This window comes from Rhododendron vialii, chromosome 1a (genome assembly GCF_030253575.1).
Source record: "Rhododendron vialii isolate Sample 1 chromosome 1a, ASM3025357v1".
Lineage (NCBI taxonomy): Eukaryota > Viridiplantae > Streptophyta > Magnoliopsida > Ericales > Ericaceae > Rhododendron > Rhododendron vialii.
This window is the reverse complement of record NC_080557.1, coordinates 43,909,260-43,969,028: the sequence shown is the minus strand read 5'-3', so window position 1 is coordinate 43,969,028 and position 59,769 is coordinate 43,909,260. Positions and strand designations below refer to the sequence as shown.

General features: G+C 38.9%; 5 protein-coding genes across 5 annotated transcripts; 3 read left to right on the top strand and 2 right to left on the bottom strand.

Annotated features, from left to right (window-relative positions):
* The first annotated feature begins 810 nt into the window (after nucleotides 1-810).
* On the top strand, nucleotides 811-6,358 carry LOC131334461 (pentatricopeptide repeat-containing protein At3g29230-like). Its single transcript, XM_058369490.1, has one exon. It carries the CDS (start codon nucleotides 938-940, stop codon nucleotides 2,771-2,773), a length of 1,836 nt encoding a protein of 611 aa, XP_058225473.1. The 5' UTR covers nucleotides 811-937; the 3' UTR covers nucleotides 2,774-6,358.
* A 7,868-nt stretch (nucleotides 6,359-14,226) lies between these two features.
* Nucleotides 14,227-17,575, top strand: LOC131333004 (LOB domain-containing protein 15-like). The gene is made up of 3 exons (XM_058367306.1): nucleotides 14,227-14,417; nucleotides 15,196-15,445; nucleotides 16,775-17,575. Exons 1-3 carry the CDS (start codon nucleotides 14,404-14,406, stop codon nucleotides 17,204-17,206), a joined length of 696 nt encoding a protein of 231 aa, XP_058223289.1. The 5' UTR covers nucleotides 14,227-14,403; the 3' UTR covers nucleotides 17,207-17,575.
* Nucleotides 17,576-24,354: 6,779 nt separating this feature from the next.
* Nucleotides 24,355-27,000, bottom strand: LOC131332995 (peroxidase 4-like). The gene is made up of 4 exons (XM_058367298.1): nucleotides 26,655-27,000; nucleotides 25,667-25,858; nucleotides 25,180-25,348; nucleotides 24,355-25,005 (listed from the first exon to the last, which is right to left on the bottom strand). The coding sequence occupies exons 1-4, from the start codon at nucleotides 26,877-26,879 to the stop codon at nucleotides 24,611-24,613; spliced, it is 981 nt and encodes a 326-aa protein (XP_058223281.1). The 5' UTR covers nucleotides 26,880-27,000; the 3' UTR covers nucleotides 24,355-24,610.
* A 10,070-nt stretch (nucleotides 27,001-37,070) lies between these two features.
* LOC131332871 (putative tRNA pseudouridine synthase) lies at nucleotides 37,071-48,689 on the top strand. The gene is made up of 7 exons (XM_058367183.1): nucleotides 37,071-37,387; nucleotides 37,507-37,542; nucleotides 40,460-40,572; nucleotides 40,697-40,845; nucleotides 41,217-41,361; nucleotides 46,163-46,591; nucleotides 47,523-48,689. The coding sequence occupies exons 1-7, from the start codon at nucleotides 37,138-37,140 to the stop codon at nucleotides 47,952-47,954; spliced, it is 1,554 nt and encodes a 517-aa protein (XP_058223166.1). The 5' UTR covers nucleotides 37,071-37,137; the 3' UTR covers nucleotides 47,955-48,689.
* A 6,252-nt stretch (nucleotides 48,690-54,941) lies between these two features.
* Nucleotides 54,942-59,423, bottom strand: LOC131318538 (protein NUCLEAR FUSION DEFECTIVE 4-like). The gene is made up of 2 exons (XM_058348384.1): nucleotides 58,029-59,423; nucleotides 54,942-55,788 (listed from the first exon to the last, which is right to left on the bottom strand). Exons 1-2 carry the CDS (start codon nucleotides 59,333-59,335, stop codon nucleotides 55,365-55,367), a joined length of 1,731 nt encoding a protein of 576 aa, XP_058204367.1. The 5' UTR covers nucleotides 59,336-59,423; the 3' UTR covers nucleotides 54,942-55,364.
* Nucleotides 59,424-59,769: the final 346 nt, after the last annotated feature.

Here is a 59,769-nt window from a genome sequence, read left to right as displayed (position 1 = left end):
GTATAAAAAACGTACACTATTGAAGTTGTGCCCTATGTTGTTTATAAGATAGTAAAAATCATTTATTATCGAATCTGAGTCGATTTTTTCAAAAAGTTCTCTTTCAATGAAAATAATTATATAGGATGAATTGGATTAAAAAAGAAAATGAGGCGGACTAAAATTTTATATATAAATTATTTACTTTTTTAACTCCACCTGGGCTATAGCCCAATTATAATTGTATGTACGTCCGCCTCGAGGTTTCAGGATAATTTAAACTCAAAAAATACTTATTACCCTTATTTTCAATCGTTACTCTCCATCCATTACTCCTATTTTTAATCATTATTTTATTTTACTCTCTATCTCTCTTCACTCATTACTCTTACTTCAAATTATTACTCTTATAAAAAAATTTTCAAAAACTCATCCAAATACAGCATTAGTGAAACACCACGCAAGAATTTTTGAATTTTTTTTTTATTGTTTTGTCCTTGTTCAAAGAAAATTAGTTTTCGAATTTTGCACCTAACTTTTGCAAATTATTCATTCATCTCATCAAGGCAAATCAAAAAAGTTAAAAATTATGATTTTTACCCAAAACGATCCCGTTTTGTATAAGTGGTGGGTGAGGCGGTGAATTGGTGAAGGGTGCTGCTAAATACAACTGCAAATTTACTACATGTAGTCAATTCATAATAGAAAATTTTTGAATTCCCCTTTATGAATTAACTACGTATAGTAAATTCATAGTTGTATTTACCCGGACCCTTGGTGAATTGATGCGGTGGGGCAGCAGCGCTGAAATAGTCAATTCGTTGGTTATAGTAGCAGTATTTGTTTCTTGGAGGCGAAGTTACAGACCTACTGTCGTCCCTTGCGGCCTTGCCGTAGTGCCGTGCACGAGCAATGAAACTCAGTTGACAAGTGATTCCACGAAACTGACACTTTTCACATGAATTCAATTCCAAGACCTCTACCATCACTTGCTACTGATTACCTAACGTTCGTCCTATCGACCAACAATCTCTTAAACCTCCGTCAATTACAACAAATCCACGGTCAACTGCTCACCAGTGGACGTCTCAGTTCCACTCCCCTCCTCACCACCTTCCTCACATCCTATTACCGTACCCACAAAACTAATCACTACCCATTGCTTTTCTTGCGAAATTTACCAAAACCCAACAACCCTTTCTTATGGAATTCCATGGTTCAACTCTCGTTACAATCTGAAAATTGGCTAGATTTTCTGGGTTTCTACAATGGGCTGAGAGAGAATTATTTGTTCCCTAATAAAAGTTTAGTCTCTTTGATATTTCGGGCGTGTGCTGGTCTATGTGCGACTCATTTAGGGGAATCGTTCCGTTGTCAGTTACTGAAAATGGGTATTCTTTTTGACGTGGTTTTGCAAACTGGGTTGATTGATTTCTATGCAAAGGTGGGGGATTTGAGGTCCGCAGAAAAGGTGTTCGAGGAAATGACTGAAAGAGATGTTGTGGCAAACAATGTGATGCTATCGGGATTTACTAAGCATGGGTTTGTCGAGGAGGCTCGGAGGTTGTTTGATAGTATGCAAGAGCGAGATTCTTGTTCTTGGAATTCAATGATCACTTGCTATTGTAAGTTGGGTCAAATCGATTCTGCCCGTTTGATGTTCGACCGCAGTCCTGTCAAAGATGTGGTCTCATGGAATGCCATAATTGATGGATACTGTAAGTTGGGGCAGCTAATGAATGCTGAGGAATTGTTTGTTCGGATGGGTTCGGTTAAAAATTCTGTTACATGGAATACCATGATTGCGGGGTATGTTCAATCAAGAGAATTTGGCAGAGCAATGCGTGCTTTCCAACAAATGCAGGCTCAGAATGTGAAGCCGACGGAGGTAACAATGGTCAGCTTGTTATCTGCATGTGCTCATCTTGGTGCTGTAGATATGGGCGAGTGGATACATGCTTACATTAGAAGTAAAAACTTCAAAGTTGATGTTGTTTTAGGTAATGCTCTTATAGATATGTACTGCAAATGTGGGAGTATAGAAGCTGCACTTGATGTATTTCATGGCCTTACTGTAAAGAACACCTTTTGTTGGAATTCTGTTATTGTGGGTTTGGGAATGCACGGTTATGGAGAAGAAGCAGTTAATGCTTTCATTGCAATGGAGAAGGAAAATTTAAAACCAGATGAGGTTACGTTCGTTGGGCTCTTGTCTGGGTGTAGCCATTCTGGTTTAGTTTCTGCAGGTAGGAGATATTTCTCTCATATGAGTAGTGTTTTTGGGATTCAACCTGGAATTGAACACTATGGCTGCATGGTTGATCTATTGGGTCGAGCGGGGTTACTTCAAGAGGCATTGGATGTCATAAAAACCATGCCCATGAAGCCAAATTCAGTTGTCTGGGGAACCCTGCTTCGAGCATGTCGGGTCCACAAGGATACCAAATTCATTGAACAGGTAACCCAGTATCTGTTGGAGTTGGAAACTAATGATGAAGGAAATTATGTAGTTTTGTCCAATCTATACGCATCTTTGAATCGCTGGGATGATGTGAATTTTTGCCGGAAGTTAATGACTCAGAGGGGAGTGCGTAAAACACCTGGATGCAGTTCCATTGAGGTGGACAATTTAGTACATGAGTTTGTGGCAGGGGACCCTTCACGTCCTGAATTCTCACAATTTGATGTATTTTCAGATGAGATACAAGAGAAACTCAAAGGGAATGGGCATGAGCCAGACAAAGCTTTTTTCCTCCATGACATTGATGAAGAGGAGAAAGAGAGCATAATTTGATGTCATAGGTTGAGAGAATTGATGTTGTTTTTGGACTTATGAACACAGAACCTGGAAAGACAATTTGGTGGCTAATAACCTGCGGACATTAATTGAGTAGGGTTCTCCTATGAATCTTGTATCAAGTTAAGCGACCTAATTGTTAGGGATTCAAATCATTTTCTCCATATCACCAATGGGTCTTGCTCTTGCAAGGATTATACTGGTGATTAGATTGGTGAGTTGCAGTTTGGAATGGAAGTGAGACTGCCTTAACTTTTCTTAGAGATCCTTTATTGGTGTGAAAGCCGGTGCCCATCTGGGCCCTCAGAATTTGTTAATGCTGGAAGACTCATGCTTTATGGACCTTAAAGCAGCTCATTGGTTTAAGACAAGCATGGCACATGCTGCAGTTGTCATCGGTGGAGATTTGTATTAGAGGGAAAAAAATGTGCTCAATTTGAGTGTGCTGGTGGGTTCCTAGTCTAAAGACGGTTATTTGGACTCTTTTTGGCATCATATGGACTTATGGAGCATGATCTAACAAATGATTAAAGCACTGGTTTTGCGATCTACTAGTAAAATTGCTCTGTTCTGCTTTGCTTTGATATAACAGCACAAATAGTACCCAGCATTGAAACTTCAGGCTGGGTTAGGCTTGGTAAAGTGCTACAGACAGCTCCTATGATTTCTGGGCATGGTTCATCTTCTTGTATGTTGATTTGATGAATGAATACCCCAGCTAATGATAGAGGCAAATACACTTTCCCGAAAAGTCCCCTTAATTGGTCATAAGATTTAACCGAATCAATGGCGATGATGGTGCTGAAGATGGTAGGACAATTGATTAACTGATGAAGTTGGTTATTAGAAGTTGCGTCTTGTCTTTGTCGTATATGCCTTTTTCAAGTCAACTGTTTTGGGGATAGGAATATAAAAAATTAACCCAGTTGTTCCTGGAACCGTGGAAGCAGTGTAACAGATTAACCTTCCCAAATCATCAGGCCAAAGAAAGGGATAGATGACTCTGGTCCACAGGTTCTGCACGAGCGGTGTCATTAGTTTGGATGCTGTTTTTGGGATTATCCATTGTTCTTTGACTGAAATTTTCATCTTATGCTACAAAGTAATTAAACTTCAGCCTATTACGCAGTTGCATTGAGTCATGAAATTATAACCTCATTTGGACTTCTGAATTTAATTTCTGAGTAAAAGCCTCTGTTAATGTTGGTTAAAGAGTTTTTCGTTTATTTATTATTCAGCAATTAGATTTATGTTCTGATGGGTGATTGTTTATTTTTTGGTAGTTTCGTGGCTAATTTTGGCTTAATAACTCCAATGCCGAATTTTCCTTCGAGTTTTAAAATGTTTAGCTTGGGAGTTGCCAATACTTTTTAGAGCTTCAGATGCCGGATTTGGGAGTTTCTCCCCTTGGATTGGCATGATTTATGTTAGCTTCTGTTATAATGCTTGATTTTACATATTGATGTTTGAGTTACATCTATATGGTCTTGTTTCTTTAGTTTACTAAATTCCTATCAACTGGTTTTGCAGTGAAGCCTCCTCAATTAGTTCTACTGCAAGCTGTGAAACTTTGAATTAAAATGGCTGATAAAAAAAAAAAAAAACACTTTGAATTAAAATCTTCTGTGAAAAGGGACGATTTTCCCAGAGTAGCTGTGCAGGCAGAGAGATAACCAATGGCGGTAAGTTATTGCTTTCTTGGAAGTTTACAACTGTGTTTCTTCAAATGTCAAAGCATAGGGCATGGTAAGATAGATTATTCTCATCCATTGAAACAACATGTGCACTCTCCACAATTCAGGGACCCACAATGATGCAAGTCTCACATGTGCTTCCTCATGAATATATGTGTGTGCAAGAACGTGTATGTATAAATATCTTGAGCGTTATTTATGTAAAGATGGTGCATTTTGTTCTTGAAGATGCATGTGATTAGGAATTCACATGCATGATTAGGAATTCACATGCATCATCCATGACAGTGGTGATGGTGATTTTTGTCTAGTGGAGTCATAAGAAGTTTGTTTTTTTTCGCAAGTCCCGGAAAAAATAAACCAGCCTCTAATGAATGAAATTACACGAAAAGATATATATGTTTTATTTGGTTATTACATTGACTCCACCGAAGTAAACAAAATACCTGGTTTCAACTCATATGAAACAAGAAAAGTCTAAACTGCACGCATATCTTATTTTGTATACTATTTTATTTAGTGTAATGGGATCGGATGAGAAATTTCATTCCAAAATTTGTGAACATGCAATGTAATGGGGCGCCCTGATCCATGATGGTGCTCTCTTTTTTCTTTTTTTCTTTCCTTAATCATCTCAATCTAACTTGTTGTTAACTAGTTTAGTACCAGTGCTTTGCAAATGAAAGATAAATGTCAACCCCATTTTGTAGATGCTTACATTAGCTTTTTAAAAAACAGACCCGCACTTCAGGAAATTCTGGTGGTATATAAGCCGCCCAAGTTGTATACGCATGGTAGGGATTCATGTGTAGGAACATTAGCCACTTCACACTACTCAAGGAACCTACATATGTCAACCCCTCTACCTAGCTGAATCCCTCTACTATCTTCCCTCCTTTTCTTTAGGTACTTCTTTGTTGCTTGCACCTGAAACAAAAGATGCTTAATCTTCCTGAGAAGTCCATCAAGGTCTCTACCAGTAGCGTATCCAAACAGATCTCGGTGACCAACCCCTCGGAAGTGTACTATGGTGTTGCTTCAGTTGGCATACCATTTTCATGGGAATCTCAACCGGGGACGCCTAGAGTCGAGTTCCGCGACTACCCACTTCCTCCTCTTACACCACCACCTTCCTTCCAGTCTAGATCCACAAAAAAACCCACTAAAAGGGAATCAAAACCCAACCTTTTCCACAATGTTCTACCTAAGCTAAGTTGGAGGAAAACCAGTCACCCGCCATCTCCTTCTTCATCATTCTCGTCATCACCTCGTTCACGGTCACGTTCTGTGCCATCTTCTCCACTTACTACTCCAAATACACGACGACAGCCAAACCCAAGCTTGGCTTTTCATTTGAGGATTGAAAAGGAAGAAGAATTCGGATCACCTGTTTCAACATTGTGCTTTGGGCTTGGTCGTGGTACAAATGCTAGATCCCGCGGCTTCTCTTCAAACATAATCAAGGTACTACTTGGCGAATTGGCATGAGCTATTGTCATTCACGGAAGTTTGAAGGCCCCTTGTTCTTGATTAAGTTCAAATATGCTTTCCTAACCATCCTATATAATGGAGGGATATACTGTGATAGGCTAGTGTTACTCTACTAAAATAAATTTGCAAATCATGTTACTGGCATGATATATATAGTCCATGAAAATTGGCCTTTGACTAAGGTGCTCTTTTCCTTTTTCTTGTTGGCCTTTTGTTTTTGCAATTATCTACTTGCTAGGTCTGAGAAATTGAACATGGAGATCACTCCAATGGGAAGAATTACAAGTCTCTGATACTAGACCAACAAGTATGTATGCAGTATGCGTGTGAAAGTCAAAACTTATAATTGACATGATCATGGAATGGATATCACAAATATTCTTATTTCTTGGTATTCTACTATTCTTCATTGACTTCGTACTTCTTAGGACGAAATATGTTCACCAGGTGATATAGTTCATTTGTGAGTTTCGTAAATGGTTAATGAATGAACCCAATTAGTGTTCTACATTATTGTTGCATAAATCTGTCACTACAGTTTTTTTTTTGCTAAGCAATCTGTTTCTACTGTTGTCACACATACCTCATACTCTTACTTTCATAGCTAACGTAGGTACTTCACATATATAGTAGAGTCCATTTATAACGCAGATAACAACTAAACGGTTTGAATCTTAGCATCAGTCAGGTTTCATAAGAAAAATTTCCCTCTTATTGCTCGGTATGAGTTAGTTGAACTTTGTACTCAAATCTTTGGGAGACTAGCCTCTGGTATGTTTTGTAAGAAAGCTGGCATCTTTGAATCACTTGTAGTTTTCTCATTTCCCACCAGCCATAGGGAGTGATCACACCGGAGCAATAGTGAAGGGTTATGAATACCATGTCCCCAAAGTATTGTATATCTCATGTTTGTGGGATGGTTGTCCACTAGCTAAGTTATCTCTCCACTGATTCTTTACATTCACATGCCAGAAATGCAGTTCTAATCCAGCTAACAAAACCTACTATGTGCGTGGTATTTCATTGTCATCTTATTTGAAGCTATTATGAATCGTATTTGAAGCTATTACGAATCGTTTTACGAATTACGATTGGGAATCCTTTGGAGTTTGCAAATGAGATCTGTGATCCCACAACTGTGATCATACTTTAGAGTTCGATAAACAAGACCAGTCTGGTTGACTGCATTATCTGGGGTGATGGAAATTCTGTTTTTCTAATGTAATGGAGAGTATATATGGTACAGTCTGTACAGATACTTGTTTGACTTTGCATGAATGCATGTGAATGTGAGAGATTCAGAAGAAGTCATGTGGAAACTTCGGATGACAATTATTAAAAGCCATGAGTTAAAACCTGTGCTGTGTCAGATACTTGGGAGCTTACCCATTTGACTATGTGGGATCTGGTCTTTCCTCATTAATTAGGATCCTGAATTTGGGGTGAAGACCACGTGAGCCATATGGGTTTGAAAGGCATTTGTGTGCATTTTGCATCCCAGCATCAATATGCTTGAATTTTGCTCTGAGGGTTTTCCTGCCCTTCATTTGAGTCTAGGGGCTAGAAAAGGCTCTGAACCAAGCTATTGACATCCTGTGCTGGTAAAACCAGTGCAGTTCAGTACTTGGGCCCAAGGCTGCAAATGAACTGAGTTTTTGATGGACATTTTGCAACTTGTTTGAGCTTGTTCGATTGTGTAATCAAAACAGCTATTGTTATCATTGTTCCGGGTCAGTTTGTGCACACCTCAAACTAATCCCTACAACTCTTTTATAGCCTTTTAACACGCTTGTGCACAAGGATGAGGTGGCCCCAATAGTTGCTGGTAAAGAGAATCGACCCTGAAACCTTACGAGGAAGCAAACATGTAAGTCCAAAGCCAAGACCACCAAGCCAACCTCTTGGGTTAGACTTTATTCTTCTGGTACGACCAGTAGAATATGTCCAAAAAATAGAGCTTCCTTCCATTTCCGCTGCTTGGATTTTTACAGATTAATGTTTTCAGACTCACTAATAACTTTACTTTAGTACTTGTTTGGAGGTTTGTTACCTCACCACATGTCCACATCAATCCAATATTTTCTAGTATAAGTACACATTTAGTTAAAGAGTTTAGACGTGTGCGCGCAAAATAGATTTCCCAACAGAGTAGGTTTGGGGGTATCATTGGAAAAAAAAATTATGATACTGTATGATTTTTGAATCATGTTTTTATGGACAACAGAGTAGGTTTGGAGGTTTATCATCTGCAAATGAACATGAGGTTTTTTATGGACATTTTGCAACTTGTTTGAGCTTGTTCAATCGTGTAGCCAAGACAAGTGCGATTATTAGATGAACTGAGCTCAAACACGACACTACCAGACTCGGCTAGCCAAGACAAACGCGATTATTAGATTAACTGAGCTCGAACACGACACTACTAGACTCAGCTCGAAACGTTTAATCCTATGTGGAACAATGGAGATTGTTTGGGTGTATAATGTAATGTTGTGCAAGTAGAATTTTCACAAAACTTACTATGCAGAATTATGTGTTGTGTTTGGTGTTCCTTTTAATGTTCGAAGTAAAACCCATATCATTGTGGTTCGTGATTTAAAAAATGCATCTGCAAAAATAATAAGGATGCTGATTTTGACGATCTATTTTTGTACGCAGGTGCTTCACTTTTTAACGTTACGTTGAAAGTGGAGCGCCTGCGTATAAAAGTGGAGCACAAAAATTAATTTCCTAATAATAATCTGGTGAGAATTTCTGCGTAAAAGTAGTATTTGGGACACCAAACATGAGGCGTGTCTGGGATACGACCTGGGCCGAGGCCTTCAGAGATCGGCCCGTATTTGATTACATGGGCTTCGCGCAAGCAGCTGGCGAGCTCGGGCTAGCCCATAAAAAATGAAGCATGGGTCGAAGCCAGCCCGCGTCTTGCCTTTTGAATTCCCAACTTGAATGCTAGGCTGCGTTCTTTTTAACTAAACTTATTTCTTCATTTTGTGTGTTTTATTCATTTTTTTAAATTTTGTTAGATTTACGTGATTTTTTTCATCATCTGTCTTGACGAGAGAAGTTTAAAAAGTACTAAATTATGACTGAAAGCAAAAAAAAAAGTTCACTAAAGACGGAAAAAGTATCAAATAACTTTCTTATTTGTCTAAAGTGCCGTATCATTTAAATTTTTTCAACATCAGTCCATATTTTTATACTTTTCCGATTCTTCTCGTCGAGACGAACGATTAATCCTTAAAGTTACAACGAAAAGCTAAATAAAAAGTTACGAAAAATAAAAAATACCGAAATAAGTTCCAGACTTATAAGTTAAAAAAGAACACAGCCTTAAGACTTCAATTGAGGTTACAGCAATGGCTATCGGCTCAAACCAAAATTACACTTTTAAAGAGTATGAAATAGCTGCTCGAACTCGACTCGTGTTTTGCTCTTCGATATTTCAATTAAGAATTATCCAATACATAAAACTGCCGAGCCGGATATGAATTATCCAACAACAATGTATGATTGTACCTCTCTTGATCATCGAATCTCAAACTTTGGCACGACATTGACTTGAGCTAGACACATCTAATTCTCCAATTCTTCAACCGTCGGGTTGAGAGTGTGTAGACTCAATCTGTAGGCTGCGGGTATGGAATGAGAGTTTACCCTATAGATAGTGGTGTGGTGTGAGATGTGACGATGTAATATTCTTCGATTGTCCACAGTGGCGGTTTTAGAAGTTTTTCTTAGACTTTTTATATTAGGCTATCAGTTCTAATAAAAAACACATAACTAAAATAATAAATTAGTATATTGCTTTTGAAACAATTAAACATATTTATTTTGCCAATTTTGGCATAACATTTAAACTTTATCCTTCAATTGCTTCTCCAAACTAAGAAATTCGTCTTTTCCTTCAACGAAAATGGTTTCAGATCGGGTAGATTGGGCAGTAGACTATCATGTGCTCCAATTGAAATGAATTTGGTGTTCATAGTTGATTGAATAAATTTTTTTTTTTTTCAACGGAAGAAGCATACTCATTTATAAAAGTCATACGGCATCTACAGATCATCACCGGAATACAGATCAAACCATATGGCAGTAACAGATTTCCACCCGAGTACAAAGATGCAGTGACACAACCAAACTCTAAAGCTAACAATATACAGGAAAAGCAAAGAAATGAAACTGATGTCTAGCGCCTAAGCAAGAGCGACATCGCTCATTCCACACCGTACAAAAAGGATCGGCATAAGTGGAGCTATAGTACCTAGACACCAGACGCCTCGGAATGGCAGAGCTCCGTATAAAAAATAGCATAAAAAACCGATGGAAATCAACAACCCACCAGATTAAATCCGGACAGAAACCAGACTAAATCCTTTGAAAAATATACGAGATGTCAAGTCATTTGAATACCTACCCTTAACCACATGCAGAGCCGCCTGTGAATATTGTCCCACAACGGAAAGAAAAACACAAAATTTGACCTTTAATTGTCGAAACATCTAAACATTTCTTACTTGTACGTATGCATGACAACTTCAAGCTGCACCGAAAATTTGGCACCGACATTTTTTTTTTATTTTTAAACTTCATTTATTCAATTTATCATTTTGACTATTTGATACATCAAGTGAACCTGTGAATGTTTGTCTGGGTTTTATATAGAGTTGGAGTACTATAATTAATTTATAAATGGTTGGTATCCACCGTATTCCACAATCTCGAATGACTTATGAAACATAGCCATCAAATAGCTAGCTCCGTCGAGTAGTCTTCATACTTACTAAAAAAACTTAATCACGAGTTATAAAATGTGGAGTACTATTGAAATCATGTTTATCTACGAGACAAGCCAATATATATCTCTCGTCGAAAACAATTTTGTCCGCTTACTCCAGGCGAGTGAATGATACTTTTTTTCTAGCCCGAAACACTTATCTTTGGGTTTTTTTTTTTTCCGATAAATCACGATGTCCAAGTCATCTTATGCCGGTACTTGTAAATTAACTTATTTCCCGCCTTATCCCAGGTTGAGTTGGGTGGTCGTGTATCAATGATGTCAACATGATAGGCAAAGCCTGAAATCGGTGATTTGAAAGGGGTGAAGAAAATTAAGTGAAACTGTGAAAGGAGACAGGAATGGGAGGGCTGTAGTGCACCTGTCGCACTACACAATAGTCAATCCGACCGTTCATCTTGGCACGAACGTCTTAGATTTAATTCGAGCTCCTACAAATTTTAACTGCATGTCCATTGTCAAGATAGACGATCGAATCAACCGCACTACATGTGTAGTGCGGAGGGTGCACTACAGCACCCTTGGTTTAGACAGACAAGTAGTAGTAGTAGGTTTGGGGAATGGAAAATAAAGAACAAGGGTGCGACTTCTTAGCCTTAAAATGGGGGTCAAACCAAAAACTGATGGCTTCATTTCCTTGCATTTAAAGCAAGTACTGTAGTATTTTTATTTTTTACTTATTTTTTACTTATTGAAATTGTTGCACCCCACAATGCTCCCAATATACACTTTTTAGGGTTTCCCTCCTTTTCTTCACCTAACCCTGATATCAACACTCTCATTACAATTTTCCATTTCTCAATTAATCCATAAAGTGGCATCATTTAATTTGATGAAGTGTGGGCTCATTAATACGCGCAGAGTACATATATATTTATACTCCTATTTTAAAAAAAATCTATTTACAATTATAATTCGTTTGTTTCAACGGAAAATATTTTCCGCTGTAAAATATTTTGTTATGCAAATTGATTTGCCAAAACAAAACTTGTCAATTTCTTTTTTTGGGTGTTTGGTTGTTATAAGGATATCACAATGAAAATTTAAAATTTCTCTTGAACAATCATTATGTGCTAATTGCCGGATGAGTTCACCAACAAATACGGAAGTACTTCAATATACTTGTAGTCTCTGATCAATCGATTGCTATAGAAATATATATATATATATATATATATATATATATATATATATATATTATAATACACAGCGAGATCAGTAGAAGAACAAAAGAAATATGCTTCATGTGTGTGTGTGTGTGAGAGAGAGAGAGAGAGAGTAAAATGATTTACGGTAGTTTTGAGGGGAAGTTATTTTTCTTCATTTGCAAGAAAAAATTTTACAGAGTAAAATGTTTTACTCCTATCTTGTCAACTAAACTAGAAAATGGGTATAATATTTTACAAGGAAAATGATTTACATTTCAAACGAACGGAACCTTAAGTTAGACCGTTGATATAGTAACTACTTATTTATTAGCAAAATAATGCAGCCCCCATGGTGTTGTTTATCTCACATTTTTTTGGATTATGAAATCATTATATCTAATAGAGGAAATTCAATCCCAATTAAAAAAACATTTCAACAAAATATCGGATATGCAATCACCTTAGACTTGTAGTCCATTTCGGTGGTCATATCGATCCGCTAAAACAAATAGAGATACCCACTTGAATGATTTTCCAGGATTCAGGGAGCGTGCTGCACAGCTACGTGCTGTGCAGCGTGCTGCGCGGCCTCCGGAGCCGCCTTGCCGGCATCGGCCCGACGATCGGAGACGTCTACTGCGTAGAGCTCGTCGAGTACTACAAGTGTACCAAAAATCAACCCGATCAAATATCGTTAAGTGCCTCATCGGAACACATATAATTCGAAAAGAATGGATTCAGTGGTTTTGATCCAGTGTTTCGTATCCATTAGGATTCATTTTTTTCCAAATTATATGTATTCCGATGAAGTAGTTAACGATATTTGATTGGGTTGATTTTTGGTATACTTGTAGTACTCGATGAGCTTTACGCAGTGGACGTCTCTGATCATCGGGCCGATGCCGGCTAGACAACTCTGGTGGCCGCGCAGCACGCTGCACAGCACGCTCCTTGAATCCGATTTTCCATCTCTGCAGAATTAATATTACTTGTGAGATTTCTACGTTAATTTTATTGGACTACATGAGTAATTAATTAACACATGGTCAGCTCCTCTTCCAATGCTATTTTAATTTTCTACAATTAGGGTTGACAAGCCTATATAAATAGGCTGAGAAGTCTAATAATCTAATCTTGTGAAAAACGACGAAAAAATAAAAATAAAAATAAAAAATCCTATAGTTAGGTTTCTTTCCGGTCGAATTTCTTGTACAATTTTTCCAAACGAATCCACGATGTCGAGTTTAAAAAAAAAAAAAAAAACCACAACGTTGGATCCTCTGGCTCCCTCTTAGACGACACTCAATTGGGCGTGAGTTGACCACAGAGAAGCCCGTTTTCAAAAACTAATATGTAGACACTTGGCCTGACCAAAGACAAGTGCAAAATTATTCTAGAACTAGCCTTGGGAAAAATAATGCCATGACCACTAGCTTGTTAATTTCTATACAGCTTGGAGCATTGATGGAATACAGAATTTTTGGGGAAATTAATTATTACACTTCATTTTTATTCAAATGCATTTATTTCGTCTTTATTTATACAAAAGAATTACAAAATCTATCCTTTCGTGCATGTGTTAAAAAAGACTCCAAAGTTTAATATGTGAATAACAATTAAGTCATATTTTTATAAGTACATTAAAAAAAATTAATGCAAATGCATTTGGTTAAAAATGGAGTTCAATAATCATTTCCCAAATTCTAACTATTTAGGTACTGTAGGTGTGAAGCAAGGCCCAAATCAGTGCTACGTTTACCGCTCCATTTCCATCGCTCCATGTGGGCCCCACTTTATGTCCCACATAAATACATAAAATTCTCATAAAATTTGAAATACTTTTTTTGGGGTCCTGTAAAAAATCAATTTGATCGCATATTGGTAGGTATGTTTTCTAAAATCGTAGAGCGAAACTGCACAGTTTTGCCCATACGAATTCAGAAAACATACATACCAATATGCGATTGAGCTGATTTTTTTATAGAATTACATAAAAAAAATATTTTAAAATTTATGAGCATTTTTTTGGGGTATTTTGTTGGTCCCAGAATGGATCCCACATAGAGCAGTGAAAATGGAGCCGTGATCCTAGACTTTACGCAAATAATTTTTTCCAAATATTGGTTGCTTTCAAAAGTCAATAGCTGCACGAACTCACACGTGGGCTATCCTTGACCCAGAGCTGGCATTCTCTCTCTCTCTCTCTCTCTCTCTCTCTCTCTCTAATTTGTCCAATATCAAGGTAATATGATATTGTAAGAATATGTATCACCTTCTCCTAATAATATAATATACTTCCCTTTTTTTTGTTTTGTTTCCTAATTTCAAAAATCCACTTGACCAACTTTCTTCCTACTTACCTTGCCTTTTAAGCACTCTCTTTTTCTCCCTTTCTGATTCTTTCTTTTGCTTCTTCTTCTCTCCCTTTTCAAACTCTCTTCTTCCAACCGATCCATCCATCTATATCCCCATAGAGCTTCACGGCATGCTTGATTAATGTCCAGAGAAAGGTAAAAACCCTAGTTTAAGATTTTCCAAATCTCTCTCTCTCTCTCTCTCTCTCTCTCTCTCTCTCTCTCTCAAAATTATACTCATCAGCTTAGTTTGTTTGCAGTTTTCAGAATTTTTAGTGCACTGTTTCTATGTGGACTATGTTTGAAACTCGTTTTCATTGATTTAGCGCACACACAAAATTAAGCTTGGTTTACTTACCAAAAAAAAAACTTGGTTTCGTTGATTTTCGTTTTGGAAAAGAATCAATTGTTTGGGGAGGAAAAATGATTGTATCCTTGAAACAATTACGCTAGAAATTAGATATGACGCAAAAATAGTCGGTGTTAACTTTTACTAGTCCGCTGATCAAAAAAAAAAAAAAACATTTTTTATTCCTCACGAATACTGTAGTATTTTGCGTGCAAAGCTAAGATTCTGGAAACAGTATTCCGAGGGAGGGAGCCTCGTTTCACTTTTGTTGGATGGAAAGGGAAACCAAACGATTTTTCCTACAATCGGTACGTCTTCTGGAAACATAATCATCTCCAGATTTTATGTATTTAACGTCGGATATTTCCCTCCCCGGCCAGTCAGTGTTTGTCGATGCATCTGCTGGTTTTCTCATCGCAGACAAGTTCGACGAAGGCTTCCATCCTTCGGGCTCACGTTGTAATTTTAGCAAAAATACTTGACATATTCTCACAAAAGAAAGAACCCTAACTTATTTGAGTTCTCCAGCAATCAAGAACCCTTGTTTCTTCAACAATTAACCAGAGTTGGCTTGACTTTTCGCAGGGAGAGATTTGATGAGATAGGAAAGAAGATCAAGAGGGAGATAGATGCGGCATCTTTTGATCAAATGGGGAGAAGGCATATCCTGGGTTCGACACTCAACACCATCACACCTTGTGCTGCATGTAAGCTGTTGAGGAGGAGGTGTGCTGAGGAGTGCCCTTTCTCTCCCTATTTCTCACCACATGAACCCCACAAATTCGCCGCGGTTCACAAAGTCTTTGGCGCTAGCAACGTCTCCAAGATGCTCATGGTAAGCCGAGTTCTACCCGACTTAGGGGTCTGTTTGGTTAGCATTGCTCGTTGTCTTTATTATTTGTCCTCGTTTTTTGATCAGAAAAAGGAACTGGCCGGAGATTATTCGTCCTCGTTATGCACTTATTTTCTGTCTGAATCTAGACATATATGTATATATATTGCCTAGATTTAGACTCAAAATAATCAAATAAGACGACTAGATAGATAAAATAGTGGATGACCATACAGGCTCTTAATTAATTAGGCCAGGCTTTGTTGTAGTTTGGGATCCATGGAAAACAAGGAAAACCTTTTTTGTTTGTTATCTTTTGGGAGTTGTTTTGAAACAATTGTTTTCGAAAAAGAATCAAGAACCTTAAATCTAGTCGGCTACAAGAATCCTATTTTGAGCCGCTATGATTTTGTTTTATCATTTCATTTTTGTTCAGAAATTAAAAAATGAATATTACGCGGAACTGCTCATGAAATTTTTTGTAGAACAAAAAATCATGAGAAAACCCCAGTTTCAGCTTTTGCTTCCTTCTTTCAGCTCTTTGCTGGATGTTTTCTTTTTCTTGGTCTCATGCTTAGCCGTATTGTGGCTAGTGTGCTCACATCTTATCTCGATGTACCTTTTATTGAGTTACCTGTAAATTTTTTGTTGCCGACAAAAAAAAAATCCCACTTCTTGGAAAACACTGCAACGATGTCATCAACATTTGTTGTCAAATCTGTCTTCATCCGAAAACGAAAAGCAATGAGTGATTACTCTTCTGGTTTTAAAAACACATGCTATAAAATGACAATTGGAAAAATAAAAACACCAAATGCGGTACCATCTTATTTCTTTCGTCCCGATTTATTTGTCCCAATTTTGACTTTCTTGTGTCCCAAAATGTTTGTGACCTTGAAATATTTCTTTGATGCCCTCTCTCATATGCATTAGAGAGAGAGTGTACTCTCATCAAATACCAAAAAGTGAAGGGTACTTTTTGAAAAGTTGAACATTTTCAAAAGTAATCATTCAATCTCTATTATAAATTGGAATTTCAAGATTAGACAAACAAATCGGAATGAAGAAAATATCATTTTATAACAATAAAAATGATTTTTATTAATCTTTGAGACAGTGGTACCATCTTAATTTGCTCTCTAAAACACAAGGATCAAGTCCTTGCCGTAATCCATACCCTTAATGGGCGTGATATTAGGGCCTTGAGTTATACACTTTCGACCTTTATCTCAAATGCGTCGGTTGTGACTTTTTTTTTTGGCGTCATATCATTTTAGATTCATTAGCAAGTAATTCTGATTTTCGATTCTTGTATTTTGATGAACAATTTAGGAGGTACCAGAGAGCCAAAGAGCCGATGCCGCGAACAGTTTAGTCTATGAAGCTAACGTTAGGCTTAGAGATCCGGTGTACGGATGCATGGGAGCAATTTCAGCTCTGCAACAACAGGTTCAATCTTTGCAAGCGGAACTTAATGCAGTAAGGGGTGAAATATTGAAGTACAAATATAGAGAGGCTGCCAGTAATATCATGGCTTCTACTCATGCCGCTTTAGCCACTTCCGGGGACGTGGCGGTGGCGGCCGCACTGCCGCCTGCGGCCCCAACTCCCCCTCCCCCTCCTACCCCGCCGACACCACAGCCAAGGCCGCCTCCCCCTTCTGTTGTTGTTGTTTCTTCTTCTCCTTCTTTGTACACATCGCCGGTAGCCACCACGACGAGCTATAACTCCATTCCCAGCAACAGTGTTTCTTATTTTGGCTAAGCAGCTAGCTGGGCTTCTCTTTAGTTACCGGCGGGCGCACTAACTCATCTCACGACGAGTAGAGCTCTGGTAACTCGAGAGAAACTGTATCATGTGACAAATATATCAGTTTTCAAAAACGTTTCTGTTGATTAGTTTGTGAAATCAATAAGTGGGAGATTGTGAATCGAATGGAGACCGATCATAGGTTGTTACATGAGCTCCGCGGGATAACGTCGATAGAATTCATCAGATGATAGCCAAATGTGTGGTAAGTTCTAGCATTGGTAGAAGTCTCCATATCTATGTGGTGCATGTACCATTAGAATTCGTTGCACGTGAGGGGAATTACTATGCTTTGACTGAATTTTGAGTCCATTTGTACATGCATTTGAGTCTGTGCCCTTTAAATTAAGGGCTTGCTTGAAGGACTATTAAATGGCATTGAAGGGACAAAAGGGTTAAGGTCTTTGTGATTCTCCCCATACATGGGTTGGAAATTTTGTTGACACAATTTGGTGAAACAATAAATACTAGTACGTAGTAGGACCACATTTCTTCATCTTGTTCCATTTACCATTTTATTATTTTATGGAGACATTAATTGCAGGTTGAAGTTTGACAATTTTTTTTTTGGACAACCGGATGTTCGGGCTAGTTTGCGCGCACCTCGACTAATTCCGAAACTTTGAAAGTAACAACCGAGCATAAACATACGCTATAAAATTGCAACGAAATTTTCTCTTTGTGTTTAAATGGTTATTGTGGGAAAGAATTTGCTATAGTAGATGGTAGCCCGTCACTGCCAGTGTGATTGTATCGGTTTCTTAAATACTGTATTAGTTTAGATGATGGTGCACGAATGTTATAATTTTAAACTATGAGGGGCATTGGCATTCCTAGGATGTGCTAGCTACTTCACTTTTTTTTATTTTTTATAATAAGATGTTCGGACCAGCTTGTACGCATCTCGACTAATTCTCGGGTCCTGAGTTAAACGACCGGACAAACCCTCTTAGTGACCCCAAGGTTTAGAATGTTTGGCCTATGCGGGAGTTGAAAACGTGATCTCATGGAGGATAAATATGTACGTATTTGCTTTCTCATATACACTTAACCAAACCCGTTCGGTTGGCTACTTCAATTGTTCCAAGTGGCTTGTCGAAGTTAAAATTCTTATGGAATATACTCCATTATAAGTTGGTTCCAGTTTCTATCACCACCATTTGATTTTAATTTTCTTGTCACATCATTTTCTGTATAAAAATTTGTAATCATAAGCAAGTAACAGTGACCCGTCCGACCAATACATACCCTTGGATACGGCCCACAATGTACCAAAATTAAAATTCGACCCTACGTTTATTTTTCGAATAGTTCTGTACCAGGGGTTTAATTCCGGGTATAGTAACTTATTTTGATTCCCTAACTTTGTGTGTATGCCAACATGGTGTTACTATAATGCAAGATGTTTCTAGGGCCTTGGCGTGTAGATTTCACCCAGAGTAGGTCGGTTAAAAGACTACATAGATAGTTAGGCACTTAACTGGATATAATAATACATATGGCCTGAGATCCGTTTAATCTTTGTACTTTCTTTAAAGATTAATAAAAAAATTTGCTTAGCAAAAAAAAAAAAAAAAGGATATACATAAACAAGAAAATTATTTGTAACTATATAATGTGCATGTATATTATTTTATGATTGGGTTAGCAGAGTGAGAACGTGAAAACGGGCAGGGGTAGAGCTAGGATTTGGAAAGCGGGGAGCGAAGCTTAGAACCTAGAATCCACATATATGCACATGGTTGTTGATTTTTTAAGTTTTTCTTATATATACTTTTAAATTCAAGCATGAAATCTAATGAATAATATTATAAAACAAAACAACACAGCCACTTTCAGTTCATACTTGGCAAAAACATATATATGGACATACAATGAAGTAATTTTTTTTTTTTTGCTACATCTTACCCCATTTATTTTCATATTTGATATTTATTTTACTTTTGAAGTTTGGAGGGGCCTTATCGTATATAATGACTATTAAATGTATGCCTTATATATACTATATATAAGGTAATTCTTAAAAAGTGGGAGTTGGCCCGGGCCCCACCCATACAGATACCTATGTCTTTGACAGCGGGTGAGAGCATAACAACAAGTAAAGAATTTATATTGAAGTTCGAAATTTTGATTCTCATCACAACCAAAAAAGAAAAACAATCTTGGGGACATTAAAAGTTTACGGAGTTGTAAACTTTAGGTTTTGAGATTGACAAGCACACAAAAACAGTAATGTATAATGCGATCGAGAAGTTTTTGGGTGCAAATATGGTATAATCCACGTGGTACCCAAATATGCATCAGAGATAGAGAGAGAGAGAGAGAGTGTGTTCGGCTCTGAACCGTCCAAAACACGTTTGGACTGTTCGGATGAGCGCTAAGTACCGCCACGTGGTACCCAATTTGCGACCAAAGACTTCTCGTACAATGCAGTAGCTAGCGTAGCTACAGAGTGGTGATGGAATTTGGTCTCGCGTCGTGGTTGCTTCAAGTAGCTGCATTTGTCTAATATTCAACGTGATAATCAATCCCCAAAACTATTCTTTCTTGGGAAATAAAATGCTCTACAAGACTTATGCATCTTCATTCCCTGATCACTCTTTTTTTTTTTTTTTTTCTTTTTTTAGAAGTTGTATTGATGTAAGTCTAGAGCACTTACACTACGAAATTCATTATAAATATTTTGGATAAAGTCAAACTAATCGTTTAACTAATACGAAGCGAGAAAAGTACAAGGCGGTTGATATCTTTCACCCCAACCCAGGCATTGCTTGACGCATATTCTGTTGAAATTTCATATTTCGTACCAGCAGTCTCAAAAAGAGATAAAGTGCTAGCCAAGAAAAAAAACAATAAATACTCAGACGATCAGACGAACTTCATGAACACACCAATAAACTCCCAAAGCTACAGATCTGACAAGCTACTATGAATTGCTCTAGCTGGCAAAGACATGAGACATCATATATAAGAGGGTAGTAGAGCACTACATGTTGACACGAATGTCATTGTGAAGTAACATCATCTGAAAGAACACAATCTGTAAACGTAATATTCGCCCAAAGACGAAAATAAAGACTCTCACAAAAAAGAGAGACAAAACTTCCACACAAACAAATACATTCGTGCGTCCAATCTCATCTCTTTTGCACATCAAGAAATACATTACTCTCTAGAATATATTACTCTTCCCGTCCAAATTTATATGTTGATTTTGGCATTCGTGTCTCTAAAAAAGTAGTAATCTCACTAATATACAATTTATAATGTTTTGTTTTATGCGTTTGAAAACTTTGTCTAGTAAATCATTTGAAAGATATGCGCAATTTTTTGAAGGCTTCAAATACTGAAAGTGACAAATATATGGGGACCAAGGGAATGGGTTATTGACATTTTGTGATACAATAGTAAATCTAGTGATGACAATATAAATCGGGGGGACGATTTGTCTCCATTGAAAATTTCTATTTGATTTTCAGATGTCAACCGGCTAGGACGGACACCGAATTTCAACTGAGCGTGACTGAACATGAAATATTTTTTTGATCACATATGAAATTAGGTGATATAAAATTCAACCAATACGTGTTATAAAAATGACATTTTTGGATATTTTCGATCCATCTATACGAGCACAAAATCATGGTAGTCATGTATAATTTGTAGATGAGGATGATCTTGTGCATCTATATCCGGTACAAAAGGTAAAATAGATGCATTCAGTTTTAGGAGGATGATTATTTAAGTCTTCCGACATAAAAAAGAAAATCTTGGAGGATTGGTGTTGGAAGTTTTTAAAAAAAATGTTGAGCGCGCGGTTGAATTGGCGTACCAATTTTGACGTTTTTGAGAAGGAAAAAGAAACTACTTTGATTTAGTCCCACTCCGGACAGTTGTCCAGGCTCATCCGTTACTCGATCTGTTCTTGCCGATTAGAAGTTTTAAAAAACTTTGAAGAGATATTAGGTCAGTGGGGAAAACAACTTCTCCAAAGTTGCAAGTTTGATTCTCACCACCGCCATTTAAAAAAAAAAAAAAAAAACTTGCAAATAAGATGGCATAATCACTTGATTTTCAAAGATAAACAAGAAGCTTCAGAAAGAAAAAGTGTTTTTTTTTTTAGCAAACTGGACAACATGAAAGCCACTCGGTTATAACGTGCGAGTGGGAGCGTGAAAGCATTTTTCAAAACTCCAACAAACAATTAATAGAGTTCGTGAGTATGAGGATTGAGGGTGCGAGAGCAAAGCGAGAATTGAGTGCGGGAAGCGAAGACCGTTCTGAAGGATTATGTGACTAAGTCCATGATGATCGATCATAATTTTTGAGTTATGATTGTTCGTCTTCTAGATTTGCAACCATAGGCATAAATTGTTAGAACATGTGTGAACGTTGAGTCTCATATCGGATAAACAGAAAAAGAGTTGGACCTTAATATACAATTGGATGGCTCACCACTTACAAGGTTTAGCCTTTTAAGTGGATATGGATCATTCAATGTATATTGGGCCCAAGTAATATGGTGGACTCTTTGTCGTTACTCCCACACAAATTAAGCCTTGAGCACGCAGTGGCGGATCGATACATAAATGGTGGTAATAGGACACCTTTATGTGTTCTAAATTTTCTTCATCCCACAGCGAAACAACTGTAACCACCGTTGACCTAAACACACGCCGGGTGAATCAAGTAAATCCGCTTTGCAGCATCTCCCAATCCCGTAAATCTAGCGCTCTTCTATGTTTTTGCTATTCAATTCATTTCTTTATTTAATTTCTGCGTTCGGATTCCCCCTGTGGATTAATCCACATTGACCTAACTCCTAAGCACTTATACAAAAGCAAAATCCTCAAACCAAATTATGATCAAAGCTAATTAAGTGGGAAAAATGGGACATTAATTCATTAGAAAATGAGGTGATCAGACTTAATTTTTTCTTAACAAATGACTGGAAACAGCTCAACACTGTTCCTGTATTACTAGTATTAAGTCATCACATGGGGCACTTAGATAGATTCAATGCCCAGATTTTTAAAAATTTAAGTACCCTGTTAATTTATGAAATACTAGTATAAAACAACGCGCGACATGTTGTTACTAATATTTAAATGAAGAAAAAAAAAACTTTTGAAAATTTAGCGAAGATTATTGAATAAATATAGTTTGAAAAGATTTGTTTTAAGCATCCGTGCAGGCTAGCGTATTATTAATGTAATAATAATTATGAATCTTCAATCTCAAGGTCTTCGCTGTCAAATAAATTAAAACACGAAAAAAAACATCGTTCCAATGCGTTAAGGAAGTTGACTTAATTTTTTTTGACAATTAATCTTCGTCCTTGACAAACCGAAAACATTGATATTTTTATTAAGCAAGTCGGCAGCAGCAGTTTATTTACTAAGATTTTCTTCATTAGACGAAAAGTAGTGTAATCAATAATATGCTTAAAGTCAAAAACTTAGTTTTTTTTCACTAAGGTACTAATGTGCTAATCAGACTGAAGTTTGGGCAGCTGTTTTTTTTTGATAACTTAAGTGTCCGGGTCAATTTACGTGCACCTCAACTAATTCTACAAGCGCAATCTTACCACTTACTTGCCGAAAGTCTAATTAAAGCCGGAAAATGCACCGTACCGATTGGTTCTAAAAGGGTTGATGGTACCTGCTAGGTTTTAAACCTGGACCTTAGGAGAGTTTGGGCCGCTGTTGTAGAACCAACCTGTTAAATTTTGGGATACCCTAGCTGTCTACTTACTGGCCCAAAAACATTTGTTTGAGCCCATAAATTGTTGATAGCCCAAGTAAATAAAAAGTCCAGTGTTACAGTTAATAGATTGGGCCGTCAAGTCCAGCAACTGTAGCCCGCATGTTGTCCATCCCTATATAATCGATTATGTTCATCTTCTACCATTAACAGGAGTAAAATTTGTAAAAAAAAAAATATCGATTCAATAATCATTGATATATCTATACAATATTTGGTATTAAAATCACCCATCATCATTTACAGGAGTAAAAATTAAATCTTAGTTTACAAATTTTTGATATACCTATCGATGCTATCAAACTGATATGTTACATAAAGTAACTCTGCAAGCATTACAAGATGCATGATTCATATTACTATAATAAAAGTATGGTGGGGCTCACAATGACGGTGATGGAAACCCCACGACGGTTTCCACTACTTGTGAACATAATTTACACTCCTATAAATAACTACTCCATTGGAGGGTCCTATTGTGCCTTGGTTACTGTGGTCGGGAAATGCTTCCAAGCGAGGGTGTTTGGCAACGGTGCTGAGTGGCTGATTCGGCCATCCATCTCGGGAATCGACGGCTTGAATCTTGACTGAGCAATGGACTCTTTAGATCTATATGTGTTCAGATTTAATCTGAATCGTCGATGCCGAGATGAACGACTAGATACTATTCAACACCCTGCTTGGCTGGCAAGGGCCCGGGTCAAAGGGCCATCCTATGCCCATTCATTCTAACTAATTGGATATAGAAAAGATTGGAAAACTGACAATCGATGGAGAAAGTTAGAAATAAATCCGGCGGTTTGAACACATATTTGTCAAAATCAGGTGTTCATTTTCCTCGGTGAGCTAACAACTACAGGCGTTTTTGTTGAAAACGGATCCGGATGCTCTGTGGAGAAGGAACTAACGGCTGTGTGACGGATAAGAAGAAAACGGTTTGTATTTTTCTCCGTTAGAATTTTATCCCCTGAAGCGGCGTCATGTGGTTTTGTTTAGAAACAAAGAAAGCTGTTGTGGACAATTGGATCTTCTCATTAATGTGTTATCAGCTTCTTAGCAAAACCCTCACAAAATTCTCACAGTTAAATCATCACAGAGGATTCGGATTCCGTTGAGAACTAGCTAGCTGATTGAAAAAATTTGAAGCTTCTTGAGCTTGTAAATAGATTATTGACCTCTATTTCGCGACGATAAAAAAAAAAAGCAATAATTTTACAACCATACACACACTCACAAAGGGGTGGGCCCCACACGCTGAACACCTCTAATTTCGTGCTGTTTTCTGATATAATACAATTCCTACCACTTTGGCAAAAAAAGAAGAAACATGCAACAAGAAATTAAAATCAAGGTCCGTTTTATTCATAAAAATTCAGACAACAAAGTTTACGCCCGCTACAAAAAATAAATATCACAATTGAACTCCTAGTTTCCTTCCTACTTTTACAATCCAGTACATGCATGCATCAAACCAACAAACAAACCAAAAAAGAAAAAGAAAAAGAAAAAGAAAAAACCAGCAGCAGCCAACCCATTTTATGGCTGTTACATTATTTTCAGGACAATCAAATTCAATTGCAAAACTTTTTCTTTTCTTCACGAATTCACCTTCCTACACTTCTTCCTGATCTCGCCGCTGGATCCGGTGAGGGGACTAATGTCTCCCATCTTGATCATCGCAGCGGCGAAATCCGAGTCGAAGGAATCCGAATCCTTGCTGTACTTCTCCACGAGGGAGTCGGTCGAACCGCCGTTGTGCAGGATTTGGTCGGAGTGGAGGAGTCCCTTCTGGTTGATGAGGTTCTTGTAGTACTTGTTGTCGAAAACGGTGGCGGATTGAACGTCCAGAGGAGCAAGATTGTTGTCGCCGGAGCCGACGGTGAGCGGGCAGCTGCCTTGCCTTGTTTTTGCAAAGGAAGAGTCGATGTTGGTCTCGTTGTAGATGCGGGTTCGGAAGAGGACGCACCTTGCTTGCCCTATTGTGTGTGATCCTGGTTCCACACGTGATGAAGACTGGTTAGAAGGCGAGGGCCGCCGAGGCATAAAACAACACTACTCCGAGAGAGAGAGAGAGAGAGAGAGAGAGAGAGAGAGAGAGAGAGAGAGAGAGAGAGAGAGAGAGAGAGAGAGAGAGAGAGAGAGAGAGTGTGTGTGTGTGTGTGTACCAGATAAAACGACCATGTCCTTGGTGGAGAGGCCTTTAGCTTGGAATCTGTTGACGAGGTTGCTGAGGGTAGAAGTGGGAGGTGGGATTACGCCGCTGTTTGCCGCCGAAAGGCTGGCTGTTTTCGAGTCCCGGCGGCCAAGTTTCACATCCCAACCCGGCCCTCCAAGCTAACAACACATAAAATAATTGACAATCATTATGGAATCAATGAGTACTGTATTCTACACCAAAATTTCTGTTAAGAACAGTATTGCCATATGAAAATAATTTTTACCCCATCTAGCCACGCATTCGTTTTCCACTATCGAATAGTCCCTCCATAGTGCTACACCCCCACACACACTACACAAACTTTCTCGCGTGGGGTGCGCGGACCCTAATTGTGCAACTATTTATAGTCGTAGATTTTTACCCGCTTGATTGAACTTCATAGTAGGGCTCAATAATCCAAGAAGAGCTGGTAGAGATAGGGAGAATTAACTTACAAGGACAACAGAGTCACGAGCAGCGATAGCAACGATATCGGCGCATGAGACTACACCGGGGCACGCATCCTCTACTTCGGACTTGATATCATCAATCACGTCAAATCCCCTCACGGATCTGTTATTGGGGCCAGCGGTCTTCTCCCCTGTGAACGACGAAGTATCGTCCAGAAGTATTGACCCGTCGCAACCCTGTTTCGTTCATACATACCAGCCATGAGATAATATGAACCCCATGAGAAATACAAAGAGAGCCTTTGTTAGAATTTACCTTGAGAAATATGTCAATGAAGCAAGCCAATTTGTCAACATGCAAATAACAAGATATATATATTGTGTCATATCTTTGTTTTACTAATATATTGGACCCCTATATTGTATTCTGCTCCTCTACACTTGTAGCAAGAATTGAAATTGGAGAGAAGCGTTTAAAATGACATCTCCATGCCAACACTGAAGATAAGTCAAATATCGTAACGTACGAGAAGTCATGCAGTACTTGCGCAGGAGCACCATCGAGGCATGTGCGCTTGGTGCTCCCGACTGCGTTACCTATGAAGTTGCACAGAAGTGATTGGATGGGCCGACAACCGACTGTCCCCCATCAACCAGCCAAGGTTAAGTCAGGTCAGCTCCACCCATCCCCCATCCTATAACGAGTACTTTTTCGTGCCAGAATACCATGTCAACTTTGCTAATTTGGTGCTGCAATAGTAATGTCAAGAATAATGAAATGGTGATCACTACATTTTTGTGCTCAAGTGAATATAAGTTTTCCTACCATATTTAGCATGGTGTGAATGACTAGTTTGAATTTTTTCACCTATTCACCTACCCTCCTCTCTAAGGGATCAAATCATTACGGTAAGTTAGAGACGAGGGGAGATCTTACCCACCTCTAAAGCGGGCGAACAAAACGATTTTCACAACGACATGCAGCTTTTTTTTAATCATCTATCACATGTAAAACTAAACAAGGAGAAATTACATTGACAAAGCAATCGTGGAAATGGAGGCGAAGGAGGGAAGCGCCCATGCGCTTTTCCTTCGACACGGCAGATTTAACCACCGACTGCACAGTAGTCATTAGCTTTGGGCAAGTTTTAGAGTAGAAGTTGGTGGAGAGTTGAGCAGAAGAGCTGCCCAAAAAACCAAGCAGCAAAACAAATGCTATAGTAGCCGTAGAAGAAGAGGAAAAAGATGAAGAAGCCATTGCACTCGGAATTAAGAAACACCAAGGGCAAGGAGTTAGTTTTTTTTTGGTACTGAAGGAACGTGTTGAGAAAACAAGGCCAGCTTCCGGGCTATATATAGAGACCTCATGGGATGTGTTTGGCGCAGGTATTTTACCTAATCTTCTAGACTTTGTGCATGGCATGACAATTCTACGTCTACGGAGAAGACAGAGTAAAATGAGATTTACCGTAACGAAGACAAAAAGAAAACAATAATTTTAATACTACACCCAAATGCGCACCCACACTCACAATAGGGGTGGGTTCCATACACATTGAATGTGTAGTGTGTGCGGACTCTATCCCTATTATGAGTGTGGGCAGGGGCGTATACACCTTGAGCACAGGTGGGTCACGTGACCCACCGGCAATTTTCGTGTTGCGTTTTTTTTTTTTTTTAAATTTAGGGAACCCAAATGTGGACTAAAGCCCCACCATAGGCTTCTCTCTAAAACGAATCGTTCTCACCCAAATCACCAAACGGCGGAAACTCATCAAATCCTCTTCAACCTTCATCATCTCGATCAGTCTTCAACCCTCATCATCTTGTTTGAGTCTGAAAATTCGGTTCAGTCAGGTACGCAAAACATGTCTTTTACTAGTTTATTGATTTTTTCATGCTGTTTCTTGTGTTTTCTGTATCTCATGGTGTCGGTGAGACAATCTCTTCTCACCATGGATTGCCTATGGACACTAGACAAAAAAAAATTCCGATAAAAAAAAAGTACTGTATTGCTTAAAAGGTGACCCATCTCTATAGAAATCATGGATCCGCCATTGAGTGTGGGTGTGTGATTAAGTGTGTAGTTGGGTGTGGTGGTAGAATGATTTTTGGAAAGAAAAAGGAGAGGAGGAGAGGGATAAAATTGATGGATTTTATTGCTATATAAACAAAGACCTAAGAGGCTAGAACACGGTTACGTGAAATGAAAACTTCTTGAAAGTCTGCAGTAGCAGGTACATATATTTATCAAGATTTTGACATTTCGGAGGGTCCATTTGAATAGCTTTCAATCAAATGTTTGTTATGGTTAAATCAAATATTGTTAATTTGTTATGGTGAAGGAAGAAGACCAAGACAAAATGAAACAACTAGAAACTGGTTGCGACTTTATAAGATTTATAACTATTTGATAATGCATGAGATGAAAGTGGACTTATCAAAAGAAATGGGTGTGTTTTAGTTGAGATAACTTTCACAGAACATCTGCTGCTGCTTTAGCAAACACGATATCTGGTACAAGATCTTTTTTGTTAAACAGCAAAAAAGAAATTTGTTACGAAGATTAAAAGGATTCAAAGTACGAGACATCAAAGCAGAGCAATAGCGAACCCATAAAAGAAGGCACACCCCCTTACTCCGATGTCAATCATATGCCGCCAGGAAACAGAAGGGTAAAATAACCACCCGAGGATGGATAGAAACCAATCAAGGAATAAAATCCCAAAGAAGAAACACCACATTCGAGATCCAACCATGTAAAAAAGCACCTAAAAGAATATGACTAAGGATCAATCATTATACTGAGACGTGGGAGATATTCTCTATTATTCTTTCATCCCCTATGTATTCCCAATTAAGGTCATTTTTTTACCATCACTTGATCCCTACAACTTAAGAAACTATGACTCTGCTCCTGCTGACCACTTAATTTTCGAGCTCACCCAAGATTGACCACCACCACCACGAATATGCATACGTACATGTCTTGGTGAAGGTGGTCATTTGTATTTTCCGATGGGTGAAGGTGGTGGCGCGTGATCAATCTTGCCTTTCTAATATATACGCAATAAAAAGCTAAAAACAAGAAAAGCGCCCGATAAAGAAATTAACAATAGAATAAAACAAGGTTAAGGACAAATAGAATTCAATTTGCTTATCCAAAAAAAAAAGAATTCAATTTACATCAATCATTCATACATGTGGTGGAGTATGACAGATACTTAAAAAGGCAAATGATTTATTGAATTCAATTTACATCATTCATTTAACATGAATACAATTTCCGTCGGTGCAGGAATTTCAATTTACATCATTCTCTCATGGAATTAATTCATTTTTCAGATGGGTGAAGGAAATCCAAATGATTTGTGAGGATAGGCCCCGCCTGGATGAATTATAGATGAACAGTAGAATTCAATTTTCACATCATTCATTTATAATGATTAGACGGAAGCAACATCAAAATTATATGTGGCATAGAATGACAGATACTTTAAAAGACAGACGAACGATTATGTTTACGTATCAAACAGTTGTCTTATTTGTCTAAAGTGTCGTCTTATTTAAATATTTTTAACATCGGTCCATAATTTTATACTTTTTCGATTCGAGACGAATGATTAAATCCAACAATTACAACAAACACCAAAACAAAAAAGTTACAAAAAGTAAGAAATACGGAAATAAGTTAGGGACAAATTAATAAAAGCTTACAAGAACACAGTCGAAGTACAAAACCATTGGTTCTCTAAGTCACCTCAATGCTGGGTTAAATGCCTCCAAAAATAATGACATAGATAAGGTTCCACGAGGGTCTAGATTACAGTCTTCTGCCAAATTCTCGTCCACCAACTCATTATCTATTTTTAACATGCATACGCAGGTTAAACACGTACGCATATCTTAGTTGTTTTATCGACGTTAGATTATAAATCAGTTTCTCTGCTGTTACCTTGCTAAAATTATTGATCACCCGTCAATCTAAAAATTTAAGCTTTTCGAGAGACGGGTAGATTTTAATATTTATGTTTTAACATCATCCCCAATCGCAATGGCGAAACTAGAAATCTAATCTCTCCTGGGCTAACACAAAATTTATATACATGAACTAAGAAGAGTTTTATAATTAATGTCCAGCAAACTTGTACATATATATAGATATGTAAATGTTCAAAATGAATGAAAGAAAAATATAAGAAATCGTACACTATTGAATTTGCACCTTACTGAAGTTGTGCCCTACGATGTTTTAATGAGTAGAGATCATTTATTATCCAAATCTGAGTCGATATCTTTAACAAATTATCTTTCAATATAAATAATCATAGAATGTATCAGAAAATAAGGTAGACTAAAATTGATGAGCTAAAATTTTACATTTAATTTTTTTTTTTATTTTTCTTAAGTTCATCTAGGCTATAGCCTAGGCCAGCCCGCCCTTGGCTCCGCCCTTGCCCAATCGAAAACTAGGGGATCAATCATTAGCTTGAAACCATTGTAAAATGCACATGGCTCAATTAGTGATCTCTAATCAAACAATCCAATTAGGAGTAGCAAAGCTTAGCCATTAAGAGATTCGACTTTTCTCTTTTAATATAAAAAACAAGTGAACCAAGCACATCAGACCACAAATGAAGGAAGTGGGGAACAGAATGGAATGGAGAGAGAGAGAGAGAGAGAGAGAGAGAGAGAGACGTTCATGGATTATTCTAGTTCTACTGTTCTAGACCTACGATGCATGATTAAAGATAGACAACGTACATTATGTCATTTCGTGTGAAGGAAATTAAAAAGTTATTTTCATGTAAAGAAAAGCACCAACAAAATATAATTGAAAACAGTAATGAAAAGGAAATCTAGATTCCAATTAAGACTTTTCAACTTTTAGTTACCTCATCGATCTGTTCAAAAAGAAGCCCTTAACGCATTCAACACCACGTTTTCTCTCTTTGAGAAAATAAGAACAAACTTTAATTACTACGTCATTAATTTCATGGAATAGCTGGTAAATCTAAGGCATGTGTAATCTTTGGACACCACAACACATGAGTTATGTAAAGTCTATATTTTGGCAAATCCCATGACAAAATCTTTCTTGATTTGTATCCCATTAATTGTGCTGTAACTTTATTGTTCTAGAGCACCTGTTTTAGGAAAGCCTTTCAATTATTTTGTGTAATTGATAAACAGAGGATGAAAGGAAAGTAGATTTGTAAGGAAATTCTTTTTGACGAGGATTCGGCGGTCGTTGCAGTTGTTTAAGGAAAGGAGATCGTGCACTCAATGGGGAAAATAAAGGAACGTGCAAGTTATTCAATGCTTGAGCAATTTTGAAAGGGTTATCTCCTGTTGCTTGAGCAATTGGACAGTTTTTGCTTCTGTCTATTTATATACGGTTGGCTGGGATTTCGAAGGGACCGAAGATTTGAGAGCTATTCATCTTTGTCTCCAATACCGAGTAATATCAAATGGTGACTGGTTCTTATCACTTGGAGTTACACATGATTCAATGATCATGAACCTTTTTACATAAACTCCAAGTGTTCTTTTTCAACCATTATATTGTTCCTACTACTTGAAACTTTCTTCCGGTGGATTCTGGAAGTATATTGGAGGACTTGTGGATTCAAGGCGTGCGGCAATCAACCACTTGGTGCAGTGTACGTGGATTCGACAAATCGATCTTTGGTCAGTTGGTGAGGATTCACAAATTGTTTAATTAAGATCGTTTGTAACTGCACAATGATTACTTTTAGTGGTTCGATTTCCTCCCGTGGTTTTTACCCTTTTTAAGGGGTTTTCCACGTATATTCTTGTGTTGACCCGTTATTGCTTTTCATTCCTTTATTACGTTGCTTTTGAGTATTTGATAGCGAAAAAGGAATTTCAAGTTACTTCATATACGAGCTAAAAGACGAACAGAAAAAAAAAAAAAAAATGGACACCACAACTAATGTGCCTTCGTGTGGCGTATTTGGTTGGCTTCTTGCCTTCTTTTGGGCGGGGTTCTCGGGTGACTTTTGTCAGTGCGCCATTAATCATTTTAATCTTTGTTATCATCTTTAAAGACTAATAGAATCTTTTTTTTACTGATAAAAAAAAGAAGACGACGACATTTTCAAACTAGCTCACAGACCTTTCTTTGTTATGTTAATTGAGAATTACATGTTCAAAAAACTATCCATGTGTGAGCAGTTCACACACACACAAAAAGAAAAAGAAAAAAAGGGGGGAAGAATTAGCCCTCCCTCCAATAAAATACAATAGCATCCAGTTAATCGAAAAGTGCGGATAGAAAAAGTTAAATCTAAACGTAGATGCAAGTTCTGAAAACCACAAAACAAGTTCAATAATAGAGGAGGTTGAGCTTCAAAGCCTATGTTCGCGGACAAAAATAAAGCGAGAAAACTAAGGACACCCACCAAAGGGGATACAATCGTCCGGTAGCCGGAGTGGGCCCGGCGCGCTGTCCGGACGGCTGTCTCTCCTTTAGTCGGCCGTCTTCCCTTTGGTGGACCCGGCGCGCCGTCCGGATACCGACCAAAGGGGAGACTGAGTACGAAATAAACCAGCTATAAAACGCACCAGAGCCCCCAAATAGCCCCTTCTGCATATTATATGAAACCCCGATACAGAATCTGGTCCAGCATGCCCAATGCGAAATAACGGGCCGGGATTGTCTGTTACTGTTAGTCGTATCATGCAAATTGCTACTAATAGCTTACGGATACAATATGGCAAGACCCTTTAAGGAACAACAACTCTGTATGCATATATGAAATACATGTCGGCAAATATGGCATGATGCATAAAGGGAAGCAGTACTGGGCTACCTTCCACTTTTTCTTTGGCGAAGCCGCCGGCTAGCTCTTGCTGTAACTTGACGAGACCTACTATTTACCCGGTAAATGTACCGGTGCAGAAAGAATTCTGGATCGATCCTATGTAGCCGCATGCCATATATATTACCTGTTATACATATTTGTTAAACTTGAATCATGGACATGGGTTTGAAATTGGCTTAAGGGTAGTGTCTCAAGCTATCATGGACATGGGTTTTAATCACTTCCACAGTGTTGATTAAAAAAAGTCCATTGTTCTTAAAGATTGCATAGGATCGGCACCTAGGCGCTAGGCAGTACCCCACCGCCGCGCCTAGGGCCCTAGGCAGTTGTCTAGGTGCCGGGCCGATTAATCGGCTAGGCGGCTAGGCAGACACTTAGGCGGCTCAGCGGTGTAATTTTTTAAAATTAAGAACTAGGCGCTAGACTGATTAGGCGGCTAAGGGGGCTAGGCGGACGATTAGGTGGATCGGTGGTGTAATTTTTTATTGGAGTGCCATATTTAATGTTTCGTCTTACTTATGTTGTTGTATTTGCTCTCAAAACTTGGTGAGGGTGTAGGAGAGAATATTTATAAAAAAAAATAGAAAATAGAAAATCTGCCTAATGTCTAGCTAGGCGCTGATTAATGGGCCTAGGCGCTAGGTGGTGCCCGGCTGCCCGTTTACCACCTAGCGACTTTTTAGGACACTTTGATTAAGATGTGCTCAGACCAGGCCCATGGTTTGTCATGATCTAGTTATTAGGACAGATTTGGCTTCTCTTCCATGACTAAACACAACTGGAAAAAACACCCATATTTGACTTTTCTGAAGTTAGGAGTGCGTAATTATCCATGCATTAAATGTTCTTTGTAAGATACTCTTCATCGAATAGGCAGCTATCCCAGTCAATTTCCCTGTAGGTGTCGACCAAGGCAGTTGAAAAAGCACTTTAGATTACTATATCATGCTACCAAATCCTTTGATAACTTGTGCATGCATTTGAGCTTTAGATTTTTCTAATGCCATTGTTAGTTATTACTCATAAATAGCTAGTAATACTTGTCAACACTTAATATCCTTGATACATTTCATTAATTACCATACATTCTTGAAAAGCCAATGGATCGACTCCATCTGTTCCGTCCGAGAGAAAATCTTTTTTTACGGCGTTTTTCGTGAAAAAAGTCTCTACGGAGCACCATTGATATCGCTCCCTTCCAAAGCGTATTGGATGGTCCGAATTTTAAACAAATTTTCAACTTTTTTTCGGAAAAATTTCATTAAAATCCGGACCGTTAATCGCCGAAACGAATGGCTATGATTTGACACCTCCGTGAATAAGCTCTTCTCTCCGTCAAGATATACATGCATGCTTGTTCTTTAGGCTGTCAAATTTGAAAGGTAATTAAAACTGATTAATCATATCATTTTCATAGCTGTGAGTCTGTGACTGTGACCATCGAAATAATAACTCCGGTCATTCTACATGCCTAGTACGTGTAAAGTAGTGGGCGGCTTTTTCCTCGCAAACCCAATCATGTCTCCAAATTCCAATAGTAACAATTAATTGGCTCAGGATCAAAAAAAAAAAAAAAATTGGCTCTCTTTCATTGAGATAATGACAGTTAATCTTAAGCTTAACAGAATGAAAGTGATTTTAAAAATAACAATAGCCACATAGAATTACTTATACCTGTCAAGAAAATGTTACTCCTACCATACACGCCTCTAAAAGCCGAATGCTCTTCTCTTCTATGTACCTTGTTCGGCTTAAAAAGCCACGCTGGATTATTTTTTGTCCTCATTCAAAAAAAAATCGCATTTGTTAGTTTTTCGTCAATTTTTTGAAGATTATTGTTTCATCATGACGAAATGAATCTAAAAAGCAAAAAATTATGACTGAAACCCAATTTTTTTTTGAATAAATACAAAATAAGCCAATAAGCCAATTTTTTCGTCTTTATTAAAAAAATTGAGTTTTGATCGTAATTTTTTTACTTTTTAGATTCCTTTTGTTACGGCAAAGTAATAATCCTCAAGAAATTGATAAAAAACTAACAAATACAAAAAAAATTTAAATAAAGATAAAAAATAATCCAGCATGGCTTTTTAAGCCTAACAAAACATCAAGAAAGACACCACAATCATAAAAAACTTCCCCTTGCAACATAGCAATAAATCACAGTCTTCCTAACATATAATAAGAAAACCTCATAACTCAGCCTTCTCTTCTGTTACATCAATTCTTAACTTCATCATCAATGATTTGTAACTATGCACGATCCATTTAAATATATAAAGGGAGAAGAGCTTTTGATGTGACCTATTTTTTAAACAAAATAGTAAAATTACTAAAACTCAACCACTTATCCCAACCCTAAAAAGAACTAACTATCCATCCACACTCTCATTCCCCAAATATTTTTACTCGCATTTCCATGTGCAAGCTAGCACGGAGGGTGTGCCCCCAACTGCTAGTTTGTAACTACGCGCGACGAAGAAAAATATCACTACTTAGCTTATCATTCGTATTGTGCCGGGTGCACGATAAACTTCCATCTCCCGAGTCCCGATACACACATGTAAACTTAAAAATCCCAACGTTGCACATACTTACAAAGATCGTTGCAATCTTCTGATCTATTAAAATGATTGGGATGAGGTTATTTATAGTACAAATTTCAGCTTAGAAATAACGGAACTTGTTTGCGGAACAAGCATTAATCGTGGGGATCGACCCATGTAGAAGCTGCTGAGAATGAATATGTTACCGAATTTGGAACATGAAAATTAAATCCTTAATCTAGGTTAATTTACCCAACCAATCCCCCAACTAGATCAGCTCAATTGCGTGGTTCGACCAAATGTACGCAACACTCTCCCATTCGTTCAGCGCTCTTCAAATTTTCTTCTTCTTTTTGTTTTTGTTTTTGGAGAGGCGTCGATACAGCACTGTACGTCTAATTTTGGGCCCTAATTTCAGCTGTAAAGACATGTGCAGAGAAGTATAGATGTAGAGTCGTGTTCGTGTCATCTCGTGTTCGTGTCAGAATTCACTCAATCCTAATTCGACCTGTTTTAACTTTTCGTGTTATCGTGTCGTGTCATCCTCAAATTTCGTGTGGAGTTCATGTCGTGTTCTCGTGTTGTGTCGGAAATTCCACCCCTTGTATAGATGATATAAGCACGCACGAATGCATACACTGGTATATACACGTGCAAGAACACACACACATATAGAGGGAGAGAATAGAGAGAGAACATGAGAGATTTTGGAGAACCGATAAACAGCGGGTTTTGACAAAGTGGCGCTTCAGTGTTCGTGTTGAGAGAAGATGACGATGAATGGCCAATGTAACGCATGAAGTGTAACGAGGAAACACGTTTTACAGAACTCGTTTTTTTTGTGTCACTACAGTACAAAAAACGATTGTACTGTAAACGCTTTTAGGCACAATTATTAAAACTAGAGATCAATTTCTGAACTCTCTCATCTAGCCACAAAGTATTACCACATGGCAACCATCTTAAATCTCGTGGCCACAAAGTATTACTACGTGACTGAAACTTTTTACTAACATCTTAAACGAGACGAACGGGGTCTGACTCTCTCGTCTGGTTGCAAAGTATTACCACATGGCCACCATCTTAAATCTTGTGGCCGCAAAGTATTACTACGTGGCCGCAACTTTTTACTAACATCTTAAACCTCGTGGCCGCCAAGTATTACCACATGACCGCAATTTTTTATTAACATCTTAAACCTCGTGGCCGCAAAGTCGGGCCATGTGTTGAACTTCTGGGCCAGATGCTGGGCTTTCAAGTTGGGTTTATTGGGCTTAATTAAGCCTGGCCCACCTTAAAACAGGTCCAAAACGATTTCTTGAAATCTTTCAAGTGACTCAAATGTGGTTAATCACTAATCTGATTTTAGTCAATTAAAAACTACTAGTTAACTGAAAAGAAATTAAATTATTTACATCGCATCCGATATAAATATTTATTTTCTCTAAATTAATTAAATTTTGCTTTGAAGGAAACAAAAATTTAAGGCGCCGCTATTCGCAGCCCTTTATTGCTCTCATAGCCCACTACATTTCGATAAATAGTTGTTAAAAATCATAAATAACATTTCGGTAAATTGCTTTTGAAAACAAGATTATATTTCGGTAACTACATGTCGAAAATATGTTCAACTTTCAGTAAACAACTGCCGAACATACAATTTCGGTAAATATTTGTTGAAAAAAATATTATATTTCGGTAATTGGATGCTGAAAATATATCTCAATTTCGGTAACTAACTATTTAGTATAATTGAAAATTTTTAACGGGTTATGGAAAATAGAGCGAATAGCGAAGCCCAAAATTTATAACTGTGTATATAATTTACTCCATCCGTCCCATAATATTTGTACGGTTCGCAAAACGGAGACGTAAAAATAATACAATTTTTATAAGAAAAGTTGAAAAAAAATTCAACAATTTACTAGATCTTGACGAGTTCTTTTAACTTATAAAAAAAATTTAAATTTTTTCTTAAAAGAAATACATTATTTTATAGTTCTCCGTGGACCGAATAAATATTTATTATGGTACGGAGGGAGTATTCTCCCCGATATTCGTTAACAAGCCCTTACATCAGCTTCCAGCGAAGAACGGCCGGTGGCGCTCTACTCGCACCCGCATGGCCGCCGTCTCTTACCTCCGATTTTCTCTCTCTAAACTTTCCCCAATCCCAGCTTCGATCCTCCGATTTTCAAACCCTATTTACTTCTCCTCTTCCGCTTCTTCACCGCCCACCGCCGCCCAATCCTCACCTGCGCCGCCGCCGCCTTCGCACCACGCGAACCACCACGTAGGCGGCGATAAATGGGAGCCTTTCCGAAAAAAGAAAGTCGTAATGCGGGTCGGATACGTCGGAACTGATTATAGAGGCCAGTTCCCTCTCCTGTGTCTACACCTCATTGCGTATATATACTCCTCGCAGTGTTTGTTTATAGTGTACTAGTTTCGAGATACTGTATTTGACTTTAGATTTGTTTCAAATTTGCAGGACTGCAGTTGCAAAAAGATGTACCCTCACTGTCCAGTAAGACATTCAAAAACTCACTCTTGCTAGCCGAGCTTTAAAGTGTTCGAGCTCGGCTTGTTCAAAAACTAGTCTAGCTCGAGCCAAAAAATCAAACTCAAGCTCGGCTCATTTAGTATTGACTATTGAGGTGTTCGAGCTTGGTTCGTTTACGAAACAAGCCGAGTTACAATAACTTGCGCTCGACTCATTTACTAGAGGAGCTTCAGACGCGAGCTCGAGCTCGTCTCAGTTTACTAATGAGTCGAGCCAACCCGAGCCCATAACGAGCCTCGCCTCGCCTCTCGCGAACAGCTCGGTTTCGTTTGCGGTCTTTGTGCTCCGTTTATTTTCGTTGAACATAGTCATGAGAATGGAATATACCTTGATTGCTATGAAAATGGATGAAAAAAGAACAAAGTTTTGCGTTTCAGAATTTTCGTCACATGGGCAGACTCAGGGCTACGTTGAATAATTAAGTATGGGGTCATCTAATAGGAGGTCGAGTTCAATCTTGTCGTTTGGTTTTTATTTTGTAATGACATCATTTGAGGTTGATGTGATCTTATTGTGTAGAACTTTAGCATCAATTTAGTTAGCAAAAGTCCGGTTCAAAAAAAAAAATTTCTAGTAAGCAAAGGTATTAAGAAATAGGCTTTAGTTTTTGGAAAATGAGGCAATGTCGATTAAGTTGAAAATGAGTAAGTTTTATAAGTAATTTCATGTTGTAGAGATTGGTTGAAGCAGTTCAACTTTTCGGGTAAAAAATATAAACGACACCAATTGACGAAATTTCTGGAGTGACCACTTATGGGAAGCCAGATTAGAGCGAACCTCCCCTGACCTAAGCCTAGTGGATGTAGTTGGTCCACTTGAACTGCCTCTTTAGGTGTTCAAAAATCAACATTAGACACTAGTTATTTCTGGAGTGGCCACTTATGGGAAGGTAGATTAGAGCAAAGCTCCCCTGACCTAAGCCTAGTGGATGTAGTTGGTCCACTGGAACTGCCTCTTTAGGTGTTAAAAAATCAACATTAGACGCTAGTTAGGATTAACTAGGAAGCTATTGCCTATATCTACTATATAGACATATAGAAAGTTAGAAACCTATACAGATGGTATTTTTTTGTTATTATCTTATTACTACCTCGTTGCTAATAAACTTATCTTGTTTGTTGCAATTGGGTTTGGATTGTTTGTCTTTCGCACATTTAAGCTTATTATTATAATTTATGTCCCCATGATGTAATTTGTTTTCTTTTTGGTAAATGGCTTCGGTGTTTCTTAATTTAATGTAGACTTTTGGTTTATACTAGGCTGGGCTGGCATGTGTTCTCGCAGAAACTTGTTAACTGTTGTTTGCATTCTAAATGTAGTTCATTGATTGACCTTTCAACTTGGAATTTGCTACCTCAGTGTAGTGGTCATATCCCTTTTTTTTCCCTCAATCAATGTGTTGTGGTTATATTTAATTCTACATATTTTGCATGCACTTAACGGGCTAGCATTCTTGGTCTAAAGCTTAAGTTTATGACCTATTTTCAAGCCTTTTCCACATCTTTTTCTTCTCGTGCGAGCCGAGCCGAGCTTTGAAGTGTTCGAGCTTGGCTTGTTGAAAATTAGTCTTGCACGAGTTGAGTCAAGCCCAAAAAATTGCGCTCAAGCTTGGCTCATTTAGTATTGAGGTGTTCGAGCTTCGTTCGTTTACGGAACAAGTCTCTATAAACAAGCCGAGTTGCAAATAGCTTGAGCTCGGCTTGTTTACTAAACAAGCTTGAGACGCAAGCTGAGCTTGACTCGTTCACCAAGGAGTCAAGCCAAGCCGAACCCGAGCTGCTTGCGAACAACTCAGTTTGATTTGCGGCCCCCCTTTGTGCTCCATTTATTTTTGTTGAACTTAGTCAAGAGAATGGAAGAAGTATACTGGACTTTGATTGCTATGGAAATGGATGGAAAAAGGAGAACAAAGTTTTGCGTTTCAGAAATTTTTGTCATATGGGCGGGGCCACGTTGGATAATGACGTATGAGGTCATCTGATAGGAGGTCGAGTTCAATCTTCTCGTTTGGTTTTTATGTTGTAATGCCATCATTTGAGGTCAATGTGATCTTGTTGTGTAGAACTTTAGCATCAATCTAATAAAAAAAGTTATTAAGAAAGGCTTTTAGTTTTTGGAAAATGAGGTAAGGTGGATTAAATTGAAAATAAGCAAGTATGTTAAATTATTTAATGTTGTAGAGATTGGTTGAAGCAATCCATCTTTTTGGGTAAAAAATATAAACGACACCAATTGACGAAATTTCTTACCCTGTTGCTAATAAGCTTACCTTGTTTGATGCAATTGCGTATGGATAGTTTGTTTTTCTCACATTTAAGCTTATTATGTCCCCATGATGTAAATTGTTTTGTTTTTGGCAAATGGCTTCGGTATTTCTTAATTTCATGTAGACTTCTGGTTATGCTAGGCTGGGCTGGCATGTGTTCGCGCAGAAACCTGCTAACTGTTGTTTTCATTTTCATTCTAAATGAAGTTCATTGATAGACCATCTTTCCAACTTGAAATTTGCTACCTCAGTGTTGTGGTGATATCCTTTATTTCTTTGTCAACGTGTTGTGGCAATATTCAATTGTAAATATTTTGCATGGACTTAACAGTCTAACATTCTTAGTCTAAAACTTAAGTTTATGTTTATACTATTCTGGATCATTACTAAAGAATGGCCTCGATTCATATGGCTTATCATTTCCGATGGCATCGTAAGTGAGTCTTGCTTAGGAGTATCATAAATGTTTGCTCTGTATATATGTGATTATTCTGCATTAATTAGTGTCTTTCCGCTTTTGAATTTGACAAAAGCTTTGACTACACTACATATTTCATCCACCTAGCTACTGCGGTTGGAATTTCTCTAAAGCATTGAGAATTTTTTGTAATGTAGCCATTGAGGGAGAATTGGAAAATGCCATTTTTAAAGCTGGTGGGATTCGAGATAGTAATTTTGGGAATTTGCATAAGATTGGATGGGCCAGAAGTAGCCGAACTGATAAAGGAGTGAGTCGCTTGAAAAGCCTTCATGTTGCTTATATTGCCTGCCCCTGTTTTACCAACAAAATATTTTGTTTGACTTCAATTGATGCGTAAAGTAATCACATGTCTCTGGTCATTTTTGTTTTAGGTTCACTCCTTGGCGACCATGATATCCCTAAAAATGGAAGTTCCTGAAAATGCATGGAAGGAAAACCCTAATGGCATTGCTCTTGCAAATTATGTGAATGCTCATCTTCCTAACAATGTCAAAGTTTTCAGCATTTTGCCTTCACAAAGGTGAGATTGTTCATCAGATTTTTAAGCCTGTACAATGTATGGCACATTGGCACTTTCTACTAAACTTTCTTTTGTCAGTTCTGGTAGATTTTTTTGGTTGGGCCTGTGATAATTGAATTACTATCTTGAGAACCATATTCTTGTGAGTAGCCCATGATCCTACCCTATGGCATATACTTTTAAGTCGTTCCTTAGATATTCCTGACATCCTCCACTTCATTTTCCATGAATATGGCGCATCATGACCCTTTTTTTTTTTGCACCAGATCTCTTTTTCTATGTACCCCACTGTTATTAGTGACTTTTAGCATTTGATGTTCCCACTTTCTGGTATACTTCCTAATTCCTTTTTTTTTGATCACCTATTTCAGGAGCTTTGATGCTAGAAGGGAATGCAACATCCGCAAGTATTCTTACCTGCTGCCTGCTGAAATTATTGGAATAAAAAATAATTTCACCCCATCTGAAATTGATTATCATCTGTCAGACTTCAATCATATTTTGAATACTTTTGAGGTAACTTCAAATTTCCTCTTTTTTTGTGTTGTTTGTGCCTGACGTTGCTAGTTACATAGCCAAGATGCTTTTTTGTACCCTAGCAAAGCCAAAACACAGAATATAATTTCAAATCTTTAGTTGCTACAGATGTTTCAGTACATAGTTGGGATTGCATGAAAAAGTCTTCTGGTGTGATCATTAAGATGAAAGCAATCATGCATTGTCATTGAGATATTTTGGAACTTCTTGGTTCTGTGACAGAACCAATGAGAGAGAGAAGAAACAAAACTGTATTGCTTATTGAGAGAAATAATACAAGGGTAACAAATGTTTAAATTGAGGGAAACTAATCCTAGAAAGGATACAGAAAAAGATACGCCTAATCTATGCCTTAATTAAAACAATACAAAAAGATACATAGAAGATACTTTCACACACTCCCCTCAAACTTAGGATGCGATGGCGGAGAGCATCGAGAGTTTATCAAGGAGGAAGCGGAAACGAGCAGCAGTGTGGGTCTTCGTAAAGAAGTCAATCAACTGCAGTGTAGACGAAACAAAAGGTAAGGTAATGGTGCCGGACTAAAGATGTTGATGAACAAAATGGCAATTGATTTCAATATGCTTTGTGCGCTCATGGAAGATATGGGCAATCTGAATAGCATTCTTGTTATCGCAATAAAGAGGTGTAAGAAGGGACACAGAGACACCCATATTCGATAGAAGCCAACGAAGCCACACTATTTTGGAAGTAGCGTGAGCCATAGCACGATATTCAGCTTCAGCAGTAGAGCGAGCAACAACAGATTGCTTTTTGCTTTTTGATTCTCTTTTTGGGAGATAAGAGAATCTCCCAAAAAGACACAAAGGCCAAAGGTGGATTTGCGGTCGCTCACCGGCCCAATCAGCATCAACATAAGCTTGGAGAGTCAAACTCGAGGTAGAAGAAAGCAGAAGACACTGATGAAGAGTTCCATGAACATAACACAAAATACGTAACAGGGCTGCCCAATGTGTAGACCGAGGAGCAGAAACAAACTGACTAACGATATGAATGGCATAGGCAATATCTGGTCGAGTCAAAGTAAGATAAACCAAACAATCCACCAACTCACGGTATTCCATAGGATCCTCAAAAGGAACACCATCAGAAGCAGAGAACTTGGCATGAAGTTCAAGAGGGGTGTCCATAGTTTTGGACCTTTGGTATCAGTGAGACGAGCACGGTGAAGGATATCGGGAGCATACTTCAACTGTCCCAGAAATACCCTTTAGGAGAGGAAGCAACCTCAATGCCAAGAAAATACCGAAGAGGGCCCAAGTCTTTCATCTTAAACTCACGAAATAGATGACATTTCACCTCATTAATAGCAACAGGATCAGAACCAGTGATGATCATAGCAACATACAATAAGAGAAGAACCAGACCATGAGATGTGTGACGGAGAAAGAAAGAGAGCAGAGTCATGCATACTAGGCTGAAAACCGATTTGAAGAGCCACATCTTGAAATCGTGCATACCAAGCACGAGGGGACTGTTTCAAGCTATATAGGGCACGACGCAGGCAACAGACAAGGCCAGAAGGATGAGAGAAGCCTGGAGGAGGACGCATATAAACCTCTTCAGAGAGATACCCATTGAGAAACGCATTCTTCACATCCAACTGATAAAGAGGCCATTGGTTCACAGCAGCGACAGAGATCAAGGTGCAAATATTGGTCATTTTGGCAACAGGAGCGAAGGTCTCATAATCAATCCCATACTCCTGACAAAACCCCTGAGCAACTAAGCGGGCCTTATACCTCTCCAAAGAACCATCAGAATGAGTCTTGACCTTGTAGACCCATTTGCAACCAATAAGATTTTTACCGTCCGGTAGCGGAATCAACTCCCAAGTATGATTTTGAGCAAGAGCAGTGAGCTCGGCATTCATGGCATCCACCCAATTGGGATCATTACAAGCTTCTTTATAGGACCTAGGCTCAAAATAAGTGTGAATCCGAGAAAGAAATGAACGATAAGAAGCTGAGAAACAAGTATTAGTAAAGACATATTTTACCGGTAGATGACGATTTTCACAAGTAGGATACCGGTGAGCAGGCGGATCAGGATCCTTTGAGACAGATTGTGGGGCAGGAGGGCTGGGAGGAGGAGGTGGAGAAGCTGCAAGACGGGAGTAGACCGTGGGGAACAGGGAAATAGGAGCCTGGCGAGGTGAAACTGAGGGAGCTACAGAAATATCAGACGCCTCAAGTGTGGAGGTATATTCTTCTGTAGGCACACCCGTAGGGAAGGGGTCAATACGAATCAAATCCTCTTTGGCTATAGGAGCAGCTTTGGGAGGAAGAGTAAAAAATGGGAGATGCTCTAAGAAGGTTACATGCCTAGAGACATATAGCTTTTTGGAGACAGAATCATAATACCGATAGCCTTTCTGATTAATGTCATAACCCAAGAAGACACAAGACGCAACGGGCACTAAGCTTGGTGCGATCTTTCTTGGAGAGAAGGACAAAACAAGTAGAACCAAACATGCGAGGGAGAGAGTAATTAGGAACCTGACGATAGAGCCGCTCATTAGGAGAACTGCCAGATAAAAGAGGAGTGGGCATCCGATTCAGAAGATAGGCTGCAGTGAGTACAATTTCTCCCCAGAAAACAGAAGGCACTGAGGACAACAACAATATCAAGAAGGTGACGATACTTTCTTTCAGCCCTACCATTTTGGGAATGAGTGTCAGTACAAGATGATTGATGAATAGTCTCATGTGTATCTAAGAATACAACTAACTCAGAGAGAGAATATTCCCCACCCAAATCAGAACTAAGAATTTTAATAGTGGTAGAAAATTGGGTTTGAACCATGACATGAAAAGTACGATAAATTTGGAAGAAATCAGACTTGCGCGTCATCAAGTAAACCCACGAATACCTACTATAGTCATCAACAAAAGAGACATAATAGACAAAACCACCTTTAGTGGCAACCGGAGATGGACCCCATAGATCATTATGAACGACTTGAAAAGGAGAAGTAGTTACTAAGATACTTCTATTAAATGGCAAAGCAGACATTTTTGCAAACTTACAACCACTGCACTCTGAAATGTCACTAACAGAAATATTTCCCAAAAGACCTAATTTAACCAAAAGTTTTAGACGTTCACTAGACAAATGTCCTAAAATGCCAAAGATGAAAGGGGGAGGAATTATGATCTAGGGAAAACGATGACATGGCTGTGGAGGTAGATTCTATAGGAACATGCAAGCTCTCCATAATGCAGAGATCAACAACTCTACTCCCGGTCCCAATCTGTTTCTTGGATACCTGATCTTGCACAACACAACCAGAAGAGGAAAATAGGACATCAAATCCGGAATCAGACAATTGACTAATAGAAAGAAGACTTAAAGACAATTAAGGAACATAGAATACATTCGAGATCGACAAGAAAGAGCCAGAGGTAGGAAGAATGGAACCAATGGAAACAACATTCATAGGGGAGTCATTTGCAGTGGCAATACAGATGGGGAGGCAAGGGAAATGCAATTAGGAGAGACAAATTAGGAGTCATATGATGGGAGGAACCAGAATAAAAAATCCAAGTAGTGGGTAAGATACCTGTGGTATAAGAACCATTCAAACCTGACTGAGTAGTAACCATAGAAGAAGCTTGTGATGGATCCTGCTGAATGACTGCCATTAAAACCTGATATTGCTCAAATTGCTCAAATAAAAGGGAAGATGGAACACTACCAATAGTAGAAACTGACAAAATAATGCCAAAACAGATGATTCAGGACCCAGATAGTGCTAAATAGGTGCCCTATCAGTCATGAATAGTCCCAAACTGAGAAAAACAGCACCCGTTCAGTGCTGATTAGTACCGAACAGCCCCAAACAGTGCAGAATAGTGCCGAACAGTGTCCAAACAGCACCTTAACAGTGCGCAACAGTACCCAAATAAGGCAAAATAGTGCTGAACAGTACCAAAAAGTGAAGAATAAAGTGAAACACAGTCCAAACGATGTGTAGCAGTGCACAAAATTTGTTGATTACCACACAGATGCAGAGAAGAGTCACCAGAGATGCTATGGAAGTTGCTGGAGTCGTTACAGTGGTCGCCGGAGGTGCTCTGGGGTTCTGGTGAGTTCGCCGGAGGTGATTGAGCGATGGGTGAAGTCTGTAGAAGGCTAGAAAAGACTGAGGAGGCAGATTCAAGGGCTGTCAGAGTTCGTCGATGATTGGCAACGAAGTTTGAAGTCGAAGAACTGTCGGAGTTGTCTGAGAAACTGCTGAGTTTCAGATCTGGTTCGGACAGGACTGAATACCGAATGACGGAGGTTTATCGGGGTCAAAATGCCGGTGGTCTGAAGTTACTGACTTTCAGAACAGGTCGTTAAGCTGACTGATTAGGGTTAGACTGAGGGAGAGAGGGAGATACTGACTGTGGGTGACTAACGGAACAGCCTAGGATTTAGGCTTTGATACCATGTGACAGAACCAATGAGAGAGAAAAGAAACAAAACTGTATTGCTTATTGAGAGAAATAATACAAGGCTAACAAATGTTTAAATAGAGGGAAACTAATCCTAGAAAGGGTACAGAAAAAGATACGCCTAATCTATGCCTTAATTGGAGATACAATGAGATATGATACCCTAATCTATGCCTTAATTAAAACAATACAACAAGATACATAGAAGATACTTTCACAGGTTCATGGTCTTTGCAGAAAATAGGCAATGTATGTACTGGTTGTTCGGGGGACCATCCATTACGTTTACAATATTGCTTTTTGTTTGAACTGTATTGCAGGGAGAACATCCATTCCACAACTATACAATACGATCCAAATATAGGAAAAGAAATTCTGCAAAACAATTATCTATAGAGGACGGAAAAGCAAGATGTTCTGAGTCGGATCAAAGTGATGGAGAAGAAACTCTTGGTGCAGATGACATGGCTGCAATGGATGTCCAGGGAAATGATAATGGTATATCACGACCCATTGCTTCTGACAAACATCCTGTACATAGTAATGATGAGCATGGGAATAATTTGAAGGACCATGAACCAGTTTTAGCAGTTCGTGCCAGATGGCTACATGAACCTCATGAAAAAGACAGACTCAGTGCTTCCCACTTTAGAAAGATTTTGCGCTGTTCTTGTGGAAAGCTTGAGCAGTTTCTTGGTATGAATTATGTTGAGATCTCCATCTTTGGGGAATCATTCATGTTACATCAAGTAAGTCTCGGGGGTAAAACAGGTAGTGCTTGCTTTTTCCATCTTTTCTGGTTAGCTGTTGTAATATGAGCATCTAGTGTTGGGTGCAACTGGGAAAACAAACATCTACAAAGAGTACGTGTTCTGTGTTAGTAGTCTATCGCGAAAAACATCATCCACTTCAATTGTTCATCAAAGAAATGAAATTATTTAGTCTAGTCTAAAGTTATTGTTGAATTGATACATACAAGGAGCATATTTTAGGTTTAATGTGATCCTCAAACATATTCCTATGGCTACAGATTTCGCAAGTCTTTTTTTTTTTTTTTTTGAAACGAAAAAATATTATTAGGAATCTTGATAATGGGTACATCAAGTGGGGGGGGAGAGGGGAGGGGAAATCAACCACGGGTTGATAGAAAACACCAAGATGGACTAAGCCCAAACACCCAGGAGAGCCAAAGGCCAAACTTCAAAAAAACAAAAACAAAAACAAAAACGGGCCAAGCCCAAACACCTGAGGGCCATAAACTGCCCAGATTAGAAATTACAGCCCAAGAAAAACAAAGAGCTCAGCCCAAACAAGAAAGGGCCGAGCCCAACCCAAGAAAGCCCTAAACCTAACCCTTACCTAAAGCTACTCAGATTCCGCCACAGTCATTATTGCTGGAAGGTCTAGACATCTGCTAATATGCTTGGTTCCCTCTCTCTTTGGCTTGCCTTATTTACGTATGAGACTCAGATTGACAAGAAAAATTACCTTTTTTATGCTTCTTACCCGGCTGAGATTGCTTGAGGTCAAGTTTACGAACTGTGCGGATCAAAAAAATACAAAGTTTACAAACTGTGACAGTACTTCGCATCTCTTGAGTAAAATCAAATACAGAATGATCAATCAGTTTTGTGTTACCTAATTATGTAGTTCTAAGCGTTGCATAACTCACTTGTGCAGATCCGCAAAATGGTTGGGACGGCTGTTGCTGTCAAGCGTAAGTTGCTCCCCAGAGATGTTCTCAAGTTGTCACTGGCCAAGTTTGCTCGGATTATCTTACCCCTGGCCCCATCTGAAGTTCTAGTTTTGAGGGGAAACAATTTTGTCTTGAGAAATCGACCTGGCAATGTTACAAGGCCTGAAATGCTGTCTTTGGTTGAATCAGAAGAAATTTTGAAGGTCGTTGATGAGTTCTACAATTCTGTAATGTTACCTCAAGTCTCTCAATTCTTGGATCCTTCAAAATCTCCTTGGAAAGGATGGATTGAGACATTGGATGCAAATACAAGCATTAAAGAAGCAGAATTAGATGAGATTAGGAAGGCTTGGGAACTGTGTTATGAAAAGTTTTGGAGTGGCAATGGTGCCTGCATTACAGCTGTGAACACATGAGCCTTTGGAAAGTTTGAAATGCTCCTCATATTTTGGAGGAACTATTTCACTGTTTATTTCTGGGCACAGAAAAGCCAGGAAGTAAATTGGTGTCGCTGAACACTAGAGTGGCATCTTATAATGATTTTTCTTTATCCAAGTTCTGTTCGTACGAAAATGATTGGCTGTTTGCCACCTCCCTTGCTTCCTTGCATCCTTTTGTTTGAGGTGCTGTTAACTTGATGATCAGCCTTAATCATTCAGGCAGATTCTGCTGAGATTTGGGCATTTCGTTGTGTCCAGTCTGCGAAGAAGGTTTATGATGATTTCATGCCTGAATGTCTTCAAGAAGCAACTGACAGTGTCTATAAAGGTTTCTCAAGAACTTCAATAGTGAAGAAAAATAGTCCTCTGGTCATGCTCAAACACTGGCTATTAACTGATTTGTATTCATCATATCAAGCCTCGCTGTTCCCAGCCGAGGCAGCTCAAGTTGTAGTCTTCTTCCTACTCATAAAAGAAGTATGCAATTGTATTGTCAAATACATCACCAAATGTATGAGTAATTGACACACACGCGAAAGGTTAATGTCCCTCAAATATTGCTGCTCCTTAGATAGATTTCGTCGAGTGCGTGGCTTTCGCCCTTGTTGTAGGGGCTTTCGATTGTAGACGTTAGATATTGATCTTCATTGATGTTTTGGCAACGATGATATCTAATTAGTTATGGTGAATGAAATTGCTTCTCATTTTCCAGCTTGGTTCATAATGGCATTTGTTGACTCGCAGCATGTTCATTATTCAACCACATCTGCATAGCTTTCTGTTGACACATTGTTTATTCAATTTCAACAAGGGTTGTTCAAATTGAATTTGGTTTTTCAGAGGCGTGAATATCCTTTTATACAATGACTTACTGTGACAGTATTACGCTCTCTCCAGTTTCTTCGAAATGCTTTCCCTCTTTGCTATGTTATATTGGTAATGCTGCAATTTTTGGAGTTCTCTGCCTATGGTCAGGTGACAATCCCGCAATCGTGAATTTTAAATCGCTGATGCCACATAAGACCAGTTATGGACCTTGGGTGAGCTTGGATTTTAGTTGGGTTACTCTAAATCCCGGGTACAGATACTTGTGCTTTCGTTCACATTTGCTACTCGATAAAGGTGGCTTTGTCTTAGATCTGCAACAGGCTCGCTTTTCTTCTCCACAGTCTCTACGCCTTTGTGGCTGATCTCTGTGTTTATGGCAACTCAATACCCCAGTGAAACATTGCACCTTTGTGCTTGTGGTTGTTGAATACTGGCATACTAGTTTCTATTTTATGGAAGACACTGTTTAGTGTTTGTCTTTGTTCAGCCAAAAATTTGCAATTCAATTTGGTAACTCGGCACGCCATGATCATCGGTCCTTTTAAGTTTGAAAGCTCGTCGGTATGGTTGTTTGACTTTGCCGTTTGTTATTCCTTTGTGTTAATTACAATTAGCACTTTTCTTTCATTCCTTCTAATATATCTCCTCCTCCTTTTCTGACGCATTTGGTATCAATTGTAAATTTGTAATAACGTTCCTTGTACCATGTCTAGGACTCAGCCTTGTGGTGATATTGTTTGCAGCAAATTACCGGGGGGCTCTGAAAGGTAGAGCAATAATTTTTGTGGGGCTCATGGTCTTCAGTGCTGCATTTTTAGTCCTACTGAACCTCTTTCCAGTCATCATTTTTCCACATTTATCCTTTCTCTAACAGTTTCATATTTTGGAGTGGAGGACATATAGCAATGTTTAAGTAGAACTACTCGATGCTTATGAACTCCACCTAAACCCATATGGACCTTTTGTTGGAGAAAATATCTACAATTATTGCCCTTCCTTTCGAACACCATTTATCGAGCAAAATAAGCATATAATATATCAACAAGCAAGGGTTTAGAAAAGCCTGTGGGGTCGAGTCATGTGAAACTGCGCTCTTCTTAGGAACGATATACCCCCTCTTACATCGGATTGACCAGTACTCTTTTCCCAAGATACAATGACCTTTGAGCTTCCTTTTGTGCTGTGAAGTAACTCACAAACCAATTGTAGTGTCCCAACACTTCAATAACCAATTTAAAATTATGAATCATTGTAGTGGAAAAAATTCATAATAATGAAAAGCTCTGATCTGGACATAGTGTGCTCCTGTGAGAGATAGAGACTAGTAGGAAATTGGAAGAGCAAGCAATCTGTTGGTTGGTTATTCTTCCCTTAGAAAAAACCGAATAAATAAGTAGTGAACTAATGTTAGTGTGTTGTTAGGTAGGGATAAGATTTTACTTCTAATATTGTGGATAAAATTGAGGAGACCGAAAAGTCTCACAAGATTACCGCTAATGTTGCGTTGTCGTCATATAACAATCCTTGGGGAAGTGATAAAACTCATCTCAATTACCAATCAAATATAAATATGTAAAATGCTAAATTTGAAATAACACCTCTAACTGTTTGTTGGCTCCTTTTTTTTTTTCTTTTTGGGCTACCGTCTTAAATACGTCAACGCGTAATATAATGTCCTAGGATGTTGATAAAGCTCGAAACCATGGCCTAAGCTTGTGAAAGACTTGCTCTTATAACTTTATCACTCTGTCTAAGCCAAAAGGATGTGGATAAAGCTTGAACCTAGGACCTAAACTTGGGGAACACTTTGTTCTTGTCATTTTATCACGTTGGGCTATGCGGTGTGCTTAGTTAAGCCTCCCTTCATTTGTTCCAACAATAATGGAGGAACTTGTCTGTTTATTCTCTCTGCAGATACCCTTTTTTGGCTGTGATTGAATAGTGTTCTTCTAGGAACAAATCAACCATACAGAATGCATGTGTCAAACACCAAGTGGCCTAAGAGACTCGGTGTAGTAGACTAGTAGTTCTCTCAAATAGGATATGGTGTCTTTTGTCTACCGCCTTTCAATCCTTACTCAAACTTTTACTTTAGTTTAGTGGAAACTTGAAAATAAAACTCAACTTGATCTGAAGCAATGGAAACACTCTCATCTAAATAGAAATTGCAGTAGAAAATTTATTTGTGGAACATTTGTGCATTTTGAAGACACGTAATAGCATTTACTAAGTTCTGCAAATTTGAGTCTCCTAAACTGGTAAGAATTTGAGTAAAATTCAAAATTGTGTTGGCGTGAGTAAATGAGGTAATGAGTTTTAAGCGATTTCTCCTCAAAATTTACATTGGAGTATAAAAGGGTAAAGATTGGAGATGCTTTTGTCTAATTTCTTTCCCTAGCTAACAGACAGACAATGTTGGGACTCCACGGCAACCTTGGAGCTTGGACCTCTGACCTTTCTTTAAGAAACAAAACTTGGCTCTATGCTCTGTTCTGTTTAACCTGGAACTTGAATGAAAAACCGCAAGTTGAGTGGTAGCCCAGTGGTAGACACCATGCACTTCCATGCATTTGACTGGGTTGCAAACCTGATCAACTACAGCTAACAATACTGACTTTAGCCAAGGAAAGAAACTTGAACAAAAAACCAACCTACATGACTCAAAACCCTTGAGTTCAATTTACTAGCAGTAGCAGTAGACCACTTTATTCTTTATCTACTACTCTCTGCGTCCCTTTTTAAGTGTCATGCTTCGTAACTTCAACTTATTAAAAAGACATCATCATTACATCTTTCACATCAACTTTTTCCTCCACTTTCCCTACTTACCCATCATCATTACACTTTTACTTACTAACTTTTCAAAATAAAATTTACTTTTAGGGACAAAATAGACAATACACCAACTTTTACCCCCCCCTAACTTTACAAAATGGACACTTATTAAGGGACAGCCCAAAATGGAATACTGGACACAAAAAAAGGGACGGAGGGAGTATGTTACTTGTTTCTAATGGGGAACATCACACTGGGAATATCACAGTATGGACTAATATGAAGATGTCATGATTCAATCATTCTGGCATAAGCTCCCAAAAGCATAGCAATCACCACTAATAAAAAGGGGCTGAAATTGGGAAGTTAGGGGCATAAAAGGGAGTTGAGAGAGTCAGCCTTGAGGGACTTCCCTGTTCTAACCTAGCAAGGAACTGAGTGGATGGCAATACCTCTACGCATAAAATGAGTGTCTCAATCATAGAGGGGAATTTATTGCCTTGACAATGGTTGCAATCTACAATGGGTTTGGGGCTATTCTTGGCCGCTCATGTTCTCGTGTTAGCCCCACTTGTTTGTTCTCTGTTTAGTGAATTTATTGGCCACCTAATGTAGTTACCCCTCCATCTCACTATCAGTAATGTAGCTAAATTTATCGTACATCGGTGCAGTTGTCGAGTGGCTACATTAAAATCGACTTTAGAGGCGGTAATCTAAAAAGACCTAGACTTTATTTTGGATATCATAGACTATGATGCCCTCGACAGAACGTAACGAGTTTATGTAGCCGATTCCAATTGATTAGGACTTGAAGCTTCTTTTTTATTCGGTTATGTTGCTATGGCAACCCTATAGATCCACATGACGACTTTGCTTCGTTACTTTTTGGGACAAGGCATCTGTTTCATTTCGCTTTGAAAACTCGTTCGATGTTTTCGGAAGAAACGGTCCAGTCTGTCGTATATTGATTCTATGTACCTGGTGGGAGATCTTATACACGAGGTTTTCGGGACAAGGGGCCTGTTTCATTTCGCATTCAAAATTTATGCAATGTTTTCGGAAGAAATGGTCCCGTCTGTCATATATCGACTCTAAATACTTTGTGGGGGATCTTATACATTTGTGTATTTGTGATGCTTTCAATGGGATTGCCATATGGAAAGAATCCGTCAATCTGATTGCGACATCATGGCCCCATAATGGACTTCTAGAATTGGAGCAACCACGTATTCGTATTACTACAGTATGGGTTTGAAGCTCTTTGAGCAACAGTCATCAGAAAACCCTTGTTGGTAGGGAATTCTTTTTAAGACCAATGCTACGTTTGACCGACGTCCTCGCACGGAACTTGGTACAAATGTGTTTGGATTCGACACGAGTCCTGCACCACAAAAATAAAGCTCATACACGTCGGACGGTTCCATTCTTTCAGACACATTTGTATTTTGATCTGTACACGGACTCTAAACGAGTTAGCGTGTGCTGTCTTTAGATGAGGCCCCACCCTTGACTAAGTGGAACTCCTGCCAAGTATGTTTTTAGTTTGTCTTGATTCGAGAAATTTTTCAGTGCCGGGTGGACATGGCCACGTGGTGCCGAGCATGTATTTCGGTTGTCCAAAAGTGTTTTGGACGGCCCAGATCTGTTTGGGCTTGAAGGGGTGTTTTGGTAATTTTACACTAAAAAATTACCCAAACAGATTTGGGCCGTCCAAAACACGCTCGGACGGCCGAGATCGTGCTCAGCACCACGTGGCCCGTGTCCACCCGGCACTGAAAAACTTCTCGTCTGGATTCTGTTCACTCCTATTCATGCCCTGTTTGTTGCGTGAAAAGTTAGATAACACCTTTTATATTCGGAAGTAGGGGGGCTGCTGGGCACACTTTTGGGGTCCACTCCGGTCTCGCTCCTATGTTCGGAATTGTTCACTTTGTAAAACTCGTCGAGTAAAACAACCATGAAAAAAATCAGCTTAATTGGATATCATTAAGTGCTTGATTTTTTATCTTTGAAAAGAATGGATCCGAAACACTGGATCAATTCCACTGTAACCCATGGACCGAGAGTTATAGGGGCTCCGATTAGGTACTTAATGATATCCAATTAAGCTGATTTTTTAGAAAGTTGTTCTACTCGACGAGCTCTACAAAGTGAACGATTCCGATCATCGGAGCGAGACCGGAGTGGGCCCGGCAGCACGCTGCTGTCCCCAAGCCCCCCCGCTTCCTTTATATTCATGCCCTGTTTGTTTTTTATTACTGGATATCAGGGTCAGTTTGCGCACACCTTAACTAATTTCGGAATCTTGGAGTTAACGACTGAGCGTATCCTCCAGTGGCCCCAAAGTTTAAATTTTTTGGCTGGAATTCGAATAGGCGATCTCATAAAGAATAAACACTTATTCGCTTTCGCATACCCACTCGGCAAATCCTTTGGGGTTCATGCCCTGTTTGTAGAGTGACGACGGTTCTTAGAATTCCAGAAATCAGAATTTTAAAGTGTTAATCAAAATAGATGAAAGTTTTAAGAATTTTTGCGCACGCCTTTTATGTTTCATGCATGACGTGTTTGTGATGTTCAAAATGTGCTTTTGTTTTGTAAAACAAAGTCAGTGTTTGAATAAGAAAGGTGGTAGCCTCGATGGTAGGCCTCCCTCTTCCCAAAGGCGACCGCCGACCAGCGGCAAGGAACTGGAGTCTATCATCTTGTATTTAGGTGGTGTTGTGGTGACATTTTATTTTTTTGGACAGTAGCTATGATTCAACCGGACATTTCACAGCGTGTCGGGAGCTTCTACGACCGTGCCCAAGAGAGTTGCTACGATGGTCGTCTCGTCCCATTCTTTTTTGCGGATAAAAAAAGAAAGAAAGTGAAAATAGAAAATACCAATAAAGAAGGTAAAAAAGAGATGATGACTTGCCTTTTACTCCCTCCGTTTCATATTGAGAGTTTCACTCTTTCTCTTACCATTTTTTAAATAAAAAAATTAACTATTTTCATGTATAATTTTTTAAATTTTTTCGCACCGTATTAAAGATCTTGATTAGTACTTTAATTTGGTGTGATAAAATTCAAAAAATTTCATGGTGAATTTTCAATATAGAACGGAGGAAGTAACATCAGTAGCAGCGTCTGGGTGAGGGAGACCATACCTTTAGACTTTTGATACCTAGATTGTCTTCCGATTGAACACAAAGCTTATTTTAACATCAACTTTACGTCAATGACTAAGGGACTACTCACAAGTCAAAATAAATTTAGTAATAGTCTGAATACAAAATTTTGGAGAGTTATATGAAAAATGCTAACCTCAGCCGCCCGAGACCAGTGGATAATAGGTAAAAAGTAGATCGATATTTGAGAGGAGTTTATTGATATATGTAAAACCGTTTTAATATTTATAAAATATGTATTAAAATTCAAACTTGTTCAGAATTATTTACATATTCGTCGCCTACAGAGTTTGCATGAAATTGAGAATAGACAACATTAGGAATTGAAGTGCATATAGTAATCCCGAGGTCCAGAGTCGGTGTTGCTTTTGCCACTAAGTCCGCACATCTGTTAGCTTCTCGGGACTTGTGATCAAACCACATCAGGGCGAATTGCTTCAGAAGGGACCTTCAATCAGAAATCAAGCTGCTTAACGGGTGTGATCCGTTGTGTTGCTGCTTGATAAGATGAGTCGGTTTCTATGTCACCACGTGGTGGTGCTTCCGAACTTATGATTAATAGTTACTCCTATAACTACAACATCAAAATCACGGAAGAACTTGCTATGATCTATAATCTCTGTGCATACATTTTCTTTGTTCTTACATAAAGAATTATAGACAAAAAACTCCCAAACAAGCAAAGAAATCCCCAGATCACAAACGTCGTTTGATAGCACTCAGTCCCCATGCACCTTCCGTCCTCCGTGTTAATCTTGCTGCGGTACAAGAGGGCCGCGGCGTTCCCGAAAACGAACGATCCGACCGGGATGTTTGCGACGACGATGTTGTGGTTGACGCTGAAGTTCTTGGCACCGAAGAGCTCGGTGGTGGTGGAGACGGCGATGGAAGTGATGGCTCCGGTGCACAGGCCGATGACGGCCGTGCTTATGTAGAGGGAGAGGGTGGTTTTGTTGAGGAGTAAGAAGAAGGATGCCGACATCGGGGCCATTATTATTGCTATGGATGCTGGTGTTGAAGCCATGCATTTACTCCTGAAATAAAAATTATTGAAAACGAATGAACAAATTAAGAATTCTAGTAGGAGCAATGTTATAGTCGGTAAAGATATTTATATATGTACGTACGTAGAAACTTTATACTCCTATCATGCAGTCTTTTTATAGGATCTGTCATCGAGGGACTCGTGCTACTAGTTGTTTATTTTATGATTTGGAACGGAATGAGCCTCGATTTTTTATTTTGTTTTGGGTAATGTAGAATATAACGTGTTAACTTGCACACATCTCAAACTAATCTTCACAGTTTCTCCCCCAGCCTCACACGTTTTAGGATGAGATGGCCTCAAGAACTGTTGGCACAAGAAATATTAGACCTTAAAGAAAATGGAGCGAATCACTGAATCTCATACCAAGACTATCAGGCTAGCTAACTCATGGGGCTTAATTAGCTTCGATTTTAAACCATATAAACTAAAAATCATTGAAATATAACAACCAAAAACTGAAAAAGGTCACAAGCAACACTCAATACGTTTTTTTATTTAGGAAAAGAGTCAAAATCATTGTTGACGTATAAACTCTTACAAGAAGAATAAAATTACTTTAATTAACTAGCTACCTACTTTCACATGCAGAATGAGGTTTGCATGAAAGTGGAAGTATGTGAGAGTGTCCATGTCATGTTTTAATTAAAAAATCGTTTGAAAACTTGATTTAGGCAAATATAGGTTTTCTCTAGAAAGAATGTAACGTACGTACGTTAAGCTACACCGTACACTTAAGTTGTTTTTTTTTTTTAATAAGCAGCCGTACGCCTGAGTTATCATCAAGAAAGAATAATGTACGTTTCTAGAGAATATATTGGCTATCATATGTAGTTTTCAAAGATTTTCGAGTTCCGATCTGATTTTGATTAGAACTCCTACAAGTGGAAGATTAGATTAACCACAGTACAACGTTAGTTGAAGTGTGTGTAAAGTTTGCCTGTGCGCCTAGAGTCGGCCCTGACTTTTCAGAAATTTAAAGCAAAAATAATAAAAAGATGCACTTTTGTTGGACTATTATAAGGGGTAAAAAAGTAGAAGAGTTTCCTGAAATTCAAAATTTTTTTTAAAACTTAAAGCGGCCGTAATAAAAAATTTAGCTCAGAACTGACTCTGCGTACACCTTATCATGAGTTATGAATCCGAAAATCCCATGGGAAAAGGATAAAAATAAGGTGCATGGTTGTACCTTTACCTTTACACGTACAAATCCATAGCCCCAAGTAATAACAAGGAGACAATAATAAATTACACAATTTAATTACCACAAGTATTGACAAGGTGACAACAAAGTTGCCCAAGCATTAATTAATTATTTAAACCCCTCCAACAAAAATGGGAAAATTCTCTCTGCTCCGCCACCGCAGGAGGACGTGGTTGGAAAAACTTACGGAGTTAAGTACGGTAAAATACACACCGATTATCGGTCTCGAATAATCTCGAACAATGTCTCAACCAATGAGCTCTTGGCTCAGTTGGTAAGCCTCTCTCGGCATAGTTCGAGCCCCGTGAAGGGCAGTTTGGAATTCAGAGCTATGGATAGTCTTTGAATTTTTCGGCTGTGGACATAATAATATTCTGCTAACTCCCGCTGATATATACAATATTACCAAAAAAAAAAATCATGTCTCAAAAAAAAAAAAAAAGAGTCTATTCAGTGCGACAGTTCCATAACCATTTTTATTTCAAGGTACTTAAGTTTTTCGGAGGGCATGGGGACCTAAAAAGGGGATCCTATCCACCTGTTCCGACCGAATAATTGAGTTTCACCTAAGGCCGGCCGGGGACGGAGTACCCCCTAGTGCCCTAGATTTTTTTTTGGCAAGAGTCAGGACCCCAAGAATAGTTGCTAACTACATACTACTATATTTAGTAGTTTAGATCAAGCTTCTGATCTCCTGGTGCAGTTGTATGTTGATGGGCCCATTAATGTCTCTAGTACGTTCAAGTACTCTTTGATTACACAGCACTACCAACTCGGTCGGTTTCAATCAAGTTTAGTCACTCGTGTATGAACGGGTGGGCTTCGACTTTTGCAGTGGAGCTGGCCGAACACTCAGCACTACTAACTCGGCCTTGGATCCCCACCTCATGCACACACGCGATCAATAATCGTGATTTGAACGTTGCATGGTGTCACAGCTACATAAAATACTTTCTTGTACATATATATACATATCTATGAAACGCATACAGAGGGATGGAGAGAGAGAGAGAGAGAGAGAATACCTTGAGAAAATGTGGGCCAAAAGAGATGGCATTAGACGGCCAAAGAACCCAAACGAAGAAGACAAGGAGACCAATGTAGAAGTCCTCCGGAACCCTCGAGACTCTGCTATTTGACCCAAATTATTCAAATAAACCAGTCCGAGTGTTGCACCACACAAGTAAACCAAAAAATACAACCAAAACTCCACCCTCTTCACCATCTCCTTCGCCCCAACCTCCTCCACCCCCGCCTCAAACCTCTCTCCACCACCACCACTCTCCTCCACCTGGACCACCTCCTCCCGCCCCTCCTCCGCCCTCTCCGTCACCCTGACCTCCTCCACCACCTCACAACTCCCTCCACCACCACTCTCCTCCGCCTCCTTCCGCCCCTCCTCCGCCCTCTCTCCGCCGCCGCCCTCCACCTGACCCACATCATAAATCCTCCCCTCTCTCCTCAACCAACATTTCTTCTGAAACCTCTCCATTACGTTTTCAACCATTGGCACCACTAGTGGTGCCAAAAGAAACACCCCTATTCCAATCACAACCACGAACGGTGGCAACCCCCTTGCTATTTTACCGAAACTCGAAATCACTGCGAAAATTCCAGTCCCTATGGTTATGACAAACATCACGACAAACCCACCTCTCAATCTCCTAGACACCCCATTATTCGCGCACCAGACGATCGGTGCACAGAAAACACACACAACTAGAGGAGATACAGAGTTCAACAAGAGGTAAGCTTTGGCCGTTTCGGTAGAGGAAGAAGAAGAAGGAGAAGATGGGAAAAAAAGACTGACCAAATCCGTATAGATTTCAGCACTCAACCCTATGTAGCTAGTGGTCAACCCCACGGCCACGTGGCGGTCGAAGGGGAAGGTGCTTATGGTTATCATGTAACAGACGGTGTTGATCCAACAGATGCTGTTTCCGGACAAGATGGTTAGCAGAAAGACGGAGCCGTAGGTGAGAGAAGGGATGTGGTCCGATAGGAAGAGGTACTGGACGCCGTACCCGACTAGGCCGAGGACGGAGCCGATGAGGAGGACCAGCCAGAGGGGGAGGTGGGAGGCGGCGACGCCGGAGATGAAGCCGAGGAGCTTTCCGGCGTCAGAGGCGAAGGCGAGGTTGTTGAGTTGGAGTTGGGAGAGGGAGAGGAGGCGCTTGAATTCGGAGGAGTAGGCCGGGAAGTTTGAGTTTGTGCCGTTGATGGATTGGAGCCAAATTGCACCGACTAAGATTAGCCATTGAAGAGCCATTTTAGAATTTTGTGGGAAAATTAGGTTGGAAGAGAAGGGGTTTATAAAGCAGGTGGAGTGCATGTGGGTGGGGAGGAATTATTCAATGATTCTTGTGCATGGGCTTGCTTTGAAGAACAAATATAGGAAGGGCAAAATAGTCATATCAATTAGTTCTTAATTGGAGGGGTTTGGAATTCCACCTCCCCTGATATTTCATATATATCCGGAGAAATAGTCATATCAATTAGGTTGCGCGTAATCCCATTTATAATACGGTAGCAAACATCAGAGTTTTGAGCGACATATATCCAATTCCACCCTCAAATCCCCCTAAATAAACAAATCAATTTTAGGTCACTTAGAGCATCGCCAACGCTAGGTGACAAATCCTGAAAGCTCCGACACTCCAACTTTGAAGTCAAAAAGGATTTCACATGTTGAAATATTTAATTACCATCTTGAAATTTGAAGCCAAGCCGGACAAATAAGCCAAAATGGGTGCAATTTGGATTTCA

Bases quoted from the DNA above. Each gene is read 5' to 3' on its own strand.
- LOC131334461 (XM_058369490.1), top strand. From the start codon at position 938: ATGAATTCAATTCCAAGACCTCTACCATCACTTGCTACTGATTACCTA.
- LOC131333004 (XM_058367306.1), top strand. The intron at 15,446-16,774 runs GTAAGCCGAGTT...TGAACAATTTAG, and splicing joins ACGTCTCCAAGATGCTCATG to GAGGTACCAGAGAGCCAAAG.
- LOC131332995 (XM_058367298.1), bottom strand. From the start codon at position 26,879: ATGGCTTCTTCATCTTTTTCCTCTTCTTCTACGGCTACTATAGCATTT. The intron at 25,859-26,654 runs GTAATTTCTCCT...TGAACGAAACAG, and splicing joins TCCACGATTGCTTTGTCAAT to GGTTGCGACGGGTCAATACT. The intron at 25,349-25,666 runs GTAAGTTAATTC...ATGTGTTGTTAG, and splicing joins CTCGTGACTCTGTTGTCCTT to CTTGGAGGGCCGGGTTGGGA.
- LOC131332871 (XM_058367183.1), top strand. From the start codon at position 37,138: ATGGCCGCCGTCTCTTACCTCCGATTTTCTCTCTCTAAACTTTCCCCA. The intron at 40,846-41,216 runs GTGAGATTGTTC...CACCTATTTCAG, and splicing joins AGCATTTTGCCTTCACAAAG to GAGCTTTGATGCTAGAAGGG. The intron at 41,362-46,162 runs GTAACTTCAAAT...ACTGTATTGCAG, and splicing joins ATATTTTGAATACTTTTGAG to GGAGAACATCCATTCCACAA.
- LOC131318538 (XM_058348384.1), bottom strand. From the start codon at position 59,335: ATGCACTCCACCTGCTTTATAAACCCCTTCTCTTCCAACCTAATTTTC. The intron at 55,789-58,028 runs GTATTCTCTCTC...TTTTTATTTCAG, and splicing joins TTGGCCCACATTTTCTCAAG to GAGTAAATGCATGGCTTCAA.